This window comes from Ovis aries, chromosome 14 (genome assembly GCF_016772045.2).
Source record: "Ovis aries strain OAR_USU_Benz2616 breed Rambouillet chromosome 14, ARS-UI_Ramb_v3.0, whole genome shotgun sequence".
Taxonomy (NCBI): domain Eukaryota; kingdom Metazoa; phylum Chordata; class Mammalia; order Artiodactyla; family Bovidae; genus Ovis; species Ovis aries.
The window spans coordinates 61690538-61750322 of record NC_056067.1 but is presented as its reverse complement, the minus strand read 5'-3'; the positions used below and the strand labels follow the sequence as shown (position 1 = coordinate 61750322).

Sequence of the window (59785 nt, the reverse complement as noted above, 5' to 3'; positions counted from 1 at the left end):
CGAGGCATGTGGAATCTTCCTGAACCAGGGATTGAACCTGTGTCTTCTGGATTGGAAGGTGGATTCTTACCCACTGGACCACCGGGGAAGTCCCCTAGATGTCATTTCTTCTCAGGAGACTTTGCCTGACACCCGGTCGGGACCTGGCCCTTTGGGGAGACGTGCAGTCAGGCTCCAGTTGTCTCCTTTAACTAAGTAGGTCTTAACTTTTTTTTGTAGTGAAACAAGTAAAGTGCACCCTTAATCCATGTATCTTATACGGGTATGTATTTTATTCATATCGATTATATGTGTACATACATACTTCACTTTTTGCCAATGCTGCCTTTTTTACAAATTGTGGATTTGTGTTGTCGGTTACTATTTACCATATCTTAGAAAAAAATTTTTTAAATCAAGGTATGTACAGTGTATATATATATTTTCACAGATTGTTGTTTCTCAAACCGAAATCAGATTGATTGTGTTTTTTGCAGCCAAAGATGGAGAAACTCTATACAGTCAGCAAAAACAAGACCAGGAGCTGACTGTGGCTCACATCATGAACTTCTTATTGCCAAATTCAGACTTAAATTGAAGGAAGTGGGGAAAACCACTAAACCATTCAGGTATGACCTAAAGCAAACCCCTTATGATTATACAGTGGAAGTGAGAAATAGATTTAAGGGACTAGCTCTGATAGAGTGCCTGATGAACTATGGCCGGAGGTTCATGACATTGTACAGGAGACGGGGATGAAGACCATCCGCAAGAAAAAGAAATGCAGAAAGGCAAAATGACCGTCTGAGGAGGCCTTACAAATGGCTGTGAAAAAAGAAGTGAAAAGCAAAGGAGAAAAGGAAAGATATACCCATTTGAATGCAGAGTTCCAAAGAATAGCAAGGAGAGATAAGAAAGCCTTCCTCAGCAATCAATGCAAAGAAATAGAGGAAACCAATAAAATGGGAAAGACTATTTTGAAGAAAAGTCTCTTCAAGAAAATTAGAGATACCAAGGGAATATTTCATGCAAAGATGGGTTCATTTCATGCAAAAAGTCTTAGCCACTGGACCATCAGAGAAGCCCCTAAAATATAACTCCTGACGTAATACATAGTTACCTGAGTTTCCTTCCCATGGGACAATCTCATTCTTATTGGAAATAAGTACAAGAAGGTGCGTCTTCTGTGTAGGCTAATATTTTATTTCTTCCTCTAGTTGTCACATCATAATACTTTCTTTGTGAAGATTCATCTTACTACACGCTTATGAAGCATGAAATCTTCTGATGCATATTAAGCTTAAAAGAGTTTACTTAAAAATTATACAATAGCAAAGTCATTTTGTCCACTGGCAATAAATACAGGGCACTAAATGCTTTCCACCTTCACAATCCATAGAGGCTCAAAGTGCGCCTTGAACCAGTGGATACCTCCAGTGTATGGAGGGGTCCACACAGCATCTATTTCCTTTGGCTAAGATGCTTTATCACTACGGGTGTTTTAGTCTGGAGTCTGGGAGCTGGAGGCTGGTGGCTGTGGCTTGTTGTTCTCCTCCAAGCTGTGTCGGACCCCATATCCAAAGTATATGGCAAATCCTAGTAGGGAAGTGAGACAGTAAGAAGAAAAACAGAGGCTCTCCTCACTTATGAATGCCCAGTAAGCCTCCTATTATGGTGTCTGACACAGTTTAGGGAAGAGGTGGTTAGAAGAGGATTGGGTTCAGTCACTCAAGAAGCCTCTTCAGCCCAGAAAGTCACTCACCAACGGCATTCCAGATGCCAAAGAGGATCCAGGTCCCAGAGGTCATCTGCATCATCAAGGAAAGGTTCACGAAGATGCTGACCAGCGGGAGGACAGGAAGAGCAGGGACCTGTGGGCAGAGTCAGTTCATCCCTGAACACAGCCCAGATGTCTGAAAGGGAGACCCTGACCTTCGTGGGTGGAACAATTCAGTCCAATTCAGGCTTTGTGTTTAGTGCCTATTGAGCCTGGTTTGTAAGCACTGAGTGTGGATCAGGGAGGAGTCCATAGGCTTCAGCAACTCCTCTTCTTCCCTGGTCCAGCAAGGGATGTTTAGGTCTCAAAGCACGCAGACCTCCTTCATTCAACATAGACACTCTGTACATATAGGTCACATACCCTGAACGTAAGAGGACTGGGGCTCTGGGGCTGCCTCCAGATGATGGCCGTCACCCCAGTGATGAGCAGCAGCAGCAGCACAGCCACTGTTGTGAGCACGGGGTCTCCAGAGAACACACGTCTGGGCCACTGGGCCAGGACCAGGCTCACGATGCTCAGCAGGAGAACTGCAAAGGTCAGAGGAGGAGGAGAACAGGCTGGACCCAGAAGACAAAGATGTTAGGACCTCGGGTCACACCCCTCCCTGAAACCACCAACATCAGGAAGGGCCATCATATCTCCCAGACCCCTTAACTGACAAAATACACACTCTCACTCCATCCTGTCCATCTCAGAACACGAACAAAGGGAAACCCCACTGCTTACCAAGCAGGAAGGCACATCTATAGACAATCTGGCCAGATTTCTGGGTGGGGGTGGTGCTAGTAGGGAACCACAGGCTCTTTAGAATGTTTGAGGTTCCTGCTTCCGGTACAGAGTCCAGAGGACTTCCTACAGGTACAAGCTCCGTCTCAGTTTCTTCTTCCGTTTTCTCACTCTTACTTAAATTCTGATCTGGCTGGTACCTGAATTAGAGGTTTAAAGGCAATATTAACAGCAGCCACTATTCACAGAACACCAGATTGTCTATTCCACTTCTTTCTTCTCTTGAACAATCAGAAGGCATAATGAAGACACAGACCAGGATGACCTCCCCATCATCCCCATGACCCCAAGCCCCTCAGTCAAGGTGTAGCGGGGTCTCACCTGAGAACAAGGACCGAGAAGGACACCATGGAGTAAGCAAGCAGGGACGCAACTGCCACGAGGTTTGCAATGTGGCTGAACTCAAAGAGTAATGCCATGATCCCTAGAATGGGGGAGCAAAAACGGTGGGGTGGGATTAAGAAACCACTGGAACTGCACGTAAGGGAAATGGATCAAGGAAGGAGCGAGTTTTGCTTATTCACCTGCAAGGCTTCCAGAAGACATGATGGCCACGACGGGGATTTTTTCTGTGACCATAGACCCGGGCAAGTCCCCGGAAAAGGAGCCCGTCCTCTGCCATTGCACGGATTAACCGAGACATGGGGAACATGTCACCCAGGAGGCTGGGAGAGAAAGTGGAGACACGTGTGAGGACGTGGAGAAGCAGGGGAGACCAGGGCATGCGCTCCCTAGTCTACACGGAGCAAGATGCCTTTCCCTCTTGTCTCTCAGTCCCACGGGCTGGGGTGCATGAGCTTCTGACAGTAGACGGGGAGAAACCTGGACACTGACCTGGACATAAGAGCACAGAGGACGCCAACAGCCACCACATATCTGGCAGGGCCCCAGCCAACATGGAGAAAAGCCTCGGGCAAGGGGCTGTGGTGATGAATCTGGTAGTAGGGCACCATGAGGGTGAGTGCCCCGGAGACAGCAAAATACGCCAAAAAGCACATGAGGAGTGAGATCAGGGAGATGGACCGCTGAGGCTTTAGGTCTCCTCTCTCTGCAAAAGGGGTGGAATCAGCAGGTCAGGAAAACGCCATGGGGTGAAAGCACAGAATTGCCTAAAGCAGGCTAACCTTCTCCCAACCTCTGTGCCCAAGGGCAGCCCAAACTCTGTCCAAACCCCCGATGGGACACTCAGTGATCATGTTACCTCTAGCGGCAATGGCAGCAAAGCCAACAAATGCGTAGAAACACGTAGCTGATCCTTGGACAACCCCCTCAAAGTCAAAAGGCACAAACCCTCCAGCACCTGGAGGGCCCAAGCTGCGGTGAGAGAAGGAGCAAGAAAGATCGTGGGTGAGGTGGGTTCAGCCATCACTTCTGGACTCTTCCCTCAATACCACAAACTCTGGCCTCCAGGAAACCCACCATCCGGATCCACCAGCCTCAGTCTCTTTAGTCCCCACCAGATTCTCAGCTCCCACCTCCCTACACACACACACACACACACACACACACATTAATATGACCAAGGGTACGCTCATAACCTATACGAGAATACAGCTGCGGCCAATGCGTAGTCCTGTTCTGTGAGCTTCCAGTTGTGCAGGTCTCCATTAATGAAGCCAGAGACAATGATGAAGCTGAGAACCAAAAGGTTGATGACTGTGAACACTCTGTAAACCCAGGCTGACTCAGGAACTCCCAGAGCGAGTAGTACTGCAGGAGAGATGGAATACGAGACACGCACAGTAACTAAGTCCATAGAGCCAGGGAGCAGCCTGGGGGCTGGGGGCTGTTGGGGTGGGGTGGATGGACCGTGATGCTCAGTGGATACAGGGTGTCTTTTGGGGGAGATGAACATGTTTGAAGCTCGATGGAGGTGATGGCTGGACAACATTGTGAATGTACTAGTGCTCCTGAATTGTACCCATAAGATAGTTAATTTCTTTTCTTATAATTAAAAATTTTTCATTTTATTTCTATTTGGTTGTGCTGAGTCTTTGCTGTGGCATAACAGAGTCTTTAGGTGTGGCATGTGAACCCTTAGTTCCGTTAAGTAGGATCTGAGTTCCCTGACCAGGGGTGGAACCTTGGTCCCCTGCACAGTGAGTAAGGAGTCTCGGCCACTGGGCCACCAGGAAGGACCTAATAGTTCATTTCTTATTGTGGTGATCATCTCACATAGGCAAGTCTATCAGATAGTCACTGTGAGACTTTCCTGGTGGTCCAGTGGTTGGAAGTCTGCCGGCCAATGCAGGGGACATGGGTTCCGTCCCTTGTCCAGGGACATTTCATGTACTGCAGACCAACTAAGCCGATGTGCTGTAACTACTGAGCCCGAGCTCTAGAGCCTGTGCTCTGCAACAAGAGAAGCCACGACAACGAAAAGCCTGTGTATCACAGCAAAGAGTAACCCAAGCTCTCTGCAACTAGAGAAAACCTGTGAGCAGCAATGAAGACCTAGTACAGCCAAAAAAAAAAAAGCACATTGTACACCTCAAACTTATCATGCTGTATGTCAGTTTTATCTCAGTAAAGCTGGGGGAAATAGCATAATGATAAATTTATGCTGTGTAGTTTTCCTCTGAAATAAAAAATAAAAATCTTTTGTCTCAGTACCAAGAAGAAAATATGTCAGTCTAAGAAAATGGTTCTCACCTGGGAGTAAATTTTATTCCCCAAATATATGGCATTGTTTAGAAACATTGAATTGTCAAAATTCCAGAGTGTGTTTCACTGGTATCTAGTCATGTGTGGATGTGAGAGTTGAACTATAAAGAAAGATGAGCACTGAATAACTGATGCTTTTGAACTGTTGTGTTGGAGAAGACTCTTGAGAGTCCCTTGAACTGTGAGGCGGTCCAAGTTGGATCTAGAAAAGTCAGAGGAACCAGAGATCATATGGCCAACATCGTTGGATCATGGAAAAAGCAAGAGAGTTCCAGAAAAACATCTACTTCTGCTTTATTAACTATGCCAAAGCCTTTGACTGTATAGATCACAACAAACTATGGAAAACTCTTCAAGAGATGGGAATACCAGACCACCTGACTTGCCTGTTGAGAAATCTGTATGTAGGTCAGGAAGTAACAGTTAGAACTGGACATGGAACAACTGACCGGTTCCAAATTGGGAAAGGAGTATGTCAAGGGTGTATATTGCTACCCTGCTTATTTAACTTATATGCAGAGTACAGCAGGGGAAACACTACGCTGGATGAAACACAAGCTGGAATCAAGATTGCTGGGAGAAATATCAATCACCTCAGATATGCAGATGACACCACAGTGATGGCAGAAAGCAAAGAGAACTAAAGAGCCTCTTGATGAAAGTGAAAGAGGAGAGTGAAAAAGCTGGCTTCAAACTCAGTATTCAGAAAACCAAGATCATGGCATCTGGCCCCATCACTTCATGGGAAATAGAAGGGAAACAATGGAAACAGTTAGAGACTTTAATTTTGGGGGCTCCAAAATCACTTCAGATGGTGACTGCAGCCATGAAATTAAAAGCTCCTTGGAAGAAAAGCTATGACCAACCTAGGCAGCCTATTAAAAAACAGAGGCATTACTTTGCCAACAAAGGTCTATTGAGTCAAAGCAATGGTTTTTCCAGTGGTCATGTATGGATGTGAGAGTTGGACTGTGAAGAAAGCTGAGTGCCAAAGAATTGATGCTTTGGAACTGTGGTGTTTGAGAAGACTCTTGAGAGTCCCTTGGACTGCAAGGAGATCCAACCAGTCCATCTTAAAGGAAATCAGTCCTGAATATTCGTTGGAAGGACTGATGTTGAAGCTGAAATTCCAATACTTTGGCCACCTGATGCGAAGAGATGACTCACTTGAAAAGCCCCTGATGCTGGGAAAGATTGAAGGCGAGAGAAGAAGAGGACGACAAAGGATGAGATGGTTGGATGTCATCACCGACTCAATGGACATGAGTTTGAGTAAACTCCAGGAGTTGGTGCCAGACAGGGAGGCCTGGCATGCTGCAATCCATGGGGTCAAAAAGAGTCCATCAGGCCTGAGTGACTGAACTGAACTGAATTTGGCTGAGTTGGGTCTTAGCTGTGGGATCTTTTGTTGCGACCCAAACAGCAAAGTTTGGGAATCAGTGGATAAAGAATCTGCCTGCAATGCAGGAAACACAGGAGACATGGGTTCACTTCCCAGGTCAGGAAGATCCCCTGGAAAAGGTAATGGGTAACTCATTCTGGTATTCTTGCCTGGAGAATCCCAGTGACAAAGGAGTCTATTTTGCTATGGTCCAAAGGGTCACAAAGGGTCAGACGTGACTGAGCAACTAGACACACACACACAGAGATTCTCTAGTTGTAGTGTGCAGGCTAAGGACTTGGGCTTAATTGTTCTGCAGCACATGAGATCTTAGCTCCCTGACCAGGGATCGAACCCTTGTCCGCACATTGCCAGGTGGATTCTTAACCACTGGACCACCATAGGAGTCCCCTCATCACATCTTATATCTAACCGCTGACTCACCCGCAAGCAGCAGCACCAGGCCCAGTGCGAAAAAGTCTGCATCCGTGGCCAGAAAATAGGGTGCGTGCAGAGGGACAGTTTCCTCCAATTTCTGAGAGACGTGGTCCCCAATGAGGCTGTCAAAGGCGTATCTCCAGGCGCGGGCTGCACACGCAATGGCTGCAGCAGCAGAAAAACGAACATTCACAGACAAAATTGAACACCTAGTAAGCGCCAACGGACGTATTTTGGAGGAAAAAATATACAAAATATATAAGCTCAAAGATTTTTTTTCCATGGGGTATCGAGAGCAGACTGAGATGACTCACAAAAAAGGTCCTCTATTTAATATGTTAGGAGGAGATCAGTGTTTCACAAGGAAAGAAAACCGGGAAGTTGGACCAGGAGGGCTAAAAGATGAGGGATGAAATTTTAAATCAAGTGGCAACCCCCCCCCCAAAAAAAAATCACTCAGAGGCAACAGCTGAGCAAAGACTCCAATACAATGAGGTGATGAGCCTGTGGGACACGCCTCCCTCCCACCCGTGCCCAGTTTCCTTTCCTTCTCTTTCTCAGCCCAATTATTTAAGGAAAGCAGGAGAGAGCTGACTAGAATGAAGTTGTGGGGTTTTCCAGCCACAGTTACCCATTTCCCACCTCAAGTCAGGTAACAAAGTGCCCATGAATGAGACCACAATCCCATCTCCCAGTTTCCTGACCTTAGCCCCCACACCTTTCCCCCACACCTGTCGCCTGGTCCCATCACCTCACCAATTAAAAATAACAGTATGATGTTCCAGCCAACGACGAAGGCCCAGAGCTGTCCCATCGTGACGTAGCTGCAGACATACGCAGAAGAGGAGCGTGGTACCCGTGCATCAAACTCCACATAGCAGAGCCTCGACAGCAGAGAAGACAGGCCGGCCACCAAGAAGGAGACGACAATCGCTGGTCCAGCTACGTACTTGGCCACTGCACCAAGCACGATGTACAGGCCGGCTCCCAGGTTCCTGCCCACACCCAAGAACACCAGCTCTGTGGCGCTCAGATGAATCTTGAGACCGTCAGACTCCTTTATGGTGTCTTCCCCTCTCCTGCGGACCAGCCTCTGACCAAACTGGCGAACATACTGACGCACAATCGTAGACATAGTTGAGGAGGCTATGATCTGCTGAGAAAACAAGACACAGAGCCAGTAAGATTGTTTATCTGTCCCTGACCCTAGGAGTTAAATTCCATGAAGTATTGGAGTGATGAGGGGCAGGTGGTAAAAGGACCCACTGGGCAAGTTCTCCCATCTCTGAGCTTTGGTTTCTTCAAACACAAAGAAGCCTCTTAATGTGTTTCAAAATTACTAGAAAGAATGTTTAAAGACAAGTGATGGGGAGCAGAATCAGTTCAGTCACTCAGTCGTTGGGACCCCATGGACTGCAGCACCCCAGGCCTCCCTGTCCATTACCAACTCTTGGAGCTTCCTCAGACTCATGTGCATCGAGTCAGTGATGCCATCCAACCATCTCATCCTCTGTCATCCCCTTCTCCTTCTGCCTTCAATCTTTGCCAGCATCAGGATCTTTTCTAGTGGGACCAGAATACATCTTCTCCAATGTGCCCCTTTGACGGGTTGACTGTTTGGAGCTGAAGGCAGGGAAGACCCAGCAGGCTCAGGAGAAGCTCCTTGCCTATTGCATAACTGCTCCAAATAACGTAGATTAAGGGACCTACACAGGAAGAGAGCTATCACCAAAGAAAACCTTTTATTTCTAAAAGGATTATCTTCTGGAGTGGCAAACATTTGTTTACCAAGCACTTGATTTTTGTTGTTGTCTTTAGTAGGTCAGTCGTGTCTGACTCTTTGTGACCCCGTGGACTGCAACACACCAGACTTCCTTGTCCATCATCAACTCCCGGAGCTTACTCAAACTCGTGTCCATCGAGTTAGTGATGCCATCCAACCATCTCATCCTCTGTCGTCCCCTTCTCCTCCCAGCTTCAATATTTCCAAGCATCAGGGTCCTTGCAAATGAGTCATCTCTTCACATCAGGTGGCCAAAGTATTGAAGTTTCAGCTTCAGCATCTGTCCTTGCAATGAATATTCAGTGTGGATTTCCCTTAGGATGGACTGGTTGGATCTCCTTGCTATCCAAGGGACTCTCAAGAGTCTTCCAAGCATTTGCTTTTCCCATCTTCCCTTGGGTTCTCTTCCTCCCATTTCAAGCCGAAGATTCCTACTCCCTTCTCTTTAGGTCAGGGGAGGATATGAGCCTCAGTTGTTTGAAAGTCTTTGAGTCTCAGAACTTTTATGGGGCTTCCCTACAAGCAAATTGAATCTCCTAATCTGTCTTTTTTTTTTTTTTTTTTTTGGCTGTACTGGGTCTTATTCGCAGCACAGAGATCTTTCGTTGAGGCAGGTGAACTCAGTTGTGGCATACGGGGTGTAGTTCTCCAACCACGGATGGAGCCCAGGCCCCCTGCAGTGTGGGCACAGAGTCTTAGCCACTGGACCACCAGGGAAGTGCCTGTCTGACCAGCCAAAGAGCTTAGAAAAGGAAATCTCTGCCCCTACAGAAGCAAAACCTGGCACACTGCCTGGCTCACAGTATCTGCTTAACTGGTATGAACTGAGTGGATAAGAATGCTGATTTCTTCTTTTTAAGCAAAATCAATCAGGTCTGCCATTTCAAATCCAGCTCTGCTATGTATTAGCTTGTTGACATTGCGCACACTAGAGCCCATCTTTGTCCTGCTGTTGTGCGAAACCTGTCATGATCGTTACTTCCTTCTGTCTTAGATAGGGATGAAGTGACTAATGGGCTTGGGGATCAGAAATCACAGACTCCACCTGTTTCCATGATGAAGATCCTAAAACCTGGTAGCTTCCTGTTCTGTTGCCTTCAGAGTGACATGGAACAGGGACTCTGCTTTGGGGCAGAAGCAGATGGAATTTGTAGGGAGGGACCGACTCAAGCCCAGCTCAGTCAAAGCATCACAGCAGAGTGGCTTCCCAACTACCTGCCTGGAGGAAGAGAGATCAACTTTTATTCTGAATCAGGAATGACAGGACTCTATTTCCTGCTGCTTTGGGGCATGAAATGTCCCCTCACTACACTGCTCTGCACGGCTAGGATGACCCACAAGTCACCATCAAGGGGCTTCCACCCCTGATACTCTGAAGTCCAAGTTTAGAGTGTTGGTTCAGAGCAAGGATTCAAAAACCCAGGAAACTCTGATTCGAATCTTGGCTCCTCGAACACTGCTGTGCCTTTGAACAAGTCATACACTTCTCTGGACCTGTGTTTTCTTCTTGCTCAAATGCTGCTGACGAACCCCTGTGCACCGTGAGCAGGAATGTAAGGTTCTCTAAAAAAACTAAAACTGGAATTACCACCTGATCCCGCAATTCCACTGCTGGGTGTACACCCCAAAGAACTGAAAATGGGATCTCAAACAGATATTTGCACACCTATTTTCATAGCACCATTATTCACAACAGCTGAAAGCTGGAAGCAACCCAGCTGTCCAACCTCAAAGAAATGGATAAATGTGATGAGGCCTATACATGCATTGAAATAATACAGTTTCATTTGCTAATCCTAGTCATGAATCAGGTATTATAAAGCTCACTGGATTATAATCAACAGTTTTAATAAGCAAAAGTTGAAAAGATTTCCTTTCCATTTCCCACCCTCAGGCTCAGGAACTAGAGATAATTAGATTAGATAAGAGACTTGTACCTCAGAGTGCTGGTCTTAAGGCACAGGAAAGCCATGTTCTTCTAGCAGAACGTCTTCTCTCAGTGTCAGAATTCTGGGGGGAAAAAAGTATTTTAAAAGCTAGCTTTCTCTAATTGCACATGCAAAAAGAACCAGTTTTTGTGTGTTTATTTTTGTTTGGGGAGGTTGTTTTTGTTGTTTGGGTTTTTTTTTTTTTCTACCCAATTTCAAAAAGTTTTATCTTAGCCAGTTTTCTCTGGAATCCAGAGAATTTTGTGGCCACACCAGGTCATAATAAAATGTCATCTTTCTTTTCATTAGTCAAAGTTTTATAGCTAAAATTTAGACCAAATAGTGCTCAATTTGGCCCAGATAAGAATGGCAGATTGGCTGAGAAAATGCTGTCCCACAGGGATAGTCCCTCTGGGGAGATGGCGTCTTAGTTTGATTAGATGAGGGGGAATGAGACGGCAGAGGAGCAGGTGGGTGTGGAGTTCCTCTGTCTCCAGAGATACCTCAGGAAGACACCTTGAGACACAGGCGATCTTGCAGAAAGATCTTGCAGATGAGAGCAGGCAGGAGCACCTGGCCACCGGAGAAGACTATATAGAACCACACCGAACTCGGCAGGGTGGAGGAAGTGGGGCAAAAGAGAGTCAGTGGGCCTGGACCTGCCCTGGGAGGGTGGGGGACTGAAGCAGGGGCCCGGTCCCAGCGTGGGCGCCCTTGGAGGCTGAGGAAACTGTTCAGGGGACAGAGGAGAAGCACTCGAGGCTGAGAGTGAAGCAGCTGGTCTGTGAGCGTCTGAATGGAATGAGAATCACGGAGACAAACCTTGCAGCAGCCATAAGTTCCCGGAAGAGGCATGCAGGGACCCATGTCCCCTGGGAGGCGCAGGGCTGGGAGCTGGAGCACCGGGATCCTGGAGCGATCCCGCGGCGAGGTCAGCTGTTGACTGCGGGGAGACGCCTGAGGGGACCTGAGGGCGGAGTCGGCAGTGGGAAAGGCCTGAGCAGGAAACCCGGGCAGCCAGGGAGGCGGGGCGACCTGCTGAGTCACTCACAGGCGGTGGAGCCATCGCTGTGGCCCCTCTGTCCCCACGTGTCAGCCCTGGAGAGGGGAAGGCCCCAGAGAGAGGCTGGCCTGTTACTGCCTTCACGGGGGAGGGAGCCGGGAGCAGAGAAGGACCGGCCCCAGAGGCGCTCTGACCGCAGCTGCCCGAGGCCAGGACGACAGGCTGGAGGGCCAGAGCTCCCTCGGCTGAGACAGCTGGGGTCCCTGCACACTCGGCGCCCCCAGAGTTCCCACGATCCAAGCAGCTGTGCCACCCCCACGCTGGATGCCGCTGGGGCAGAGCTGCCAGAGGCTAGAAAGCCCCTTTGCTGAGGCCCTAGCCGCCAGTTCCCATGAGCACCTGGTGCCTCGGGCCCTGCCGCCCCAGCAGCTGCACCCCACTCACCCCCTCCTCCCTGGGGCAGAGCCACGCCCTCCAGGGCAGCCTCAGGAGCAAAGCCCTGTGGACCACTCACAGGCAGAGGCGGAGACAAAGCCACAGCGGAAACCCAGGGGCAGTGTGGCTAAGGAGGAGGACTCAGAACCTTCCCCCTGCTGCACAAGTTGCAAATTGAATCCACTCCATCAAGGAGGCAGACTCTATGTCTCTGGAATATAAGTAAGGACACCGAGCGCTCCCGCAGAGGAAACCATGCCAGCTCTGGCAGCTGTGGACCTTGGAGGCAAGAACACCCAGGAGTAGGACCAGATTAGAATCTGAGCTGTCCACGCAGCAGGGCCAGAGACCAGCACAGTGTTGGAGGGTATCCAGGGGAGTCGAGGTGCATGGAGACTCCCAGAGAGGGAAGGCAAGCCGACAGCTGAGATCCAAGGAAAACACTTATTATTCTTATACTTTGACTTGTTCTCTAGTTGCTTCTGGATTTTTTTCCCCCACTCTGTTGCTGTAGTAGTTGATTTTATTAGTACTGTTAAATCTACTTAAGCTTTTGAGAACTTTTTAGCCCCCTGGGAGAATTTTTTTTATCACATTTTGTATTTGCTGTTTATACTTCTGCCTCTATGTTGGCCTTCTCTGGTTCTTTGGGGTTTTCCTTTTAAATTCTTCAAGTTTTAAATTTTATCATTATTATTTTTCTACATGTATTCTTTGGCTTTTCTTACTGCTATTTTCCTGTTGTAGTTATTCCTTAATATGCATAAATCTTTATTTACCTCGACTTATATTTGCTTCTTCTCTCTTCTTCTTCTTTCTTTTTCTCACCATATTTGTTTTGTTTCTGTTGCTTTACTCCCTAGTTGGCACCTTGATTTGGTTTTATTTTCCAGTTTGTGCTTTATTTAATTTTGTTTTTAACTGGTGGCTATCATTTTGGTTCCCTTTGCTTGCTGGGTCCATCTCTTGTACTTTATTGAGTTTTTGACTGTTTGGGTTTTGTTTATGGGTGTATATGTCTGTGTGTGTGTATTCCATTGATTTCTTTTGGCTGATCAGAACAATCTGAACGAGTAAGAGAACTTGCAGGAGTGGGGAAAGCTTGATTTCCCCCCTGCAATTTGGAGGAAGATCAAAGGGGATCGTTTAGAATGTAGGGGGGTTAACCTCCATCCATGTTCCCATACTCTGGCAATATAGATCTAATTTTAGGATAGTATTATAAATGAGAAACCAAATTTTTTCATGCACCAACTTAAATAAAGGCCAGGCAACATTACAGCAAAGCTTAGTTTTCCTTTCTCAGCCTCTCTGGCTTAGAAAGGGGATTCTCCATGTGAAGAGCTGACCCATTTGAAAAGACCATGATGCTGGGAAAGATTGAGGGCGAGAGGAGAAGGGGACAAGAGAGGATGAGATGGTTGCATGGCATCACTGACTCAATGGACATGAGTTTGGGTAAACTCCAGGTGTTGGCGATGGACAGGGAGGCCTGGTGTGCTGCAGTTATGGGGTTGCAAAGAGTTGGACATGACTGAGCAACTAAACGGAAGGTAAGAAAAACCCAAGTAAGATGGTAGGTGCTGAGAGAGGGCATCAGAGGGCAGACAGACTGAAACCACAATCACTGAAAATTAGCCAATCTGATCACATGGACCACAGCCTTGTCTAACTCAGTGAAACTAGGCCATGCCATGGGGGGCCACCCAAGATGGATGGGTCATGGTGGCGAGATCTAACAGAATGTGGTCCACTGGTGAAGGGAATGGCAAACCACTTCCGTATTCTTGCCTTGAGACCCCCGTGAACAGTATGAAAAGGCAAAATGATAGGATACTGAAAGAGGAACTCCCCAGGTCAGGAGGTGCCCAATATGCTACTGAAGATCAGTGGAGAACTAACTCAAGAAAGAATGAAGGGATGAAGTCAAAGCAGAAACAATACCCAGTTGTGGATGTGACTGGTGATAGAAGCAAGGTCCGATGCTGTGAAGAGCAACATTGCATAGGAACCTGGAATGTCAGGTCCGTGAATCAAGGCAAATTGGAAGTGGTCAAACAGGAGATGGAAAGAGTAAACATCGACATTCTAGGAATCAGCGAACTAAAATGGACTGGAATGGGTGAATTGAACTCAGATGACCATTACATCTCCTACTGCAGGCAGAAATCCCTTAGAAGAAATGGAGTAACCATCATGGTCAACAAAAGAGTCCAAAATGCAGTACTTGGATGCAATCTCAAGAACGATAAAAAGATCTCTGTTTGTTTCCAAGGCAAACCATTCAATATCATGGTAATCCAAGTCTATGCCCTGACCAGTAATGCTGAAGAAGCTGAAGTTGAATGGTTCTATGAAGACCTACAAGACCTTTTAGAACTAACAACCCCAAAAGATGTTCTTTTCATTATAGGGGACTGGAATGCAGAAGTAGGAAGTCAAGAAACACCTGGAGTAACAGGCAAATTTGGCCTTAGAGTACAGAATGAGGCAGGGCAAAGGTTAATAGAGTTTTGCCAAGAGAATGCACTGGTCATAGCAAACACCCTCTTCCAACAACACAAGAGAAGACTCTACACATGGACATCACCAGATGGCCAATACCGAAATCAGACTGATTATATTCTTTGCAGCCAAAGATGGAGAAGCTCTATACAGTCAGCAAAAACAAGACCCGGAGCTGACTGTGGCCCAGATCATGAACTCCTTATTGCCAAATTCAGACTGAAGTTGAAGAAAGTGGGGAAAACCACTAAACCATTCAGGTATGACCTAAATCAAATCCCTTATGATTAGACAGTGGAAGTGAGAAAAAGATTTAAGGGACTAGATCTGATAGGCAGAGTGCCTGATGAACTATGGACGGAGGTTTGTGACACTGTACAGGAGACAGGGATCAAGACCATTCCCAAGAAAAAGAAATGAAAAAAGCAAAATGGCTGTCTGAAGTGGCCTTACAAATAGCTATGAAAGAAGACAAGCGAGGAGCAAAGGAGAAAAGGAAAGATATACTCAATTGAATGCAGAGTTCCAAAGAATAGCAAGGAGAGTTAAGAAAGCTTTCCTCAGTGATCAATGCAAAGAAATAGAGGAAAACAATAGAATGGGAAAGACTAGAGATCTCTTCAAGGAAATTAGGAAGGGAGCATTTCAAGCAAAGATGGGCTCGATAAAGGACAGAAATGGTATCTTCCAGAAGCAGAAGATATTAAGAAGAGGTGGCAAGAATACACATACAAATTTTACAAAAAAGATCTTCACGACCCAGATAATCACGATGGTGTGATCACTCACCTAGAGCCAGATGTCCTGGAATATGAAGTCAAGTTGGCCTTAGGAAGCATCACTATGAACAAAGCTAGTGGAGGTGATGGAATTCCAGTTGAGCTACTTCAAATCCTGAAAGATGGTGCTGTGAAAATGCTGCACTCAATATGCCAGCAAATTTGGAAAACTCAGCAGTGGCCACAGGACTGGAAAAGGTCAGTTTTCATTCCAATCCCAAAGAAAGGCAACGCAAGAATGTTCAAACTACCACACAGGTGCACTCACCTCACACGATGGTAAAGTAATGCTCAAAATTCTGCAAGCCAGGCTTCAGTAAAACATGAACTGTGAAATTCCAGATGTTCAAGCTAGTTTCAGAAAAGGCAGAGGAACCAGAGATCAAATTGCCAACATCTGCTGGATCATGGAAAAAGCAAGAGAGTTCCAGAAAAACACCTATTTCTGCTTTATTGACTATGCCAAAGCCTTGATGGTGTGGATCACAATAAACTATGGAAAATTCTGACAGAGATGGGAATAGCAGGCCACCTGACCTGCCGCTTGAAAAGCCTGTATGCAGGTCAGGAAGCAACAGTTAGAACTGGACATGGAACAACAGACTGGTTCCAAATAGGAAAAGGAGTCCGTCAAGGCTGTATATGGTCACCCTGCTTGTTTAACTTCTATGCAGAGGACATCATGAGAAACGCTGGGCTGGAAGAAGCACAAGCTGGAATCAAGATTGCTGGGAGAAATATCAATCACCTCAGATATGCAGATGACACCACCCTTCTGGCAGAAAGTGAAGAGGAACTAAAAAGGCTCTTGATGAAAGTGAACGAGGAGAGTGAAAATGTTGGTTTAAAAGTCAGCATTCAGAAAACTAAGATCATGGCATCTGGTCCCATCACTTCATGGGAAATAGATGGAGAAACAATGGAAATGGTGACTGACTTTATTTTGGGGGGCTCCAAAATCACTGCAGATTGTGATTGCAGCCATGAAATTAAAAGACACTTACTCCTTGGAATGAAATTATGACCAACCTAGACAGCATATTCAAAAGCAGAGACATTATTTTGTCAACAAAGGTCCATCTAGTCAAGGGTATGGTTTTTCCAGTAGTCATGTATGGATGAGAGAGTTGGACTATAAAGAAAGCTGAGCGCAGAAGAATTAATGCTTTTGAACTGTGGTGTTGGAGAATACTCTCAAGAGTCCCTTGGACTGCAAAGAGATCCAACCAATCCATCCTAAAGGGGATCAGTCCTGGGTGTTCATTGGAAGGAGTAATGTTGAAGCTGAAACTCCAATACCTTGGCCACCTGATTTGAAGAGCTGTCTTACTTGAAAAGACCCTGATGCTGGAAAAGATTGAGGGCAGGAGGAGAAGAGGACAACAGAGGATGAGATGATTGTATGGCATCACCAACTCAATGGACATGAGTTTGGGTGAACTCCAGGAGTTGGTGATGGACAGGGAGGCCTGGTGTGCTGCAGTTCATGAGTCGGAAAGAGTCAGACATGACTGAGCAACTGAACTGAACTGAACTGAAATGCATTGCACCTTCATAGTCCATAGAGGCTTAAAGTGCCCCTTTATCCAGAAGATTCCTCTAGCATATGAAGAGATTCCACATGGCATCTATGTCCTGTGGTTAAGATGATTCAGCAGCAGGGATGCTTGAGTGAAGAGTTTGGGAGGTGGAGGCTGTTGCTTCTAGTTCTCCTCCAGGCTATGTCGGATCCTATAGCCAAAATATATGGCAAATCCCATTAGGGAAATGAGACAGTGAGAAGGGAAAGTCGATGCTCTCTTTACTGATACATGCTTGTGTACACGCTCGTGTGCATGCTCTGTCCCTCAGTCGTGACTGACTCTTTTGTGACCCCACAGACCATAGCCCTCCAGGCTCCTCTGCCCATGGTATTCTCCAGTCAAGTGTACTGGAGTGGGTTGCTATTTCCTCCTCCAGGGATCCTCCTTACCCAGGGGTTGAACCTGTGTCTCATATTTCCTGCATTGACAGGTGGATTCTTTACCACTGAGACACCAGGGAACCCCACTCTTGCTCACTAGGTCTCCTATGAGGGTGTTTGACACAGTTTAGGGGAGTGGTGTTAGGAAGAAGATGGGGATCAGTCAACTGAGAGGTCTCTTAATCCCAGAAAACCACTTACCAATGGCATTCCAGACACTGAATTGGATCCAGGCCCCAGAAGTCATCTGCACCATCAGATAAATGTTCAGAAGGATGCTCACCAGTGGGAGGACAGGCAGAGCAGGGACCTGTGGGCAGAGTCACTTCATCCCTGAGCACAGCTCAGACGTTGGAAAAGGGGCCTGCAACCCACATGTGGGCAGGAAGACTCCAGTCCTGTTGAAGCTGTGTGTTCAGTGCCTACTGAAACTGGTTATGTGAAGCATTGAGTGTGGATCAGGGAAGGGTCCATTGGTTTGAGCAATTCCCATCTTCCCCCATTCAGTAAAGGATGTTTAGACCTCAAAGCAGGTGAACTTCATTCACTCAAGGTGGATAGTTTGGGCACATAAGGTCACCTACTTTTTAAAAAAATTAATCAACTAATTAATTTGGCTGCATCAGAACTGAGTTGTGGCCCAAGGGCTTCTCTAGTTGTGGGGGCATGGGCTTATCTTCCCTGCAGCATATGGGGTATTTTTTCCCCCACCAGGAATCTAACCTACATCCCCTGTATTGCAAGGTAGATTCTTAACCAACCACTGGACCACCAGGGAAGTCCCTCACCTACCCTGAACGGAAGAGGAGAGGGGTTCTGGGGCTGCCTCCAGATGATGACCGTGACCCCAGTGATGAGCAGCAGCAGCAGCACAGCCACTGTTGTGAGCACGGGGTCTCCAGAGAACACCTGGCTGGGCCACTGGGCCAGGACCAGGCTCAGGATGGCCAGCAGGAGAACTGCAAAGGTCAAGATGAAGGAGAACAGGCTCGACCCAGAAGACAAAGAGGTCAGGACCTCGGGCCACATCCCTCCACAGGCTGCCCACATCAGGAAGGGGCATCATATCTCTACTACTTTGTAACTGAAAAAGACACGTATTTCCAACCCATCCTGTCAATTTCAGAATACCACCAAAGAGAAGTCCCATTGCTCACCAAGCAGGAAAGCACATCCATAGACAATCTGGCCAGATTTCCCGGTGGGGATGGTGCCAGTAGGGAACCACAGACTCTTCAGAATGTCTGAGTTTCCTGCTTCAGATACAGGCTCTGGGGGCTTTTCTTCAAGTTTAGGCTTCATCTCAATTTCCTCCTCTGTTTTCTCCTTCTTGCTGAACTTCTGATCTGGCTGGTACCTGAGTGAGAAGATATTAAGGCCATATTAACAACAGACCATATACTCATCCATCACCAGAGAGGTTAATCCAACTCTCTCCTGATTTCAGCAGAGCAGGACATGAAGCTAGAGGAGTTTTAGCTCCCCTTGAGTCCACGACTCTGAGCCAAGTTGTAGCGGAGTCTCACCTGAGGGCAAGCACAGAGAGAGCCACCAGGGAGTCAGCAAGCAGGGTCCCAATTGATAGGAGGTCCACCAGATCGCTGAACTTGAAGAGTAATGCCATGATTGCTAGGATGAGGGCACAGACAAGGTGGGGAAGGGAGTGAGAAACAGCCAGAAATATCCAACGTAAGGAAATGATCAAACAAGGGGTGGGTTTTGTTTATCCACCTGCAAGGTTTCCGGAAGACATGATGGCCCTGACAGGCGTGCCTGTGTGGGCGTGGATCTCTGCAAGACCCCGAGAAAGGAGTCCGTCCTCTGCCATCACGCACATCCCCCGAGGCATGGGGAACATATCACCGAGGAGACTGGAAAAGAAAATAAAAACGTGTATGAGGACATGGAGAGACGGGACGGGAGGACTGGCACTTCTGTTTCCTAGTCTACTTGGGTCAAGGTGTCCTTCCCTCTTGTCTCTCAATCCCAAGGGCTGGGATACCCGAGCATCTGACTGTCAACGGGGAGAAAGCCATTTACTGACCTGGACGTAAGAGCACAGAGGGCGCCAACAGCCACGACATATCTGGCAGGGCCCCACCCAACAAGGAGGAAAGCCTCTGGCAAGGGGCTCTCAGGATGGATCTGGTAGTAGGGCACCATGAGGGTGAGTGCTGCTGAGACACCAAAGCACACCACAAAGCAGATGATGATCATGATCATGGTGCTCATGGGGATGGACCGCTGAGGATTTAGGGCTTCTTCCCCTGCAGGATGCATAGATGTACTAGGTTAGGAAAACACAGGGAGTGAAAACGCAATACCCCTTTCCTCTTGCACCATCAAAAGCAGCTTATCCTTCTTCCGACCCCTATGCCCAAGGGTAGCCTAATCTTTCCCCAAACCCCTGATGAGAAGCACAGTGACTATATTACCTTTAGTGACAATGGCATCAAAACCAATAAACATGTAGAAACACAGAGCTGCTCCCTGGAGAATCCCATCAAAGCCCAAAGGTGCAAACCCTCTGGAACCCAGAGGGCCCAACCTATGGTGAGAGAGGAATGAGGAAGAACATGAGTGAGGTGAGTTCAGCCATCTCTACTGGACTCTTCCCTTCCTACCATAAGTGCTGGGCTCCAGGACCCCTATCACTTACATCCATCAGCCCAGGTCTCTTTGGTGGTGGTTTACTCATTTAGTCACGACCAACTTTTTCGACCCCATGGGCCGTAGCCTACCAGGCTCCTCTGTTCATGGGATTATCCAGGTAAGAATGGTGGGGTGGGTTGCCACTCTTTAGTCCCCACCAGATTTCCAGACATGCACCCACCTTCACACAAGTGTCGCTATGGACAAGAGAACCCTCCTAACCTAGAGGTGGATTCAGAAGTGTTCAATGTGTAGTCCTGTTCTGTGAGCTTCCAGTTGTGCAGGTCTCCCTTGATGAAGCCAGAGATGATGATGAAGCTGAGAACCGAAACGTTGATGCCTGTGAACACTTTGTAATGTAGAGTTGACTCAGGAGCTCCCAGAGCCAGTAGTCCTGTGGGAAAGAAGGAATATGAGACACCCAAAATAACCAAATCCATGGAGACAGAAAGCAGACCAGTGGCTACAGTGTCAGGAGGGCTGATGGTGGTGGATAGATGGACAGTGACTGCTCAGTGGGTGCAGGGTTTCCTTTGCTTGTGATGCAAATGTTTGGAACTGGATGCAGGTGATGGTTACCCGACACTGTGAAGGTACTAAGTCCCTCTAAGTACACTTGCAGACAGCTTGTTTCTTACTGTGGCCGTCATCTCACAGTAGACATGTCTATCAAATCATCATGTGGTACACTTTAAACTTATACAATGTTGGATGTCAATTAACTCAAAAAAATTGGGGAGAATAATTAAATGGTTAATTTTATGCTATGTAAATTTTCTCTCAATTAAAAAAAAAAGTTTGGTCTTAGTATAGAGGAAGAAACTTGTCAGTCTAAGTAAATGCTCCTCAGCTGGGAGTGGTTTTGTTCCCCAAGGGACTGTTGGCAACGTCTGGAGACATTCTCTTTGTTTTGTTGTGGGTTCATTTTTTGGCCATGCCATGGTTTGTAGGATCTCCATTCTCTTGCCACAGATGAACCTGGGCCATGGCAGTGAAAACCCAGAATCCTAACCACTAAACCACCAGATACACAGATGACACCACCGTTATGATAGAAGATGAAGAGGAACTGAAGAGCCTCTTGATGAACGAGAGAGAGGAGAGTGAAAAAGCTGGCTTAAAACTCAACATTCAAAAAACTAAGATCATGGCATCTGGTTGCATCACTTCATGGGAAATAGATGGGGAAACAGTGGAAACAGTGTCAGACTTTATTTTGGGGGGCTCCAAAATCACTGCAGATGGTGATTGCAGCCATGAAATTAAAAGACACTTACTCCTTGGAAGGAAAATTATGACCAACCTAGATGGCATATTCAAAAGCAGAGACATTACTTTGCCAACAAAGGCCCATGCAAGCCATGGTTTTTCCAGTAGTCATGTATGGATGTGAGAGTTGGACTATAAAGAAAGCTGAGCACTGAAGAATTGATGCTTTTGACCCACGGTGTTGGAGAAGACTCTAGAGAGTCCCTTGGACTGCAAGGAGATCCAACCAGTCCATCCTAAAGGAAATCAGTCCTGAATATTCATTGGAAGGACTGATGCTGAAGCTGAAACTCCAATATTTTGGTCACATGATGCAAAGAACTGACTCATTGGAAAAGACCCTGATGCCGGGAAAGCTTGAAAGCCGGAGGAGAAGGGGATGACAGAGGATGAGATGGCTGGATGGCATGACTGACTCGATGGACATGAGTTTGAGCGAGCTCTGGGAGTTGGTGATGGACAGGGAAGCCTGGCGTGCTGCATTCCATGGGGTTGCAAAGAGTTGGACATGACTGAGCGACTGATCTGAGGTGAAGCCACCAAGAAACTCCCTGGAGATTTCTGATTGTCACAACTTGGGGGGTTGGTGTCACCCATATCTAATGAACATAGTTCATAGATGCTACACATCCAACAATGATTAAATTAAGATAACCCTACAGTGCACTGGTTAGCCCCCACACCAAAGGCTCCTCCAGCCTAGAAGATCAGTAATGCCAAGGGTGGGAAATAATGGTCTATGTCTTGCCTTCCTGTCTCTCATACCAAAGACCATTCTTCCTAGTTCTAATCTCCCATATGCTGCTACCCCAAGCCTTCCCCACCCCTTTTCCCCTCCACACCCCACCCTTCCTGTCCCATCATGAAAATCCCCAGCTTACCAGGGAGAAGCAGCAACACGGCCATGGCAACAAAATCTGGGTACGTGGCCAGGAAGTAGGGCATATACGGAAAGAAAGTTCCCTCTAACACCTGAGAGGTGTGGTTCCCAATCAGGCTGTCGAAGGTGTGGCTCCAGGCCCTGGCCACACTTGCAACGGCTGCAGCAGCAGCAGAAGGAACATTTGTTAACAAACATAAACTGAACCCCTCTGTGTGCCATAGGATATATTTTGGGGGAAAATTACAAAATACTGATGCTGATCAGAGCTCTGTGGGACTCTGGGCACAGAGGCCTTTTTGTTCCCCATTTCTTGTAGGCAAAACTTCAGCCTCCATGACCTTCCCTGAGTTCCAAAGGACAGATTCAAAGAGTTGTTAATCAAGGTAGGGGGGCCAAGAAACCACCTGAGGCAAGATTAAGGGGAACACAGAAGCTCATCAATATTAGGTGGTTTGTTGGTTGCTTTCCTGATGGTCCAGTGGTTAAGAATCTGCCTTGCAATGAAGGGATTCACATTCAAGATCCCATGTGGCACAGAGCAACTAAATGTGAGCATCACAACTAGAGAGTCCATGCCCCACAATGAAAGATCCTGTGTGCTGTAGCTAAGACCTGACACAGTCAAATAAATAAATATTCAAGAAAAGAAAGAAGGAAGAAAACAGTTAAAAAAAAATTAGGAGACCTGATCACCTGAGACTCTGCACATACCATGAGCTTCTCAGGATAGCTCTGACCAGGAGCCCTGACTATATATTCTCTCCCTATTCCCATGGCAGTGGGGGCACTGTTATTAAGGCACAAACCTACTGTCTTCCCACTTTGCCTGGCAGAGAAATAAAGCCACTCTCTCCTTCTCCTTTATGACTCTGTCTCTTTTCTGTTTGGTGTTGGTGCACAGAGAGCCAAGATTTTGCATCAATACCTACTCTCAAAGAGTTCTTCTTCATGAGGTGGGGAGAGTAGAGTCAAATGATCACCAAATAGGTAAACTATTTAACACATTAGCAGGTGATCAATGTTATGTAAGAAAACAGTGAAGTGGGAACAGGAAAATGGGAGACAAGGGTTGAAATCTTAAATCAAGTGGTAAAGGGAAATCCCATGAATGCAACAACTGAGCAGAGACTTCAGTACGGTGAGGGGAGGAGCCTGTGGGACACACCTCCGTCTCACCCACTCCCAACAGTTCCCTTTCCTCTGGCTTCTTGGTCCATCATGTAAAGAAGCAGGAGAAAGCTGAGTACAAAGAAGTTGTGGAGTGTTCCTGACACTATTTCCCTCCTCCTTCTCCTCCAAGAAAGTGGATGACAAAGTGCTCGTGAACGACCGAAGACCCAACTCCTCACTCCTAAATTCTGATCTCAAGCGCCACACCTTTTCCACCCATCATCTCACCAATGACATAAGCTAGTATGAGGTTCCAACCAGTGACGAAAGCCCACAGTTCTCCCACACTGATGTAGCTGTAGAGATGCGCAGAACCGGTCCGTGAGACCCGTGTCCCAAACTCGGCATAGCAGAGCCCAGACAACGCAGAAGACAGGGCGGCCACCAAGAAGGAGATGACGATCGCTGGTCCAGCGATGAACATGGCCACTTCTCCCACCAGGATGTACACGCCGGCCCCCAGCGTGCTGGCCACACCCAAGACCACCAGGTCAAGGGTGTTCAGGTGACGGGCCTTGGGACTCTCAAGCCCCTCAGTGGGCTTCAACTGTTGCCTTCGAACCAGCTTCTGACCAAATTGGTGAACATCCTGACATCGCATCCTAGACAGAGTTGAGGAAGTAAGATCTGCTGAGAAAACAAGACACAAAGCCATCAAGAATGTTATCCACTCTTGGTCCTGGGAGTTTCACAGATGAACAGCGTGGTGGGACCACATGGTCAAAGGACACATTGGCCAAGTTCTCCATCTGTGAGCTTTGGTTTCTTTAACATAAAGAAGGCTCTTAATATGATTGCTTAAAGAGAAGTGAAGGGGAGCAGACTATGTCTCCCCCAAATGTCCCACTTTGGCATGCAGGTTGCTTTGAGCTAAAATTAATTAAGACCCAGAAGACTCAGGAGAAGTTCCTTGTCTCTCCATTAACTGCTCAAAATAATGTAGATTAGACCTATGCCAGGAAGAGAGTCATTTACCAGGGATAGCTTTTTATCTCAGAAAGACTTACCTGTCTGCAGTGGCAAATGTTTGCTTCCCAAATAATAGCTCTTCCCATCATCCTGCAGGTTGTCTTCCTCCCTTTTGAAGCCCCAGATCCTTAACCTCTTCTCCTTAGGTCGGGGCAGAGGGCATATAAGCCTCAAATGCCTGTCTTTGAGCCTCTGAGTTTTCATGGGGCTCCAATACATAACAAATTAAGCTTGTCAATCTAACTTATGCCAATTTAATTATTAGACCTGTCAAAGCACCCTATAAAGAAATGTTTTCTGCTCCTACAGAAGCAAAGGCTTCCAGCAAAGTGCCAGGCACAGAGTAGCTGCTTCGTTGGTATGAGTTGAGTGGATAAGAATACTGGCTTTCGGATAGAAATCCGTCTGTTGGTTCAAATTTCACTCTGCTACCTCATAGTTTATCTGCTTTTGCACAAGCTACATACCACTCTTCGTCTTCCTTTACTTAATCCCTGGGTCAGGAAGATCCCCTGGAGAAGGGAATGAAAACCCACTCCAGTAGAGTTGCCTGGAGAATTCCACAGGCAGAGGAGCCTGGCGGGCTACAGTCAGTCCATGGGGTCGTAAAGAGTTGGACAATACTGAGTGACAGAATGGAAAAGACTAGAGATCTCTTCAAGGAAATTAGAGACACCAAGGGAGCATTTCATGCAAAGATGGGCTCAATAAAGGACAGAAATGGTATGGACCTAACAGAAGCAGAAGATATTAAGAAGAGGTGGTAGGAATACACAGAACTGTACAAAAAAGATCTTCACGACCCAGATAATCACGATTGTGTGATCACTCACCTAGAGGTAGACATCCTGAAATATGAAGTCAAGTGGGCCTTAGAAAGCATCACTATGAACAAAGCTAGTGGAGGTGATGGAATTCCAGTTGACCTCTTTCAAATCCTGAAAGATGATGCTGTGAAAGTGCTGCACTCAATATGCAAGCAAATTTTGGAAAACTCAGCAGTGGCCACAGGACTGGAAAAGGTCAGTTTTCATTCCAATCCCAAAGAAAGGCAATGTCAAAGAATGCTCAAAGTACTGCACAATTGCACTCATCTCACATGCTAGTAAAGTAATGCTCAAAATTCTCCAAGCCAGGCTTCAGCAATACATGAACCATGAACTTCCAGATGTTCAAGCTGGTTTTAGAAAAGGCAGAGGAACCAGAGATCAAATGGCCAACATCCCCTGGATCATGGAAAAAGCAAGAGAATTCCAGAAAAACATCTATTACTGCTTTTTTGACTATGCCAAAGCCTTTGACTGTGTGGATCACAATAAACTATGGAAAATTCTGAAACACATGGGAATACCAGACCACCTGACCTGCCTCTTGAGAAACCTATATGCAGGTCAGGAAGCAACAGTTAGAACTGGACATGGAAAAACAGACTGGCTCCAAATAGGAAAAGGAGTACGTCAAGGCTGTATATTGTCATCTTGCTTATTTAACTTCTATGCAGAGTACATCATGAGAAATGCTAGGCTGGAAGAAGCACAAGCTGGACTCAAGATTGCCGGGAGAAATATCAATCACCTCAGATATGCAGATGACACCACCCTTATGTCAGAAAGTGAAGAGGAACTAAAAGCCTCTTGATGAAAGTGAAAGAGGAGAGTGAAAAAGTTGGCTTAAAGGTCAACATTCAGAAAACTAAGATCATGGCATCTGGTCTCATCACTTAATAGGAAATAGATGTGAAAACAGTGCCAGACTTTATTTTCGGTGGGCTCCAAAATCACTGCAGATGGTGATTGCAGCCATGAAATTAAAAGATGCTTACTCCTTGGAAGGAAAGTGCTGACCAACCTAGATAGCATATTCAAAAGCAGAGACATTACTTTGCCAACAAAGGTCCGTCTTTGGTCCATCTATGGTTTTTCCTGTGGTCATGTATGGATGTGAGAGTTGGACTGTGAAGAAAACTGAGCACCGAAGAATTGATGCTTTTGAACTGTAGTGTTGCCGAAGACTCTTGAGAGTCTCTTGGACTGCAAGGAGATCCAACCAGTCCATCCTAAAGGAGACCTGTCCTGGGTGTTCATTGGAAGGAATGATGCTAAAGCAGAAACTCCAGTACTTTGGCCACCTCATTGGAAGAGTTGACTCATTGGAAAAGACTCTGATGCTGGGAGGGATTGGGGTCAGGAGAAGAGGACGACAGAGGATGAGATGGCTGGATGGCATCACCAACTCGATGGACATGAGTTGATGATGGACACGGAGGCCTGGCCTGCTGCAGTTCATGGGGTTGCAAAGAGTTGGACATGACTGAGCAACTGAACTGAACTGAACTGAGTGACTAAAACTTTCACTCCATAAAACAGGGAACTTAACTAACATCATTATCCCCTCCCTTGTTTGATATGCTTGAAGTGACTCTTTTAGGAGCCTGATGATCAGAGAGTTCAGACTCCACACATTTCTTCACCAAGGATCCTGAAACTTGTTATCTTCCTGTTTATTACTCACAGAGTGACATGGAATAGGAACTCTGCTTTACAGCTGAAGGAGATGGAATTTGTAGGAGGGACAGATTGTGGCCCAGCTCAGTCAAAACATCAAACCAGAGTGGCCTCCCAACTGGAGGGAGGGGCTAACCTTCATTCTGAATCAGAAATGACAGGACTCTGTTTCCTGCTCCTTTGGGGCATGAAATGTCCCCTCACTACACTGCTCTGCAGGGCCAGGATGACCCAGTGACCACAAGTTACTGCCATGGGATTTCTGCCTGTGATACTCCAAAGTCCAAGTTTAGCATTTTGGTTCAGAATAAACATTTGAAGAGCCAGAAAAGTATGGTTGGAATCTTGATACCACCTGTGCCTTTGAACAATTCACTTACTTCTCTGGTCCTCTGTTTTCTTCTTGTTTAAATTGGCTGATGAACCGTGGTGCACAGTTAGTAGGAATGTAAAATGGTGCAGCTGCTATGGTGGTTCCTCCAAGAACTAAAAATGCATTTACTATGTGATCCAGCAGTTTCCCTGTGGGTGTACACCCAAGAGAACTGAAATCAGGATCTCAAAGAAATATTTGTACACCCATACTCATAGCAGCAGTATTCACAATAGCTGAATGTTGGAAGCAGCCCAACGGTACATGCAGGAAAGAACAGACATACACAATGTAGTCTATAAATATAGAAAAAGGCAGGAAATCCTGGGCCATGCTACAATGTGGAGGAACCATTGGAACGTTATGATAAGCGATTTCACAGTCACAGAATGACAAATGTGTCTATTTCTTCCTGTGTGAAGTTCCTAAGAAGTCAAATTTATAGAAGTAGAAACAAAAAAAATAGTTGTTTCTCCAGGGCTGGGGTGAAGGGAAAAACAGAGAGTTAATTGCTAAATGGGGACACAGTTTCAAGTTTACAAGATGAGAAGAGTGCTGGAGGTTGGATGCACAACAATTTAAATATATTCAATGTTGCTTAACTGTACACTTAAAACAGTTAAGATGGGAAATTTTATGTTAACATGTGCTTTACCACCACTTTCCTAAATTGCTGCCCATGGTAAATAATACAGCCGGCTTCACAGAGTTGCTGTTAGTAGCAAACCTCAACATGATATAATATAAATTACCAAACTGTCGCCCCTCAGGAATACCCACAGCTGTGGGTGCTCGAGTTCCTCCTAGTCACCCCTGCATCTGCAGACACGAAGAGCAGGCAGTAGAGTGAGGAGTGAAGTCAGTGGTGCACGCGTCACATTCACTGTGCGAGCATAATTACTGTTTGCACATGAGTCAAAATAGTCTTATATGCAAGGACGTTGATCCAGTCACTCCCCTTCCCCAGCACACACACACAGTTCTCTTTTCACCCACATCTGTAGGTCCCAGCTCCTGCTTTCATCTGGAAAACAGGTCTCTCCACCCTCAGGCTGGAGCTGGGCTCACCCCCCACACTCTGGCATTGCAGAGGTCTCTTTGGGAGGATGTGAACTCAGAGCCCAGTCTCCCACAGAAGAGGCTGACTGGAGACTTACTGGATCCTTGGAGCAGAGCCTGGAGCACTGGGTCAGTCAGGGAGGCTGAGGGTAAGCCATGCGGGGCTGGAGCTGAGACATCTCCAAGAACCGAAGTGGGGAGCCCTGAGCACAGAAAACAGTTCCCACCCCTGGATTGTTGGGGTGGAGATGGGGTTGGGTGGGTGGGGAGGATCCGCAGTGTTGTTATCAGTCCTTGACACTTATGTGGTTACCCTCGGGGGAGACTGTAAGAGGGCTTTCTTTTTTTTTTTTTTTTAATTGTGGTAAAACACACATAACTTAAAACTGATCATTTTAACCACCGCTAAGTCTCCATATCAGTAGTAGTAAGTACATACACACTTTGCGCAACCAAACCCCAGGAGTTTTTTCACCTTGCAGAACTTCAGCTCGGTACCCATTCATCAGCAACTCCCCCCTTCTCCTCCACCAGTTCAGTTCAGTTTGCTCAGTCATGTCCAACTCTTTGTGACCCCGTGGACTGCAGCACACCAGGCTTCCCTGTCCATCACCAACTCCTGGAGCTTGCTCAAACTCATGTTCATTGAATTGGGGATGCCAACCAACCATCTCCTCCTCTATCGTCCTGTTCTCTTCCTACCTTCAATATTTCCCAGCATCACAGTCTTTTCCAATGAGCCACTTCTTTGCATCAGGTGGCCAAAGTATTGGAGTTTCAGCTTCAGCATCAGTTCTTGCAGTGAATATTCAGGACTGATTTCCTTTAGGATGGACTGGTTAGATCTCCTTGCAGTCCAAGGGACTCTCAAGGGTCTTCTCCAGCACCACAGTTTAAAAGCATCAATTCTTTGGCATTCAGCTTTTTTTATGGTCCAACTCTCTCACACACACATGACTACCAGAAAAACCATAGCTATGACTAGATGGACCTTTGTCAGTAAAGTAATGCCTGTGCTTTATCATATTCTGTCTAGGTTGGTCATACCTTTTCATCCAAGGAGCAAGTGTCTTTTAATGTCATGGCTGTGATCACCATCGGCAGTGATAGTGGAGACGAAGAAAATAAAGTCTTTCACTGTTTCCATTGTTTCCCCATCTATTTGCCATGAAGTGATGGGGCTGGATGCCAGGATCTTCGTTTTTTGAATGTTGAATTTGAAGCCAGGTTTTTCACTCTCCTCTTTCACCTTCATCAAGAGGCTCTTTCATTCCTCTTCACTTTCTGCCATAAGGGTAGTGTCGTCTGCATATCTGAGGTTATTGATATTTCTCCCAGCAATCTTGATGCCAGCTTGTGCTTCATCCAGCTCTGCATTTCACATAATGTACTGTGCATATAAATTAAATAAGCAGGGTGACAATATACAGCCTTGATGTACTTTCCTAATTTGGAACTAGTCTGTTTTTCCATGTATGATTCTAACTGTTGCTTCTTGACCTGCATACACATTTCTCAAGAAGCAGGTCAGGTGGCCTGGTATTCCCATTTCTTCAAGAAATTTCCACAGTTTGTGGTGATCCACACAGTCAAAGACTATAGGTAGTCAATGAAACAGTAGTAGATGTTTTCTGGAATTCTCTTGCCTTTTTTATGATCCAATGGATGTTGGCAATTTGATCTCTGGTTCCTCTGCCTTTTCTAAATCAAACTTGAACATCTGGAAGTTCTTGTTTCATATACTGTTGAAGCCTAAGTTGGAGAATTTTGAGCATTGCTTTGCTAGTATGTGAGATCAGTGCAAAGGTGCAGTAGTTTGAACATTCTTTGGCATTGCCTTTCTTTGGGATTGGAATGAAAACTGACCTTTTCCAGTCCTGTGGCCACTGCTGAGTTTTCCAAATTTGCTGGCATATTAAGTGCAGCACTTTCACAGCTGTGATCAAAACTATCCTCAAGAAAAAGAAATGCAAGAAGGCAAAATGGTTGTCTGAGGAGGCATTACAAATAGCTGAGAAACAAAGAGACAGGTAAAGGAGAAGATGAAAGATATATCCATCTGAATGCAGAGTTCCAAAGAATAGCAAGGAGAAATAAGAAAGCCTACCTAAGTTTTCAATGCAAAGAAATAGAGGAAAATGATAGAATGGGAAAGATTAGAGACCTAAAATTAGAGATACCAAGGAAACATTTCATGCAAAGATGGGCACAATAAAGGACATATATGGTATGGACCTAACAGAAGCAGAAGATACTAAGAAGAGGTGACAAGAATACAGAGAAGAATTATAGAAAAAATATCTTCATGACCCAGATAACCACGATGGTGTGATGACTCACCTAGAGTCAGACATCCTGGAACGTGAAGTGAAGCAGGCCTCGGGAAGCATCAGTATGAACAAAGGTAGTGGAGGTGATGGAATTCCAGCTGAGTTATTTCTCCTCCACCAGTTCCTGGAAGTTACCCTTCTCCTCTCTGTCTTGATAAATGTGACCACTCCAGATACTCCATTTAAGTGGAATCACAGAATATTTGTCCTTTCCTGTCAGGTTTATTTCACTTAGAAGAATGAGTTCATGAGGTTCCTTCATGTTGTAGCATGTGTTAGGATCCCCTTCCTTTTTAATGATGAATAATACTCTGTTATTTGTGCTTGCCACATCGGCTCATCTATTTCTCAGTCAGTGGGCACTTGGATTGCTCTCATGCTTTAGTTATTGTGAACAATGGTGCTGTGAACATGGGTGTACAAATATCTCTTCCAGAGTGTGCTTTCAACTCTTCCAGGTATATCTTCAGAGGTAGAATTACTGGATCATGGAGTTCTAAGAGTTTTATCTGCTGATGATGGAGAAAATGTTCACATATTGAGGGGAGGTCAATTTGGCTTATCCATGGTTCAGCCTGAACTTTGTGTGAACCAAGGCTGCATTGTCCAACCCTCATAGCTCATCTAATTTAACCTTTGGGGTAAAGAACATCTGTTTTGGGGATAAGGATGAGTAAATCCCTTCTCATCAGCTTCCCAGGTGGCTCAGTGGTAAAGAATCTGCCTGCCAAGCAGAAGACACCAGTTTGATCCCTGCATCGAGAAGATTCCCTGGAAGAGAAAAGGCAACCCACTCCAGTACTCTTGCCTGGAGAATCCCATGGACAGGGGAGCCTGGCAGGCTACAGTCCATGGGGTCACAAAGGGTGAGACTTGACTTTGTAAACACACACATCACTAAGACAGGCTTACTGATTGATTCTGAAAGAATTGAGAGAATCCTGACTTTTTCAATTCTCAGAATAAAGAAATCTCTCGGGGTTTCCGACTAAGTGGACATGAGTTTGAAAAAACTCCAGGAGATGGTGAAGGACAGGGAAGCCTGACATGCTGCAGTCCATGAGGTCGCAGAGTCTGACATGACTTGGCAATTGAACATGAACTACACAGTTTTACAGGAATTTGGTACCTAGTTTTTCCCACATTGTCCAATCTCTCTGTGCCTTAATAAAGTCTACCCAACCAGACCCATTGAACAAATGACAAAAGCCGTAAAGTTATAAATGCTTTAAAATATGCAACAGCCCAAGCTCCAGCATTAGGCCATCCTAACTATAAATGACCATTTTCACTCTTTGCTCCTTAAGATAGAAGATTCACCCTGAGCATATTAACTCAGAGACATGGTGACCCATATGGACCCATTGGCTATTCTGCACCTGGAGTTAGATTTCTAACCAAATGCAGATTCAGCCACTTGCTGCTCAACCGACAATAAATCATAGGGCAAGCTTTCATTGAGCAGAAAGATGCTTTATTCAGAGAATCCAGTGATCTGAGGAAAGGTGGACTTGTATCCATGACAGTTCTGCTCAGCCATGACCATCTTTAAAGGGAAACAATCTCAGTTAATTGTTAAGGCAGGAAGTTATGGTCATTTTTCCATTGCTGCAAGCCTGCTGACTTCCTATTTTCTCCAGGACACTGTCTTGCTCAAGCGACCCACCTGCAATCAGAGATGCTCTTGCCCATGTAGTCCACCTGCATTTTAATAAGGGGAAGCTACGGGAGGAAAGTCAGTCATTCTTAAACCAATTTTTTTGGCTACACCATTGGGCATGTAGGGTTTTGTTCCCCAACCAGGGGTTGAACCCATGCCCCCTGCACTGGGAGCATGGAGTCTTAGCCACTGGACTGCCAGGGAAGTCCCTGGAGTATAACTCTTCACATAATTCGTCCTCTCCTGAGTTTCCTTCCAATGGGGCAGCCTCTGTGTTCTTGTTAGAAATAAGTACAAGAAGATGCTTCTAATGTGCCCATAATAATTTATTTCTTCCTCTCATTGCTGCTTACATTGTGGTACTTTGTGAAAATTCATCTTGCTGCACACTTATGAAGCATGCACTTATAAGTATGTATAGTATGCTTTGAAAAGTTTACTGAAAATTGCACAAAAGTCCAGTCACTTTCTCCACAAGCAAGAAATACAGGGCTTTAGATGCCTCCACCTTCACACTCCACCGAGGCTCACAGTGTCCCTTGCACCAGCAGATCTGCCAGGGCATGGAGGGATTCCTTGCAACATCTACTTCCTGTGGTTAAGATGACTCAGCACCAGGGATGTTTTTGTCAAGAGTCTGGGAGGTGGAGGCTGGTGGCTGGTGGCTGTTGATGATTGTTCCCTGCCAGGCTGTGTCGGATCCCATATCCAAAGTATATGAGAAACCCTAGAAGGGAGATGAGACGATAAGAAGGAAACGTAGGTGCTCTCCTCACTTCCAAATGCCCAGTAGACCTCCTATGGCGTCTGATACAGTGTGGGGAGAAATAGTAGGAAGATGTTGGGTTCAGTCATTCAAGAGACCTCTTTATCCCAGAAAGTAACTTACCGATGGCATTCCAGATGCCAAACAGGGCCCAGGTCCCAGAGGTCGTCTGCATCATCAGGTAAACGTTCACAAAGATGCTGACCAGCGGGAGGACAGGCAGAGCAGGGACCTGTGGGCAGAGGCAGCTCATCCCTGAACACAGCCCAGATGTCTTAAAGGGGACCCTACCCCACGTGGGTGGGAGGCTCCTGTCCTCCTTGGGCTGTGAATTCAGTGCCTACTGAGATCGTGTATGCAAAGCCCTGAGGGTGGATCAGGGAAGAGTCCATTGGTTTCAGTAACTCCCCTCATTCCCTGTGCAGGAAAGGACATTTTGCCGTCAAAGGACACAGACCTCATTCACCCAAGGAGGACACTTTGGACACATCAGCTCACTTACCCTGAATGGAAGAGGAGAGGGGTCCTGGGGCTGCCTCCAGATGATGGCCGTGACCCCAGTGATGAGCAGCAGCAGCAACACAGCCACTGTTGTGAGCACGGGGTCTCCAGAGAACACCTGACTGGGCCACTGGGCCAGGATCAGGCTCAGGATAATCAGCAGGAGGACTGCAAGGGTCAAGGAGGAGGAGAAGAGGCCGGACCCAGAAGACAAAGACGTCAGGACCTCTGGTCACATCCCTCCCAGAAACCAGCAGTATCAGGAAGGGCCATCACATCTGTAAGACTCCTCCACTGACAAAACACACACTCTCACTCCATCCTGTCAGTTTCAAAATATGACCAAAGAGACGTCCCAGTGCTCACCAAGCAGGAAGGCACATCTATAGACAATCTGGGCGGATTTCTGGGTAGGGCTGCTGCTCACAGGCAACCACAGACTCTTGAGAGTCTTTGAGCTTCCTGCTTCAGGTTCAGAGTCCAAAGGATTTTCCTTGACTAGAGGCTTCATCTGAATTTTGTCTTCTGTTTTCTCGTTCTTGCTTAAATTCCAGTCTGGCTGGTATCTGAGTTAGAGATATTATAGGAATATCAACAGCAGTCCCTACTCATTCAAAAACAGATATCCGAATGCACCACTTTCCTGCCTTAAGCAGAGCAGGACTTCAGAAGGCTGAAGGAGGTGGCGGGTGGTGGGTAGGGAGGTGAGGCCAAGACGGCAGAAGACTAGGACGGGGAGTCCACTTTCTCCGCCACAAATTCTTCAAAAGAACATTTGAACGCTGAGCAAACTCCACAAAACAAATTCTGAACGTTGGCAGAGGCCATCAGCCACCCAGAAAAGCAGCCCATTGTCTTCAAAAGGAGGTAGGACAAAATATAAAAGATAAAAAGAGAGACAAAAAAGGGACAGAGATCCGTCCCGAGAAGGGATTCTAAAAAGAGAAGTTTCCAAACACCAGGAAACCCTCTCACTGGCGGGTCTGGGGGAGTTTTGGAATCTCAGAGGGCAGCAAAACCAGGAGGAAAAATAAATAAAACCCGCATGTTACATCTCTAATGGCAACTCCCAGAGGAGAAGTACCCCAGACGCTTTCCTCCACTAGCAGCAAGCAGGGACTGAATGGGGATGAGCGGGCTGCCTTGCTTAGCGTAAGGACCATGCCTTAATGCCTTGAGGGCAATCTGAGGGAGCTAACATGAGACGGAAACCTAAACTATGGAATAGCCAGAAAGAGCGAGGGGAAAAAGAGAGAGAGAGAGAACTATCCCGTGAGAAGCCCAAACCTAAGGCACTGCCGGCCTGCTCACAGAACAAAGGACTGAGCGAAAACCAGAGGAGAGCTAGCTGGCTGCGGACAGGCCATCCCCAGCTGGAGGCAGGTGGGGGGCAACCAGAGCCGGAAAGGGGCAATCTCGGCCCCAGAGAGGGCATCCCCTACCAAACTGGGAACAGGCTTCCGGTTTCTAACCAAAACTTTCTGAGATTCTTGGAGGGTAACATCCACTGGGAGGGTCGCAGCCAGAGATCAGCTACCCAGAAAAGACACACCGCCCACCGGAGATAGGTGTGCCCCAGAAACCAAGCGGCTGGGCCTGGGGAGGTGATAAGCCACACCGCACCTTAGGAGACTGCGCTCGCCAAGCACCTGGTCACCTGAGCTGCTCAGATCATGGAAGGGCACAAACGAAGGCCCAACCAAGTCTGTGCTTTTGTGGAGTACCCGAGAACCTGAACCTGAGCAGCTTAGACCTGAGAAGTGCATGGAACCCAGGGCCCGCTCCCTGCAGAGCAACCTGAAGCCCGGGCAGTGTAGACTGGGAAAGCACACATGCGGTGAGCAGGGGCAAACCTAGTGTGGCTGAGACACTGTGAGCACACCCCACACACGCCTGTGATATTTGTTTGCAGTGTTCCTCCCTCCCCACAGCACCACTGAACAAGTGAGCCTAAACAAGAGACCACCTTCGCCCCCTTGTGTCAGGTCAGAAATTAGACACTGAAGAGACCTGCAAACAGAAGAAGCCAAACAAACAGGGAACCACTTTGGAAGTGACAGGTACAACAGATTAAAATCCCTGTAGTTAACACAGACTACATTGGAAGAGGCCTAGAGATCTTGAGAAATATAAGCTGGAACAGGGAACTACCTGAAACTGAACTGACCCTACACTGCCCACAACAGCTCCAGAGAAACTCCTAGATATATTTTTACTATTATCATTTATTAAAATTTTTTTCCTTTTTAAAAATTCCTCCATTACTCCTTTAATTTTCACTTTCATAAACTACTATTACATTGCAAAATAAGACCCTATTTTCAAAGCAAACATCATATATATTTCTTATATATTTTGTGATTTTTTAATGATATTGTATTTTTGAGAGTCTAACCTCGACTCTAGATTTTTGATCTTTGCTTTATAGTATTTGTTATCAATTTTGTACATTTAAGAATCCAATCTTCAGTACCCATTTTTACTTAGGAATATGATTACTGGCTTGATTAATCTCTCCCCCTTTTGACTCTCCTTTTTCTCCCCCAGGTCACCTCTATCTCCTCTCTCCCCATTCTCTTCTCAACCCAATTCTGTAAATCTCTGTGTGTGTTCCAGGATGTTGAGAACCCTTAGGAAACAGAATACAGCCTAGATCTCTCTCTCTCCTTTTGATTCTCCCCCTTTCTCCTCCTGCTCACCTCTATTTCCTTCCTTCCTCTCCTCTTCTCTGTGTAACTCCATAAACCTCTCTGAGGGTTCCAGACTGTAGAGAGCACATAGGGAATTGATTACTGGCTAGCTTGCTCTCGCCCCTTTTGATTCCCCCTCTTCACCTTCTTGTCACCTCTATCTCCTTCCTCCCTCTTCTCTTCTCTGTGTAACTCTGTGAACCTCTCTGGGTGTCCCTCACTGTGGAGAATGTTTTCACCACTAACCTAGAAGTTTTATCATCAGTGCTGTATGGATGGAGAAGTCTTGAGGCTACTGTAAGAAGAAGACTGAAAACCAGAGGCGGGAGACTTAAGCCCAAAACTTGAGAACACCAGAGAACTCCTGACTCCAGGGAACATTCATTGATAAGAGATCATCCAAAAGCCTCCATCCCTACACTGAAAGCAAGCACCACCCAAGAGCCAATAAGTTCCAGAGCAAGACAACCACGCATATTCTCCAGCAATGCAGGAACATAGCCCTGAGCTTCAGTATACAGGCTACCCAAAGTCACACCAAACCCACAGACATCTCAAAACTCACTACTGGAGACTTCATTACACTCCAGAGAGAAGAAATCCAGCTCCACCCACCAGAACACTGACACAAGCTTCCCTAACCAGGAAACCTTGACAAGCTGCTCGTCCAAACCCACCCACAGGGAGGAACCTCCACAATAAAGAGGAACCATAAACTGCCAGAATACAGAAAGGCCACCCCAAACACAGCAACCTAAATAAGATGAAAAGGCAGAGAAATACTCAGCAGGTAAAGGAACATGATAAAAGCCCACCAAACGTAACCAAAGAGGAGGGAATAGGGAGTCTCCCTGAAAAAGAATTCAGAAAAGTGATAGTAAAAATGAACCAAAATCTTGAAAACAAAATGGAGTTACAGATAAATAGCCTGGAGACAAGGATTGAGAAGATGCAAGAAATGTGTAACAAGGACCTAGAAGAAATAAAAAAGAGTCACTCAATAGTGAATAATGCAATAAATGAGATCAAAAACACTCTGGAGGGAACCAACAGTAGTTTAACGGGGGCAGAAGATAGGGTAAATGAGGTAGAAGATAGAATGGTAGAAATAAATGAAGCACAGGGGAAAAAAGAATTAAAAGAAATGAGGACAACCTCAGGGACCTGTGGGATAATGTGAAACTCCCCAACATTTGACTTATAGGAGTCCCAGAAGAAGACAAAAAGAAAGGCCATGAGAAAATACTTAAAGAGATAATAGTTGAAAAATTCCCTAAAATGGATAAAGAAATAGTCACCCAAGTCCAGAAATCCCAGAGAGTCTCACACAGGATAAACCCAAGGTGAAACACCCCAAGACACATATTAATCAAATTAACAAAGATCAAACACAAAAAATAAATGTTAAAAGCAGCAAGGGAAAAACAACAAATAACACACAAGGGGATTCTCATAAGAATAACAGCTGATCTTTCAAAAGAAACTCTTCAGGCCAGAAGGAAATGGCCTGAAGGACATACTTAAACTGATGAAAGAGAAAAACCTACAACCAATATGACTGTACCCAGTAAGGATCTCATTCAAATAGGAAGGAGAAATCAAAAGCTTTACAGACAAGCAAAAGCTGAGAAATTCAGCACCACCAAACCAGCTCTCCAACAAATGCTAAAGGATATTCTCTAGACACGAAACACAGAAATGGTTTATAAACTTGAACCCAAAACAACAAGTAAATGGCAACGGGATCATACTTATCAATAATTACCTTAAATGTAAATGGGTTGAATGCCCCAGCCAAAAGACAAAGACTGGCTGAATGGATACAGAAAGAAGACCCCTATATATGCTGTCTACAATAGACCAACCTCAAAACAAGGGACACATACAGACTCAAAGTGAAGTACTGGGAAAAGATATTTCACACAAATGGAAATTTAAAAAAAAAAAAAGCAGGAGTAGAGATATTCATATCAGATAAAAAAGACTTTAAAACAAAGGCTGTGAAAAGAGACAAAGAAGGACACTACATAATGATCAAAGGGTCAATTCAAGAAGACATAACAATTATAAGTATATATGCATCCAACATAGCACCACAATAAGTAAGGCAAATTCTAACAAGTATGAAAGGGGAAATTAAGAGTAACACAATAATAGTGGGAGACTTTAATACCCCACTCACACCTATGCATAGATCAACTAAACAGAAAATTAACAAGGAAACACAAACTTTAAATGACACAATGGACTAGTTAGGCCTAATTGATATCTATAGGACATTTCACCCCAAAACAAGGAATTTCACCCTTTTCTCAAGGGCACATAGAACCTTCTTGAGGATAGAATACATCCTTAGTCATAAATCTAGCATTGGTAAATTCAAAAAACTTGAAATCATTCTAAGTATCTTTTCTGACCACAATGCAGTAAGATTAGATGTCAAATACAGGAAAAAAAAATTTTTTTTAATTCCAACATATAGAGGCTAAACAATACACTTCTGAATAACCAACAAATCATAGAAAAAATAAAAAAGGAATCAAAATATGCATAGAAATGAATGAAAATGAAATCATAACAACCCAAAACCTGTGGGACACTTACAAAGCAGTGCTAAGGGGAAGGTTCATAACAATACAGGCTCACCTCAAGAAACAAGAAAAAAGTCAAATAAATAACCTAGCTCTTCACCTAAAGCAACTAGAAAAGGAAGAAATGAAGAACTCCAGGGTTAGTAGAAGGAAAGAAATCTTAAAAATTAAGGCAGAAATAAATGCAAAAGAAACAAAGGAGATCATAGCCAAAATCAACAAAGCTAAAAGCTGGTTCTTTGAGAAGATAAATAACATTGACAAACATTAGCCAGACTCATCAAGAAACAAAGGGAGAAGAATCAAATCAACACAATTAGAAATGAAAATGGAGAAATCACCGCAGACAATACAGAAATACAAAGGATCATAAGAGACTACTATCAGCAACTATATGCCAATAAAATGGACAGCTTGGAAGAAATGGGAAAATTCTTAGAAAAGTATAACCCTGCAAAACTGAACCAGGAAGAAATAGAAAACCTTAACAGACCCAGCACTGAAATCGAAACTGTAATAAGAAATCTTCCAGCAAACAAAAGCCCAGATGGCTTCACAGCTGAATTCTATCAAAAATTTAAAGAAGAGCTAATACCTATCCTACTCAAAATCTTCCAGAAAAGTGAAGAGGAAGGTAAATTTCCAAACTCATTCTATGAGGCCACCATCACCCTAATACCAAAATGAGACAAAGATGCCACAAAAAAAGAAAACTACAGGCCAATATCACTGATGAACATAGATGCAAAAATCCTTAACAAAATGCTAGCAAACAGAACCCAACAACATATTTAAAAAAATCATACATCATGATCCAGTGGGCTTTATCTCAAGAATGCAAGGATTCTTTAATATCCACAAATCAATCAATGTAATACACCATATTAACAAATTAAAAGATAAAAACCATATGATTCTCTCAATAGATGCAGAGAAAGCCTTTGACAAAATTCAACATCCATTTATGATAAAAAAAAAAAAACTCTCCAGAAAACAGGAAGAGAATGTGCATACCTCAACATAATAAAAGCTATATATGACAAACCCACAGCAAATATTATCCTCAATGGGGAAAAATTGAAAGCATTTCTCCTAAAGTCAGGAACAAGGCAAGAGTGCCCATTCTCACCACCACTGTTCAACAGAGTTTTCGAAGTTTTGCCCACGGCAGTCAGAGCAGAAAAAGAAATAAAAGGAATCCAGATTGGAAAAGAAGTAAAACTCTCACTGTTTGCAGATGACATGATCCTCTACATAGAAAACGCTAAAGACTCTACCAGAAAATTACTAGAGCTAATCAATGAATATGCTAAAGGTGCACGGTATAAAATTAACACACAAAAATCCCTCACATTCCTATACTCTAACAATGAGAAAACAGAAAGAGAAATTAAGGAAACACTTCCGTTCACCATTGCAATGAAAAGAATAAAATACTTAGGAATATATCTACCTAAAGAAACAAAAGACCTATATATAGAACATTAAAAAAAAAAAAAAAACCACTGATGAAAGAAATCAAAGAGGACACAAATAGATGGAGAAATATACCATGTTCATGGATTGGAAGAATCAATATAGTGAGAATGAGTATACTACCCAAAGCAATCTATAGATTCAATGCAATCCCTAAAAGCTACCAACAGTATTTTTCACGGAACTAGAACAAATAATTTCACAATTTGTATGGAAATACAAAAACCTCAAATAGCCAAAGCAATCCTCAGAAAGAAGAATGGCACTGGAGGAATTGACCTGCCTGTCTTCAGACTATACTACAAAGCTACAGTCATCACGACTGTATGGTACTGGCACAAAGACAGAAATATAGGTCAATGGAACAAAATGGAAAGCCCAGAGATAAATCCACGCACCTATGGACACCTTATCTTTGACAAAGGAGGCAAGACTATACAATGGAGAAAAGACAATCTCTTTAACAACTGGCGCAGGGAAAACTGTTCAACCACTAGTAAAAGAAAGAAACTAGAACACTTTCTAACACCATACACAAAAATAAACTCAAAATGGATTAAAGATCTAAATGTAAGACCAGAAACTATAAAACTCCTAGAGGAGAACATAGGCAAAACACTCTCCGACATAAATCACAGCAGGATCCTCTATGAGCCACCTCCCAGAGTAATGGAAACAAAAGCAAAATTAAACAAATGAAACCTAATTAAACTGAAAAGCTTTGCACAACGAAGGAAACTATAAGCAATGTGAAAAGACAGCCTTCTGAATGGGAGAAAAGAATAGCAAATGAAGCAACTGACAAAGAATTAATCTCAAAAATGTACAAGCAGCTCCTGCAGCTCGATTCCAGAAAAGTAAATGGCCCAATCAAAAAATGGATCAAAAAACTAAACAGACATTTCTCCAAAGAAGACACACAGATGGCTAACAAACACATGAAAAGATGGTCAACATCACTGATTATCAGGGAAATGCAAATCAGAACCACAATGAAGTACCAACTCACGCTGGTCAGAATGGCTACTATCCAAAAGTCTACAAGCAATAAATGCTGGAGAGGGTGTGGAGAAAAGGGAACCCTCTTACACTGTTGGTGGGAATGCAAACTAGTACAGCTACTATGGAGAACAGTGTGGAGATTCCATAAAATACTGGAAATAAAACTGCCATGTGACCCAGCAATCCCACTGCTGGGCGTACACACCAAGGAAAGACACATATACCCCAATGTTCATTGCAACACTGTTTATAATAGCCACGACATGGAAGCAACACAGATGTCCACAGCAGACGAATGGATAAGAAAGCAGTGGTACATATACACAATGGAATATTCAGTTCACTTCAGTTCAGTCACTAAGTCGTGTCCAACTCTTTGCTACCCCATGAATCACAGCATGCCATAACTCCCTGTCCATCACCAACTCCCAGAGTTCACTCAGACTCACGTCCATTGAATCAGTGATGCCATCCAGCCATCTCATCCTCTGTTGTCCACTTCTCCTCCTGCCCTCAATCCCTCCCAGCGTCACAGTCTTTTCCAATGAGTCAACTCTTTGCATGAGGTGGCCAAAGTACTGGAGTTTCAGCTTCAGCATCATTCCTTCCAAAGAAATCCCAGGGCTGATCTCCTTTAGAATGGACTGGTTGGATCTCCTTGCAGTCCAAGGGACTCTCAAGAATCTTCTCCAACACCACAGTTCAAAAGCATCAATTCTTCAGCTCTCAGCCATCTTCACAGTCCAGCTCTCACATCCATACATGACTCCTGGAAAACCATAGCCTTGACTAGACGGACCTTAGTCAGCAAAATAATGTCTCTGGTTTTGAATATACTATCTAGGTTGGTCATAACTTTTCTTCCAAAGAGTAAGCGTCTTTTAATTTCATGGCTGCAATCACATCTGCAGTGATTTTGGAGCCCCCAAAAATAAAGTCTGATACTGTTTCCACTCTTTCCCCATCTATTTCCCATGAAGTGATGGGACCGGATGCCATGATCTTCGTTTTCTGAATGTTGAGCTTTTAGCCAACTTTTTCACTCTCCTCTTTCACTTTCATCAAGAGGCTTTTTAGTTTCTCTTCACTTTCTGCCATAAGGGTGGAGTCATCTGCATATCTGAGGTTATTGATATTTTTCCCGGCAATCTTGATTCCAGCTAGTGTTGCTTCCAGTCCAGCGTTTCTCATGAGGTACTCTGCATAGAAGTGAAATAAGCAGGGTGACAATATACAGCCTTGATGTACTCCTTTTCCTCTTTGGAACCAGTCTGTTGTTCCATGTCCAGTTCTAACTGTTGCTTCCTGACCTGCATACAGATTTATCAAGAGGCAGGTCAGGAGGTCTGTATTCCCATCTCTTTCAGAATTTTCCACAGTTGATTGTGATCCACACAGTCAAAAGCTTTGGCATAGTCAATAAAGCAGAAATAGATTTTTTTCTGGAACTCTCTTACTTTTTCCATGATCCAGCGGATGTTGGCAATTTGATCTTTGGTTCCTCTGCCTTTTCTAAAACCAGCTTGAACATCAGGACGTTCATGGTTCATGTATTACTGAAACCTGGCTTGAAGAATTTTGAGCATTACTAGCATGTGAGATGAGTGCAATTGTGCTGTAGGTTGAGCATTCTTTGGCATTGCCTTTCTTTGGAATTGGAATGAACACTGACCTTTGCCAGTCCTGTGGCCACTGCTGAGTTTTCCAAACTTGCTGGCATATTGAATGCAGCACTTTCACAGCATCATCTTTCAGGATTTGAAACAGCTCAACTGGAATTCCATCACCTCCACTAGCTTTGTTCGTAGTGATGCTTTCCAAGGCCCACTTGACTTCATTCCAAGATGACTTCATTCCAAGCCCACATTCCAAGATGTCTGGCTCTAGGTGAGTGATCATACCATCATGATTATCTGGGTCATGAAGATCTTTTTTGTACATTTCTTCTGTGTATTCTTGCCACCTCTTCTTAATATCTTCTGCTTCTGTTAGGTCCATACCATTTCTGTACTTTATCGAGCCCATCTTTGCATGAAATGTTCCCTTGGTATCTCTAATTTTCTCAAAGAGATCTCTAGTCTTTCCCATTCTGTTCTTTTCCTTTATTTCTTTGCACTGTTGACTGAAGCAGGCTTTCTTATCTCTTCTTGCTATTCTCTGGAACTCTGCATTCAGATACTTATATCTTTCCTTTTCTCCTCTGCTTATCGCCTCTCTTCTTGTCACAGCTATTTGTCAGGCCTCCCCAGACAGCCATTTTGCTTTTTTGCATTTCTTTTCCATGGGTATGGTCTTGATCCCTGTCTCCTGTACTACTCACCCATTAAAAAAAATACATTTGAATCAGTTCTAATAAGGTAGGTGAAGCTGGAGCCTATTATTCAGAGTGAAGTAAGGCAGAAAGAAAAACACCAATACAGTATATTAATACATATATATGGAATTTAGAAAGATGGTAACAATTACCCTCTATGTGAGACAGCAAAGAGACACAGATGTATAGCACAGTCTTTTGGACTCTGTGGGAGAAGGTGAGGGTGGGATGATCTGAGAGAATAGCATTAAAACGTATATTATCATATGTGAAACAGATCACCAGTCTAGGTTTGATGCATGAAACAAGGTGCTCAGGGCTGGTGCACTGGGATGACCCAGAGGGATAGGATGGAGAGGGAGGTGGGAGGGGGGGTTCAGGATAGGGAATACGTATAAACCCATGGCTGATTCATGTCAATGTATGGCAAAGACCACTCCAATATTGTAAAGTAATTAGCCTCCAATTAAAAAAAAAAAAAAAAAAAAAAACCCTGAAGAGGATGGACGGCAATTGAGTCTTTAGGAATGTAAGAGCCCCAGTAAGGGTGCAGTGGAGTCTCACCTGAGGACAAGGACAAAAAACGCCACCACAGTGTAAACCAGCAGGTGTCCAATCGACATGAGGTCCACCAGATTACTGAACTCAAAGAGCAACGCCATGATCCCTAGAATGAGGGCACAAACGAGGTGGGGGTCGGCATGAAGAAACCACTGGATGTACCCAGATAAGGAAAGGGATCAGAGGAGAAGTGAATTCTCTTGCTCACCTGCGAGAATTCCAGAGGACACAGTGGCCATGATGGGGGTCTTCGTGCGGGGATGGGTTCGGGCAAGTCCTCGGAAAAGGAGCCCGTCCTCTGCCATTTCCTGGATCACCTGAGGCACGGGGAACAAGGAGCTCTGCAGTCTGGAAGGGATGGTGGGGACATGGGTGGGTATGTTGAGAAGCAGGAGAGACCAGGGCTCTGGCTCCCTAGTCTACCTGGTAAGGGGTCTTCCCCTCTTGTCTCTGAATCCCAAGGGCTGAAACACCTGAGCATCTGACAGTTTATGGAGAGAAGGCCTTGACACTGACCTGTATAAAAGAAAACAGAGGATGCCAACAGCCACGACATATCTGGCAGGGCCCCACCCAACATGGATGAAAGCCTGCGGAAAGGGGCTGTCAGGCTGAATCTGGTAGTAGGGCACCATGAGGGTGAGAGTCGCCGAGACACCAAAATACGCCAAAAAGCAGATGAAGACCGTGCTCATGATGCTGATGGGGATGGAGCGATGAGGATTTGGGGCTTCTTCCCCTGCAGGGTGGGTGAACATCTCAGGTTAGGAAAACACTGATGGCACAGCACAAAATCCACTTTCCTCTAAACTTTCAAAAGCTTTAAAAAATCTTCTATCAGCCCCTATGCCCAAGGGCAGCCCAATCCCCTGATGGGACACAAAATGACCAGTTACCTTTAGTGACAATGTCATCAAAACCCACAAATGAGTAGAAACACAGAGCTGCTCCATGGAGAATTCCGTCATAGTCGAAGGGCACAAACCCTCCAGAACCCAGAGGGCCCAAGCTACAGTGAGAGAAGAAGCAAGAAAGACCATGAGGGAGGTACGTTCAGTCATCGCTGCTGGACTTCACCCTTAATACCACAAGCCCTGGGCTCCAGGACCTCATTATCCAGATCCACCAGCCCAGGTCTCTTTAGTCCCTGCCAGATTCCCAGCTCTGCACCAGCCCCAACAAGCATGACAAGGACCAGGAGCACCCTCCTGACCTATAGATGTCACCAGATTCAGACGTGTTCAACGTGTAGTCCTGTTCTGTGAGCTTCCAGTTGTGCAGGTCTCCCTTAATGAAGCCAGAGAGGATGATGAAGCTGAGAACCGAAAGGTTGATGCCTGTGGATATTTTTCCAACCAGGACTGACTCACGAGCTCCCAGAACCAGTACTCCTGTGGGAAAGATGGAATATGAGACATTCCAAGATAGCCAAATCAAATCCATAGACACAGAAAGCAGACTAGTAGTTGCCAGAGGTTAGGGGGCTGTGAGATTAAGATGGATAGTCTGTCTTTGCTCGGTGGGTACCGGGTTTCCTTTTGCTGTGATGAAAATGTTTGAAGCTAGATGAAGGTGATTGTTATACGTATTGAATGCTGTAAGTACCACTGAATTGCATATTTTAACATGGTTAGTTTCTTACTGTAGCCATTATCATATAATATGGGCTCAGTCACTCGGTCGTGTCCAACCCCTTGAGACACACGAAGTGTAGCCTGTCAGGCTCCTCTGTCCATGGAGTTTTCCAGGCAAGATTACTGGAGTGGGTTGCCATTTCCTACTCCAGTCACATAATATACACATCCATCAAATCATCATGATGTTCACCTTCAGCTTACATAGTGTTGTATGTCAATTATATATCAACAAAGCTAAGGAAAAATAATAAAATGGCTAATTTTATGCTATGTTAATTTCCTCCCATTTGAAAAAAGTCTCAGGACAGAGGAAGAAACTTGTCACTCTAAGTAAATATTTCTCAGCTGGGGGTGATTTGGGTCCCCAAGGGACATTTGGCAATGTCTGGAGACATCTGATTGTCACATTTTGGGAAATATGAGTCATACGTGTTTAGTGAATGAATTCCAAAGATGCTACACACCTGACTGATTGCTTAAGAAAATCCTGCAGTGCACACATCAGCCCCCAACACCAAAGGCTGTTTCTGCCTGGAAGGTCAGTAATGCCAAGGGTGGGAAACAATGGTCTACATCTTGACTTCCTGTCTTTGGTTAACCAGACCCTAATTTCTAGTTCCCACAGTTCTGCCTCCTCATGCCTTTCCCATCCTAGTTCCCCCGCCACCCCACATCCCAGTCTTCCCATCCTAACTTGGATCCCTGCCTCACCTGTGAGCAACAGCACCAGGGACAGGGCGACAAAGTCTGGATACTTGGCCAGATAGTAGGGCATATATGGAGAGAAAGTTCCCTCTAAGGCCTGAAAGATGCGGTTCCCAATCAGGCTGTCAAAGGCGATGCTCCAGGCCCTGGCCACGCTGCCTGTGACTACAGCAGAATAAGAAGGAAGATTCATTGACAAATATAAATTGGACCCCCCCTATACACCAAGACCCCATCGTGGATCACAGCATTGTCGTGGTGAAGGGCGAGCATAGCTCAATAAGACTATTAGCCATGCCATGCAAGACCACTCAAGATGGACAGGTCACAGTGAAGAGTTCTGACAAAACATGGGCCCTGGAGAAGGAAATGGCAACCCACTCCAGTATTCTTGCCAGGAGGACCCCATGGACAGCATGAAAAGGCAAACAGTTACGATGCCCGAAGAGGAGCCCTCCAGGTCAGAAGATGTCCAACATGGGAAAGATTGAAGATAAAAGGAGAAGGGGCGGCAGAGGATGAGATGGTTGGACAACATCACTGACTCAGTGAACATGAGTTTGAGCAAACTCCAGGAGATATTGGAGGACAGAGGAGCCTGGCGTGCTGTAGCCCATGGGGTTGCAAAGAGTTGGACACAATTTAGTGATGGAAAAACAACAAATACACAAAGTCAAGTATGTTGGGGAAAAAATACAAAATACCAAATCTCAGAGAGCCTCTTTTCATGGGGTGGGGAAAATAGACCCAGATAATTCTAAAATAGGTTAACTATTTAATGTCAGTGAGAGATCAAAGTTATGCAAGAAAAGAGAGAAGTGGGAGCAAGTTGTCTGGGTGATGAGGATTAAAATTTTAGTTCAAATGCTAATAGAAACTCTATGAAGGCAACTGCTAAGCAGAGACTTCAGTATGGTGAGGGGATAAGCCTGTGGGCCATGCCTCCCTCTCACCCACTCCCTACAGTGCCCTTTCCTCTGGGTTCTTGGTCCATCATTTAAGGAAATCAGGGGAGAGCTGAGAAGAATGAAGTTGTGGACTTTTCCAGACGTTATTTCCCTCCTCCCCTCACGGAGTGGATGACGCAGTTCTCATGTATGACCAAAGACCCAAACACGTACTCCTGGTCTCCCGGACTTCAGCCCCACACCAACCCCCCTCCCATCCCCTCACCAACGACATAGGACAGTATGAGGTTCCAGGCAGTGACGAAAGCCCACAGTTCTCCCACGCTGATGTAGCTGTAGAGATACGCAGAACCAGTCCACGAGACCCGTGTCCCAAACTCGGCATAGCAAAGCCCAGACAACACAGAAGACACAGCGGCCACCAAGAAGGAGATGACGATCGCTGGCCCAGCGATGAACATGGCCACTTCTCCCACCAGGATGTACACGCCGGCCCCCAGGGTGCTGGCCACACCGAAGGCCACCAGATTCAGGATGTTCAGAGGAGCCGTGGGACTCTCAGAATCCTTGGCAGGCTCCAGGAGCCGCCTGCGGACCAGCTTCTGACCAAACTGGTGGAGATCCTGACACCGCATCCTGGATGGAGTTGAGGAGCTGTGATCTGCTGAGGAAACAAGACACAAAGCCATCAGCAAGGTCCACCTGCCCTTGGCCCTGGGAGTCCAATTCCACGGAGCAGTGGAGCGATGAGGGGCAGGTGGTAAAGGACACTTGGGACAAGGTCTCCATCTCTGAGCTTTGGTTTCTTCAAACCCAAAGAAATCTTCTCACATGTTTCAAAGTTACTGGAAAGGCTTTTTAAAGAGAAGTGAGGTGGAGAGGATTAGGTCTCCCCCAAAATGTGCCACTTGGAATATGGATTGGTGCGTGTATATGCTCACTCCTGTCTGACTCTTTGAGACCCCTTGGACTGCAGCCTGCCAGGCTCCCCTGTTGTGGGATTCTCCAGGCAAGAATGCTGCAGTGGGTTGCCATGATCTCTTCCAGGTGATCTTCCCAACCCAGGGATCAAACCTGAGTCTCCTGTGTCTCCCGCATTGGCAGGTGGACTCTTTACCACTGAGACCCCTGGGAGATCCCTGGATTGTCTTGAGCTGAAGGCAGTTAAGACCTGCAGACTCAGGAAATGCTTTCTGTCTCTCCCTTAACTGTTCAAATGTAGATGTACAAGCACAAACATACATCCACTTATTGTGCCACAATATATAGACTTTTTTAAAAAATTGAAGGTTTGTGGCAACTGTATGTTGTCAGATGATGGTTAGCAATGTTTCTTTTACAAATACAGTGTCCTAAGACTACTGAATCTGAAGGAGTAAGGAAACCTGGAGCCTGGCAGGCCATAGTCAAAGGGATTGCAAAGAGTCAGACAAGACTGAGGGACTAAACAACAACGGGATTGGCGAAGCTTGGGTTCCCCCTGAGAGTTGGGAGAAGTTAGAAGGGGGTCATTTAGAATGTCAGGAGAGTTAACCTCAGTCCATTTACCTATTTTGTGGCAACTAAGATCTAATTGTAAGATAGCATTATAATCTAGAGACCCAAGTTTTAGGCCACTTTCCAACCCTCAACTTCAATAAGGGCCAAACCTTAAAGCAAACCTGAGTTTTCCTTTTCTTGGCCCATCTGGCTTTTGAAGGGAATCCTCCTGGGTTGAGCTTCCCTGGGGGCTCAGACAGTAAAGAATCTGCCTGCAGTGCAGGAGACACAGATTCAATCCCTGGGTGGGGAAGATACCCTGGAGAAGAGAATGGAAACCCAGTCTAGTATCCTTGCCTGGAGAATCCCATGGACAGAGGAGCCTGGCAGGCTACAGTCCACAGGGTCGCAAAGAGTCACACATGATTTAGCAACTAAACAACAGATACAACAAAGTGGGAGCAATTTGATGGCTGTGGTGGTAGGTGCTGTGCCTTGATTCCAGGCGTGGTTCTCCCAAAGTTGATGAGGGAAGCTCTGCTTGGGTGAGGGAAAGGCTGGGTGTTGTTGTTTAGGCAGAATGAGAGAAATGGGGAGAAGGGCAAGGAAAAGATAACTGGGGCTCCTTTATTGAGCAGACCTAGATAAACCTCTGCAAGTCTTGGAAAGAGAACAAAGCAGAGAGTGAGAGCAAGTTCTCCTGTGAGAGAGAGAGAGTCAGAAGTCTCCAGCCAGCAGTTTGGGGAGACCTGCAGTTTACCGTGAAATCCTGGGTTTCAGTCCCAAATGATCCCGGAGAGAGAGAGCCGTGAGTGCTGGCTTAGTTCTTTGCCCAAGAATTGGGCTTGAGTACGCTGTATGAAAACAAGGACCTCTAGTCGCCAGTACATTGGGGGCTAGAAACTAGAGCAAGGTTCTCCTGGCTCTAGTACCCAGTTTAAAAAAAAAAAAGCATTTCTCCAGGAAGCAAAAACAAAAATATGGTAAAAGTGTATTAGTAGAGACACAGCACCGTCGTGTGGGAGCACACAGAGGAACGGTTTCTTTAGTTAAGACAGAAGCCAGGCAGAACTCACACCCAAGAGAAAGCCTGTGGGCGTTGTCCAAAAGGAGGAGGAGCCGCATAAAGAGACTGTTAAATCATCTATGCAGGGCAGTTCTTCCGGTCTTTGTTTACCTTGGCCAATTACCTGGTTTCTTTTTCCACACCTGCCCTGCCTTAGGACCCTCCCTGACAGGTGTGTGCAGCTATTTTTCTAGATGGGTTCCAGCACACAGGCCTGTGAGGGCCTGGACATCACCTACTATGAGATGGCACCCCCTCCTTTTTGCCCCCTCAAGGAGTTTTTCTGCACATGTGTGGTGTCCCAAAGATAGAAAATATGTGACCTCTTGACCTTTTACACACACAAGGTTTAGCCCCTTTCTGTCCCTGCCATGATTGTTATAGTAACACGTCCACAGCAGGCAAAGTCCAGTTATTTACCCTGTTCCTGGCATTTCCATCTCCAAGTGCAAACAGAAGTCTAGTGTAAATATCTAGCCTAGACCTCACCTGCCTCGTTCCTCAGGAAACGTAAACAGAAGGTAGTTGTAGATGTAGTTTTTCTCCTGTTCATCTACCCTTCGTGTGTCTTTGCAGGCTCTAGACAGAGAACCTAGGAGGATAGAGGACAAGATTATCTGCCCCAAGAGCAATAAAGTTTAAATGCTTCTACAATATGATGAGGGTTCCCTGGTGGCTCAGATGTAAAGAATCTGCCTGCAACGCAGGAGTTCCCAGTTCAATCTCTGGGTCAGGAAGATCTCCTGGAGAAAGGAATGGCAACCCACTCCAGTATTCTCACCTGGGTAATCAATCCCATGGACAGAGGAGCCTTGCAGGATATAGTCCATGGGGTCACAAAAGAGCCAGACACAACTGAGTGATTAAACAACAACAAATATATATATATTCATACATGCATACAATGGAATGAGACTCAGCCATGAAAAATGTAACAATGATACTTGCAGCAGTATGGACCTAGAGCTTATCATAGTTAGTGAAGAAAGTCAGAAAGAGAAAGAAAAATACCATATGATACCACTTATATATGGAATCTAAAATACAATCCAAATGAACTTATCTATGAAACAGAAAGAGACTCACAGATATAGAGACCACACGTATGATAGCGAAGGGAGAGGGAGAAGGAAGGACTGGGAGTTTGGGATTAGTACATGCAAACTATTCTATATAGATAAACAACAAGATCCTACTGTATAGCACAGGGAACTATAATCAATATCTTGTGATAAATGTCACTGAAAACAATATATCAATATATGCATATATCTGAGTCACTTTGCAGTACAGAAGAAATTATCTCAACTGTAAATCAACTATACTTCAATAAAATGAAAAGAAAATAGTTCAAATTGAAGCAGCCAATAAGTGAGAGTCTAAATTTAAAAAAATAAGACATCTAAAATAGGCATTAGGGATTTAGTAGTAAGGAGCACTTCCTTCTTTCACAACAGCAGGACATTTGGAATCCAACCCACATATATTATATTGAAAAAAAATCCACATTGGTTTTAAAAAAATTTGACTTTTTAAACAAGTGTAATATAAAAGGAGAAAACATACAGAGTTTAAACTAATGTAAGGACAGAGACTTAAGCCATGAGAAAGGCATGTCTGATATCACCTTGTATAGCATTTTCTTGTTCTTTAGTCACGCAGTCATGTCTGACTCTTTTGTGGCCCCATGGACTGTAACATGACAGGTTCCTCTGTCCATGGGGTTTCCCAGGCAAGAATACTGGAGAGGGTTGCCATTTCCTCCTTTAGGGGATCTTCTTGTCCCAGAGGTCAAACCCACGTCTCCTGCTTTGGCAGGCAGATTCTTTACTACTGAAGCACCAGGGAAGCCCAGTAGAAAACCCGAACTGACAGGCACTCTCTTCCTGTTATGATTCATGAGAGAGCCACTCAGGTCCACCTCTGCTGCTTTCTCCCCACCCTCTCCTCTTTCCAACATAATTTCCCATACTTTTAATTCATCTCACGGTGACTGGTAACTATCAGAGGTATGCTCACATTCCTGTTCTTTTTCCTTTTTCATTCAACAGTTACCCTGTGTCTCCAAGTGAGTGTCCTGATCATTATCCCTTCCCTAACTTCCCAGCCCTCTGACCTCTATCTCTCAAATGCTGCTGCTACTGCTAAGTCGCTTCAGTCGTGTTTGACTCTGTGCGACCCCATAGATGACCTCCTACCAGGCTCCTCTGTCCCTGGGATTTTCCAGGCAAGAGCACTGGAGTGGGTTGCCATTTCCTTCTCCAATGCACAAAAGTGAAAAATGAAAGGGAAGTCGCTCAGTCGTGTCTGACTCTTCGCGACCCCATACTAACTCCTTTTCATTTTTGTGTACTTCCTAAAGGGTCTGAAATTATCACTCAATTCTATATCCATCGCTGAGTTTGGGTGCTTTGTATTTACATTATATGTGAATATTTTACATTGATGTTGAGTTCACTGTGGCCTGTGATTCACAGTTGATAACCTGCCCCCCTCCCCTCCCCCCACTCCGGGATTCAGCATGTTAGTCCTCCCATCTGTGCCTCCTCTTTGTGCCTCTTTTCTGTCTCAGATGGAAACACTTCTTCATCTCACTCTGTCTCTCTCTTGCCTTCTGCCCCCTCCCCCATGCATCCTGTTTTTGACATGAATTCATCACTGTGCCTTAGACCAGTGGGTTTCCTGTCTTGGTTGCATTTGGAAACCAATCCAAATCCCTAAGTCAGGCTAGCCCTGATAGAATGGAAACTAAATCACAGGGGAGTCGAGAAAAAGTCATGTAACCTGGGAAGAGGATGAAAAAATTTCCAATCACGGTATTGTCAAAGATTCTTCCATTATGAGGGGGCCCTCTTGGGAACGCGCACACACACACACACACACACACATACACACCACGAGTTTTCTCCACTATCTTGTAAAAGGAAGGAGTCTAGAAATAAATGTAGTTTTTTCGTGTTTGTTGATATTCTTACTCTTTGGACTTCCCTGGTGGCACAGTGGATGAGAATCCACCAGCCAATGCAGGGCACGATTCCTGGTCTGGGGAGATCCCAGGTGCCATGGAGCAACTAAGCCTGTGCTCCACAGCTACTGAGCCTGTGCTCCACAATAAGAGAAGCCACTGCAAGAAGCATGCACACCAAAGCAAAGAGTAGCCCCCTCGCCACAACCAGAGAGGAAGCCCACGGGCAGCAACTAAAACCTAGCGCGGCCAACATTTTAATAGCTTTTAAAAAATCAAATGTTTTGTAAAATTTGCCAGTGAAACTATCTTTTCTGTGTTGAGAGGTTTCTTATCACTGATTTAACCTCCTTACTTGTTATTCATATTGTTTATTTTACCCTGATTTTGTCTTGATATGTTGGATGCTTCTAAATTTTGGTCTGTTTCTTCTAGGCTATCCAGTTTGTTGGCATATAGTTTTTCATAGTAGTTTCTTATAAGACTGTGTATATTTAAAGTACCATTTATAATATCTCCTCCTTTCTGATTTTATTCATTTGAGTGTTCTCTTTTTACATTAAAAAAATATTTATTTTAATTGGAGGCTAATTACTTTCCAATATTGTAGTGGTTTTTGCCATGCATTGACGTGATTCAGCCACAGGTGTATTGCTTTATAATGTTGTGTTAGTTTCTGTGATATAATGAAGTGAATCCGCTTTGTTGCTGGTTAGTCACTCAGTCGTGTCTGACTCTGTGCCACGCCATGAACTGTAGCCTGCCAGGCTCTTCTGTCCATGGGATTCTCCAGGCAAGAATACTGGAGTGGGTTGTTATTTCCTTTTCCAAGGAATCTTCCCAACCCAGGGATCAAACCGGCGTCTCCTGCATTGGCAGGTGGATCCTTTACTGAGCCACAAGGGAAGGAAGCCCAGTGAATAGCTATATGTATACATGTGTCCCCTCCCTGCTGGGCCTCCCTCCCACCCCGTCCCCCATCCCAACCCTCTAGGGCATCACAGAGCTGCAAGCTGAGGTGCCTGTGCTCTTTGCAGGTTCCTATTAGCTATCTGTTTTGCACATGTAGTGTATACATGTCAAACCTAATCCCCCAGTTTGTTCAACCCTCTCCTCCCCCCACTGGGTCCACATGTCAGTGAGCTATCACCTCACAGAAGTCAGAATGGTCAGCATTGGAAAATCTACAATCAATAAATGCTGGAAGGGATGTGGAGAGAAGGGAGCTCTTCTGCACTGTTGGTGGGAAAGTAAACTGACCCAGCCACTATGGAGACCAGGATGGACATTCCTTAACAGTCTAGGAATAAAACTACCATCCAACCTGGCAATCCACTACTGGGCATAAACCCTGAGAAAACCAAAGTCAAATCAAACCAAATCACAAAGATACATGTACGTGAATGTTCTTTGCAGTGCTGTTTACAAGAGGCAGGACATGGAAGCAACCTGGATGTCTACAGCCAGGTGAATGGATAAAGAAGATGTGGTACATATATATAACGAAACATCACTCAGCCATAAAATGGAAAGAATTTCAGTCACTTGTAGTGAGGTAAATGAACCTACAGTCTGTTATACAGAGTGAAGAAACTCAGAAAGAGAAAAACAGATATTGTATATCATGCATATGTATGGCATCTAAAAAAATAGGACAGATCAACCTATTTGTAGGGAAGGAATGGAGATGCAGATGTAAGGACAGACTTGTGGGCACAGTTGAGGGAGGAGAGGGTAGGACGAACTGAGAGAGGAGCACTGACATTTATACACGATTGTGTGTGAAACAGATAGCTCGTGGAAGCCACTGTAGAACACGGGGAGCTCAGTCTGGAGCTCTGTGGTGACCTAGAGGGATGGGGACATACACATATAGTTATGACTGAGCCTCCTTGTTTTAAGGCAGAAACCAGCACAATATTGTAAAGTGATTATCTTCCAACTAAAAAAAAATTGTAAAAATTAAAAAAATAGAGTATTAAGTTTTGGGAAATAAAAAAAAAAAAAAAGGAAAAACAGATGGCCTTCCAAGTGCCTGGAGGGAGGGAGGACTAATCTTCATTCTCAATCAGAAATGAGACTGTGTTTTCAATCCTTTGGGAGATAGAATGTCTCCCCATCACACTTGCTCTGCAGGGCTAGGCTGACTCAGTGAACATCAGTTAAGGTCAGGCGGCTTCTGTCCATGTTACTCTAAAGTTCAAGTTGAGCATTATGTGCCGGAGTCCAACTCCAGCAGCCAGGGATTCAACCTGAAGAGATAGATGGTGTTGGTGAATGAGGCAGCCTCTCATTTTTCTATGGACTGCCTGTTTATTCCAAGTTTAAGATTCTCTTTTATACTTTTCCAAAAGCATTAGGCCAGAGGTTTGACATTTTCAGATCCCCCTCTCCCAGATTTATTATCTCCATAAATCATTGGTGCTCTTCAAACAGAGTTCCTGCTTCAGTGATTCTCTCAGAATTAACCTTATCATCTGTTATCTACCTCCTCTAATGTGTCCTATAGCTAACTTGTGATTACACTGTAACTTATGCTACACTCCTCAGTTTACGACTTATCTTCCTAAATCCTGTTTGCCCCTAACATCCTGAGCTCACTAGCTCTTAAAAAGGCTTCTAGCTACAGTGTCTCTAAAAATTCCTAACTTCTATAAGCTATAGTAAAATATGCTAACTTTACAACATTCCCTAAATCTTTAAGTTCTAACTTTTAAAATTATTTCTAAACCCTAAACTCAGTAAACTCCTTCACCACAAACATTCTCCTCGCAAATAAGCTTCAGATATCAATCCCTCCCATGGCCTCAAGCTGCGGCCTATGTGCTCATCCTGGAACACTTTTTTGTAAAAGTCCTTGAACAAATGTCAATGATTTACTTTATGAATTATTTTCAGAGCAATACTGCCGAAGGCTTTATGCCTTCTCATGCTCCTCTCAAGAACAATAAGCACCTTAATATTCCTTTTCAGTCAACTCAGCTGAGGAGAGGAAAAGACAAGTCAGAATTACAAGGCCTAACTCCTTCATCCCGGGATCCGTGACTGCAGAATGAGGAGAGGGGGCTGGGGACCGTGCCTCCATTTCCCCCTTTTTTATTTTTTAGAGCATAGGTATGAAACTCAGTAGATAGAGCAGAGAATTTTTGGCTGAGTATTCTGAAAAGGCACGGGGTCATCACACAAATCAGAACTAACAGGCATAAGCACATGGCCACATTAATCATTACTGTACAAAGGATCCGTGGGAAAGATATCCCTCCAGATTTTCAAAGAGGGCATTAGAAAGCCATTGAGAGGAAAAGTCAGATTCCTCCAGCTTCATATTCTGAATATCCTGATGCAACTTAGAAATATCAATACTAAAATCTGAATGATTCCAGACGCCTAAAATATGACTTCTAATGCGTTCCCAAGAGTGCATGGACTCATTCACTTGTAGAGGGGTAACACACATCCATTTAAATTCAGCATGGCACCTTAAACACAATTTAACTTTTAAATTTGTAATTTCTTGCCCCATAAGCAGAACTGCTTCTTCTAAAGCATTGACCTTATTTTCTATTTTCTTATCTATAATTTCCTGCATAGTAAGAGCTATGGAGACATTTTTGGACAGCTGATCAACAAACGAGGCAGCATGCACTTCTTTTGACAGGGCAACAGCAGAAACCGTAACTGATGCAATTATAGCCATCAAGGCAGTTATTCCCACAACCAGAGCTGCAATGAATCTCTTAGGTTGAGAAATTAAGCCATTAAGTTCATATAAAACTTTCAATGCATAATCATCAAACCATTGTCACTCTAATTTTACAGGAGCCATCAAATATGGTGGTTGTTTTACAATCATCACAGCCTTATAATTATTATAATCATTCCCATCAACACAATTTGATATTAAACAATTCATACATATAACACTGTAAACAGTTTCTCCTTCAGAAACTTGCAAATCACTCTGATTTCTGGCCAACAAAAAGGCATAGGGAGAATGTACGCAGGCCCGTACTATTTATCTTTGTTCATTTAAAGGTCTATGTAAAATCACAGGTGCCACTTCAGCCAATGCTTTCCAAAACTCAGGCTGCATGAGACCCGTTCCATTGAAGCTCACTAAAGGAGGAGCCCATCCATTAGCATGCCACCTAGTAATTACTAAAGGCATAGGGAGAAATGAATTATTCCATGTGGACCTAAAAGGTTCTGCATAAATTAAGCCCCATTGTTGATTCAAAAGATAGGGGCACCCCTAGTCGGTCAGAAAATGTCTGGTGGCAGCAATGGGAATAGATAACTTTGTGGCGTACATGCATTCTTTCCAATGAGGAAAGCCAGAAATTCTGCTTATGCTTTCCCAGGCCTGTAGTCCTTGTTCATCAGAGTCCGAGATGGGGAGTGCACAGCTCGGATAGTCCTTTAAATGAGGGGCTGCCTTTTTTAAGGCTTCAGATAGTCTTTCTTGCGCCTCTGGCATCAGCAGCTGTAAAGACCAAAACTCTATCTTGCCATCACTTCTCAGAGAATCAGTAAGCATGCCTTTCAAGGAAGTGCTAACGCATCCATTCAAAACTGGAGCTACTTCTTGAAGAGAGGAAGGTATGGCAAAGCAAATAGGTGGATAAATGGACACACCTGAAAAATTGAAGGGAGTGTTCACCACTGTTTTAACATTATTAGGATAGATGGGAGCCCTGCCCAAAAGAAGAGTATCATTAACAAAAACACGAATGGGTTCATTCATCCAATCAACAGGCAGGAAAGGCGGATTAGGCAAATAGGCACAATGAACTTCTGCGCTGGAGGGCCTCGGCTGACAAGCCAACACAGCAAGGATAGCCACAAACATTACCATAAGGGTGGCCTCAATTATGGTTGAGGACAAGCATTCAAAGAGTCAGGAAGCTATGATTAGCATCTGGGCCCCACAAACACCTCTCTGCCCTTGAACAAGTCATATATTTCTCTGGACCTGTGTTTCCCTCTTGGTCAAATGCTTCTGATGAACCTTTGAGCCCTCTCATTAGGAACATAAAATGGTGCAGTTGCTATGGATAAAGTATGGTGGCTCCTCCAAAAAACCAAAACTGAAATTACCATCAAGGTTGGTCAATCCCATTTCTTAGTGTACACCAAAAAGAACTGAAACTGAGGTCACAGGAGACATTTGCACACCCATGTTTGTAGCAGCTTGGTTCACAATAGCTGAAAGATGAAAGCAGCCCAAATGGCCATCCACGAAAAATGGATGAACAGAAAGTGATGTGTGCCTACAGAGGAATATTATTCAGGAATAAAAAGACAGGAAATTCTGACCCATGCTACAACAGGGACAATACCCTTGTGGACAAGAGACTTGAGGACAATATGCTAAATGATAAAAAGCCAGTCTCCAAAAGACAAATACTGCATGGTTCACTTCTCTGAAGTACCTGATACAGTCAAATTTACAGAGACAGAAATAGATCGGTGGTTTACTACGGCCTGGGTGAGAGGAAAAATAGGGAGTCATTGGTAAACGAGAACGCGGTTTCAGTTTTACCAGACGAAAAGAGTTCTGCAAATTGGTGTCACAGCTGTGTAAATTTACCCAATATTGCTGAACAGTTCATTCAAAAATAGTGAAGATGGCAAATTTATGTGTATTTTACCACAATTTAAAAAAAATGATGCCAGTGATGAACAGGAGAGCCAGCCTCACAGAGTTGCTGAGTGTACAAAACTCCAAGGTAACTTAACATGAAGCACCAGCGAGTCGTCCTCAGCAGAATGCTCAGCTCCTAGATGAGGCATCAGCAGACATGGAGGGCAGAAAGAGACAGGAGACTGAAGGCAGTGGTACCCAAATCACAAACTCTACGTGAGGGTCATCTGAGTGTTGAGTGAGCACCAGTCTAAAACCGGTCGAAGAGCCTTTGGACATAGATCCCATCTCTCCCAGCCCCTCCTCTTCTCACACAAACACAACAGCTCCCAGCTCTTCCTACTTTCATTTGGAAAATGGGTCTCTCCACCCTCAGGCTGGAGCCAGGCTGCACTCTGGGATTGCAGAGGTCTCTTTGGGAGGATGTGAACTCAGCACCCAGTCTCCCACAGAACAGGGTGACCCGAGACTTACTGGATCCTTGGAGCAGAGCCTGGAGCACTGGGTCAGTCAGGGAGGCTGAGGGTAAGTCGTGCACGGCAGGAGCTGATCTTTGTCCAAAAACCAAAGAGGGAAGTCCCTGAGCAGAGAAGACAACCCTTAACCCCTGGGTAGTTGGGGTGGGGAGGAGGCTGGGAGGACCGGAAGCTTATGCAAAGTTCCTGTCAGCCCTTAACACTTCTGTGGTTACTGTCAGGGGATTTTAAAAAACGTTTTTTGACTGTGGTAACGTACAAATGACATCTCCCTCATAGCCCAGTCGGTAAAGAATCTGCCTGCATGCAGGAGACCAGGTTCGATTCTTGGGTTGGGAAGATCCTCTGGAGAAGGAATAGGCTACCTACTCCAGTATTCTCACCTGGAGAATCCCATACACAGAGGAGCCTGGCAAGCTAAAGTGCATGGGATCACAAGAGTCAGACATGACTTAGTGAATAAACCACCACCAATATACAAATAACGAGAAATTGACCATTTTAACCCTCTTTAAGTAATCAGTTCAGTCGTGTCATAACCAAAAGCAGAGTCCTGCTGCTGGCTCCTCAAAAGCCATTAAGAATACTGGAGGGTGGAATACAGGTTGGTGGAAGGAAAGTCTCCTTTATTTTGGATGCCAGCAATGGCTGGGAGGGGGGTTATACTACTGCCAAAGGTCAACTCCCCTGCCCACCCCAACAAGCAGACAG

General features: G+C 45.0%; 3 protein-coding genes across 7 annotated transcripts; all 3 read right to left on the bottom strand.

Annotated features, from left to right (window-relative positions):
- Positions 1-252: 252 nt before the first annotated feature.
- On the bottom strand, positions 253-11698 carry LOC105605834 (cationic amino acid transporter 3-like). The gene is given in 14 exon segments (XM_042232404.2): positions 253-1575; positions 1742-1850; positions 2120-2286; positions 2486-2685; positions 2867-2969; positions 3070-3121; positions 3123-3210; positions 3380-3593; positions 3747-3859; positions 4084-4255; positions 7035-7193; positions 7785-8184; positions 10749-10821; positions 11562-11698. Coding segments are annotated over 12 exon segments (1851 nt in total). The 5' UTR covers positions 8164-8184; positions 10749-10821; positions 11562-11698; the 3' UTR covers positions 253-1480.
- Positions 11699-11831: 133 nt separating this feature from the next.
- On the bottom strand, positions 11832-23999 carry LOC132657146 (cationic amino acid transporter 3-like). The gene is made up of 9 exons (XM_060397856.1): positions 23627-23999; positions 22227-22385; positions 20299-20470; positions 19469-19711; positions 19156-19295; positions 18951-19053; positions 18582-18781; positions 18217-18383; positions 11832-11837 (listed from the first exon to the last, which is right to left on the bottom strand). Exons 1-9 carry the CDS (start codon positions 23997-23999, stop codon positions 11832-11834), a joined length of 1563 nt encoding a protein of 520 aa, XP_060253839.1.
- Positions 24000-32598: 8599 nt separating this feature from the next.
- On the bottom strand, positions 32599-59164 carry LOC101113619 (cationic amino acid transporter 3-like). Of its 5 annotated transcripts, none has more exons than XM_042232380.2 (13): positions 59073-59164; positions 50479-50581; positions 47710-48108; positions 46543-46701; positions 45408-45585; positions 45091-45203; positions 44711-44933; positions 44403-44542; positions 44198-44300; positions 33927-34126; positions 33562-33728; positions 33183-33291; positions 32599-33020 (listed from the first exon to the last, which is right to left on the bottom strand). In XM_042232380.2, exons 2-13 carry the CDS (start codon positions 50540-50542, stop codon positions 32923-32925), a joined length of 1953 nt encoding a protein of 650 aa, XP_042088314.1. In that variant the 5' UTR covers positions 50543-50581; positions 59073-59164; the 3' UTR covers positions 32599-32922. The 5 variants fall into 5 exon arrangements, with proteins under 5 accessions (XP_042088314.1, XP_060255094.1, XP_060255095.1 ...); XM_060399111.1 differs by having other exon boundaries at positions 47710-48105; XM_060399112.1 differs by lacking the exon at positions 50479-50581.
- Positions 59165-59785: the final 621 nt, after the last annotated feature.

What these genes read in the sequence shown, in the direction of transcription:
- LOC132657146 (XM_060397856.1), bottom strand. Translation starts at nt 23,999, where the DNA reads ATGCGATGTCAGGATGTTCACCAATTTGGTCAGAAGCTGGTTCGAAGG. An exon ending in ACTTCTGAATCCACCTCTAG is followed by an intron (nt 19,712 to 20,298) that starts GTTAGGAGGGTT and finishes TTCCTAACCTAG; the next exon opens with TACATCTATGCATCCTGCAG. An exon ending in TGGATGTGCTTTCCTGCTTG is followed by an intron (nt 18,384 to 18,581) that starts GTGAGCAATGGG and finishes TGACCTTTGCAG; the next exon opens with TTCTCCTGCTGGCCATCCTG.
- LOC101113619 (XM_042232380.2), bottom strand. Translation starts at nt 50,542, where the DNA reads ATGAACAGGAGAAAAACTACATCTACAACTACCTTCTGTTTACGTTTC. An exon ending in TTTTTTGTCCTTGTCCTCAG is followed by an intron (nt 34,127 to 44,197) that starts GTGAGACTCCAC and finishes TCTCTAACTCAG; the next exon opens with ATACCAGCCAGACTGGAATT. An exon ending in TGGCATCTGGAATGCCATCG is followed by an intron (nt 33,021 to 33,182) that starts GTAAGTTACTTT and finishes TCTCCCTTCTAG; the next exon opens with GGTTTCTCATATACTTTGGA.